Genomic DNA, 69,029 nt, shown 5'->3' on the forward strand with positions numbered 1-69,029 from the left:
TCATGCAACTCCCATTAAAGTCAATGGAAGTTATACAAACTGCATATCAATTGGCTTTTTCCAGCTTCCCAACCAGGGCAGAGGGTAACCAGTACACCGTGTGTGGCACTGAAGGGACTAATAACTAATCCTTATCGCCATGATTCTAGCTACATTAAAGTGTAATATCCCCATCCTAGGAAATAATGTAAATCTCTGCTTAGTCTACTGTAAGCAATGGCAGCAGTGACAGGACGTGTAGTAGGAGACGTCACTACCATCATAAGAAGCTCAAGCCAAGCTGAGCGCTAACATCCTCCGTCTACCCGGAAAGAGTCGCAGCACTATGGTTCCGACATCCGGGTTGTAAGAACACTTCCGGGGTTATGAAGATGGCGGCGCCCAGTAACGAGACCACGGGAACCCCGCTCAGATCTCCCGTTGGAACCCCTGGAAAAGTACGGGACTTGATCAATGAGGGAATAGTGACAGAGGAGCGGAGCGGTGATGGCCGGTAAGTGAGAGAGATGCCGGAGCGATGTGTGTGCCACCCCCTATGTCACCTTCTCCAGGCTTCATGTAGGGGATACCTGTTTATATAATAAGGACCTGCACATTTGGGGAGGGTGATCCCCTCTAGTGACTGATGAGGACCCCCAAGAAGGGCAGAACACTTACATAGCAGGAGATACAATGCCACTAACATGCTGATGTAATGGACACTGGAGGGGGCCTAAGAGTAGTACCTGACTGCACAGACCTGCATTGTATTTGCTATAGATCTGCTCCATCATTGCAGAACTAATAGATGGACCCCAGTAACCTTAGCAGATGGTAGACTACTGGAAAAATAAGACACATGTTGCACTGTTATATCTGATGGAGCCTGTGCAGTCTTATACCACTAAAAATGGAGGTGATATGCATCCATGTCTGTGTCTACATAACAGACAAGCTTTATGCTATAGACAGGCTTCATGTTCTAGTATTGCAGCCAGCAGAGTGTAGTGTTGTTCCATTATATACAATAACACAGGTAGCAATCTGTAATGGTGAGGGTGGTCCGTGTTCTGTATTTGAGTGAAAGGAGTTCCTACAACATGGAGAGCCGTCAGTCACGCTGTGGTCACGCTCAGCTATATAGCTAGTAGACAGATATCTTGGTTTCATTATAGACGTGCTCCCCATCCTGTGGCACCTCAGCTATTCGAAAACGACATTGTCTATTATGCATTGACAGTCACAGACTAGTTTTGCAATAACTCAAGAGCCACAGGTTGGGAAGGGGTGATACTACTAGCTATATATCACACATAAATATATGCTGTAAACTCCACAACTTTCGGTTGATTGCTGTGAAAGTTCTTATTACTGCCCAAATTGATTGTGCCCTAACTATATATATATATATATATATATATATCTCCAGTGACCCTTCTATGTGACACATCTTTTCATTTTGTTTAATAATCCTTTTCAGAAAGGACACAAGTATTTTGTCGGAAGACAACAATGGTTTTGAAGCTTTAGAAGATACAGACTCATATGAGGCAACAAGCAAGGAAGCATTCTTCTCCAGGGTGGAAACCTTCTCCATATCCTTGATATTGATTAGCTGCGTGCCAATAGGGTATAATAGAGCCACAAATAACTTTTATTTGTACAGAAGATACACAGAATATGCCTTGTAATTATCTGTATTATATCCCTCTAAATAGGTTTGAGGTCTGGTTACTATGACAGCTGATAGAGATAGAGATATATCTATATATATATCTCTATCTATGTATACTAATAATAAGGGGTGTCTCCACTGCTGCATTCAAAAGAGGCCATGCCCACATACAGTGGCTAAGGGAAACACAGAAGCTTTAACATGGAAATGCCCCCAAATGTCTCCTTTTTGCTCTCCTCAAAATTGATTGGTATTTTATATTTTATTAGTTTTGATGGTGAGCGTGAGCCAAGTACAACATCCTGTTTTGCCTGGGAATCTTGGACGGGGGGGGGGGGGATCTTCTCAGACTATAATCAGATTAGGTCCCCATACACCTTAGATTTTAGTCGGTTCCACCGTCAATATAAGGTGTATGGGGGCTGTCCCGAACAATAGCCAGCACATAATGACGGTGGTGATAGGGGTCGGGCATGATGGAAAATCACTGCCCAACTTCTTTGATCAGGGAGAGAACACAAGAACAATCGGCTATTCTAAAGGACAGGCAGTGGCAGGGAGAGATAACTGACGCCAAACTGTCAGGCGTTTGATATTGAAAGTTTATGGCCACAGTGCTGTGCAACAATAGCTAATATTTTATTCTGTGAATTCTTTTATTTAGGGTATATTCACACGAACGGGCTCGCAGCGTGATTCTCGCTGCGAGCCCGGCAGGTCCTGGCAGTTCCCATACAATACATACTTGCTGCGGTCTAAATGACCGCAGCGAGTATGTAATTCTGCCACCCTTAACCCCTTCTGCTCCCGGCCGGCTCCCCCGCTGTAAGCATACTTTACCTGTCCGGCGTCCTGCTTTCCCGTCCGGCCAATCAGTGGCTGCGGCTGGGCAACACACTAATTGGCCGGACGGGAGAGCAGGACGCCGGGACCCCGTGCAGCAAGGACAGGTAATGTATGCTTACAGCGGGGGAGCCGGCCGGGAGCAGAAGGGGTTAAGGGCGGCAGAATTATATACTCGCTGCGGTCATTTAGACCGCAGCAAGTATGTAGTGTATGGGAACTGCCAGGACCTGCCGAGCCCGTTCGTGTAAATATACCCTTAGGGTGTGTTCACACGTACAGGATGTGCAGCAGATCTGCAGTAGATTTGATGGCACAGATTTGAAGCTGCAGATTTACTTTAAATCGGCAACTTCAAATCTGCTGCAGATCCTGTACGTGTGAACACACCCTTAGGGTACAAACACACACAGCAGATATACGCAGCACATACGCAGCAGATTTGATGGTGCAGATTTGATGCTGTGTTCAGTTATTTAGATCTAATCTGCTGCGTATCGCAGCAGTAAATACGCTGCGTATACGGGGGGGGGGGGGGGAGTTTATACCCTTGGGGAGTTTCATAGACCAGGGGTAGGGAACCTTGGCCCTCCAGCCATTGCAAAAGTACATCTTTGGCTGTCCGGGCATGATGTAAGTTTTGCAACAGCTGGAGAACCAAGGTTCCCTACACCTGTCATAGATCATTTTCAGAGTATCTCTGTCCATCTAAACACACTGGTATTTCACTTTTTCTTAATTTGAAAACTCTTTGAAATGGGCTGGGAAGCCTCCGGAACTGTCTCCTCTCATCTGTGCTCAGTATGGGTGGTCAAACATAGAGTGTGACATGCTGAAGTGTTCCAGCTGCAGTGCCTACCTCTGTGCCAGCCTCCAGCCAGCCCTGGACTTCAGCAAGTGTACGTATTGATACCTACTATGGATTGTTATACATATATGATAGTAGCCTAATATAAAGTCATGAGACATATATGGAAGTAGCCTAATATAAAGTCATGACACGGGACATCCAAAACAAAGCCATCAAGTGTGAAATGTTTCTGATTGTTGTACTTTCCAGATAAACAGCGCTGCTTAGAATTACAGGATGCCCTGAGGACCTCTCATGAAAAGTTCTGCTTTTGGCCGGATAGTCCATGTCCTGGTAATGCTTCATGTGAATGCCTGTTATTTTAGACATGTTTTGTATCTTTACATTCAGGATATAATGCATTCATTGTATGTAGTTCAGAATTGGTGTAGCATATTGCTTACTGCCAGGCATGCAGCTGTTCCTTTTACGGACATGTAGAGTGACAGCTGCTTATGACCATCACACAAGGCTTCTGCCCAAACAAAGAACTCCCTGTGTAAGTCTAGCATGTGCATATTCCATTAAAATTATAACAGCTCCCAATAATGCAATTCTACCTTTTGTTCTTTTAAATAACACAGCATTGGCATTGGGTATGAAAATGGGTATTGAAATTACAACTCATTTTTCTATCATTAGTTTATGTGAGGTCCCACCTTAAAGCTAACCTTTCATTTCCATGATGACTGCATGGATCACCAGTACTCATCACATACGTTGATTTTTTAGTAGCCTTTCGTGCAAATACGGGTAATAGCTATAATGTGCCCCAATTTCCCTCCTTCTTCCAAGCCTTTTCTTTTCAGTGAGCAGTTATATAGCCTGATCCCTCTGCCAGCATTGTACAAGCTGGAACTTCCTTGCCTGCACCGCATCCTTCACTGGAATGCCGGCCTGTTTAGTGGCCCTGCCTCACTGTTGTTGCTGTATGCTAAGAGGAAGGCTGGAGCAAAGATATCGTTGTCCCCACAGAAAAAAAAGTTGTGGTCTATACGTTGTCTCACAGAAATAGTTGTGGTCTATATACTGTCTATAACAGCATTTGTGGGGGCTGTGAGATGATGTAGGTAAGCAGCACACATAGCTAGCTTTCTTCTTTTCTCCACCACTTTAGCACAGTTTCCAAAAAATGCTGCCATTAATGAATAATGAAATGCTATGCATAATGTTTGCCGACACTGTCTTACAGCTTGTATTGTTCACACACAGCAGCTCTGTAAAGGATATGCAGAAGAGCAGTGCTTGGGGACTTAAAACTGCATGCGACAATGAACCTGCTGATATGCCGCAGTAGATAATTACCTGATAAGAGCAGGGCTGGTACTAAATTTTGTCTTCTGCCCGCATTCGTGCAATAGCCCCTAATTGCCCCTATGCTAATGAGGGGTATCGGAGCATTAGGGGGGGCCCCCTAAGCGCTGAGCACCAGCTTGGTCCGCCTCCCCCCGTGCGGCTCGCTATGCATATATAAATATGCATAGTGCGTGGCACAGAGCAACCTCTCGGAGCAACCCCCTCCCGTGCTGCTATGCACACGGTGGAGGGGGGAGGATGGGAGATGTGGCGGGCTGGTGAGGGCAATTAGGGGCTATCATACAAATGCGGGACAGAAGACAAGATTAGTACCAGCCCTGCTCTTATCCGGTAATGATCTACTGCGGCATATCAGCAGATTCATTGGGCTGAACCTGCTGTTAGTGCTGCTTTAAGCCTGTATTACACATAGCAATTATTGTTTAAAGATTCGCTATAATGATTGAGCGCTAGTGAAAACTAGCAATTTTGTAGCAAACAATTCTGAGGTTATTACATTCACTGATTGCTGTTATGAATAATCGGTTTTAGGTTGTTATATGGTCGCTAATTGTTCCTCAGGACAGCCCACACAACATGTTTTATCGGCGAACGACTTATTAGATAACAGACATGAGAACGATCAGTGAACTTCCAATGATGATTTCTCAACGTGTTGAAAGACAAAAATGAACAATTTTTCATTTGTTGTTTGATCGTTGGGTGTTATTACACAGACAGATAATAGCTCATTTTCAATCGATAATCGCTCCGTGTAATAGGGCCTTTACAAGATAGGCAGAGGAGAAGGGAGTACGAAGGCAATGTATATTAGCCAAGAGGGTGCCTATCAGAGCCGAGACCCACACCAACTTTTTGTAATCTATCTCAGTGTCTGCAAGAGCTAGACATTAAGGCCCTATTACACGATGAGACGATAAAACATGTTTTGTGGGTTGTCCTGAGGAACGATTAGCGACCATATAACAACATAAATCGTTCATAACAGTAATCTGTAGAGATGAGCGAATCGGGTTCGAGTCTATCCGAACCCGAATGATCGGCATTTGATTAGCGGGGGCTGCTGAACTTGGATAAAGCTCTAAGTAGGGCTGGGCGATATTGGCCTAAATAAATATTGCGGTTTATCGCACATGTAGCCGCGGTAACGATAATTGAACGATAATTATGACACACCCCTTTTTGCAAACCATACCCACGTGCCGTGCCAAACTGGCGATATTTTGATTCAAAAAAGTAAAAAAGAACTCACTGAGCAGCAACCCATGGTTAGTCCATTATCATTATTATTATTTGTCATTATTAGGGGGTCTCAGCAGAGATCTGGACATGTGTGTATATACAGGTATACAGCCTCTACAGGGTATACACAGGTCACAGAGGGATAGGTGTGTATGATTACATGGGGGGATGGATTGGGGTGTATTACTATACAGGAGGTTGGGATCAGGTTACAGGACTATACAGGCAGCACATAGGTATAGGGGGCGGATAGGGGTGTATGACTATACAGGGAGGGCGGATAGGGGTGTATGACTATACAGGGAGGGCGGACAGGGGTGTATGACTATACATAGGGGGGCGGATAGGGGCGTATGACTATACGGGGGGGGGGGTGGTGGACAGGGGTGTATGCAGGATACCACACACAGCAATAATTTATCCTGCCTGCTGCAGCCCATTCATTCCTCTTATGTTACAGCCCTGTACTGTTACTGAGGGGACTACAGGTCTGCTGCTCCTCCAGCTCTGACATGCTGGCGTCACTGCACACACAGCACGGACAGGACTGGTGCCGGGGAGGGCAATGTCAATGTGCTGGGTGTGCAGGGACGCCAGACGGGACCGAACTTGACAGGTGGGCGTATGGATGGACAGGTGCGGTAAGACTGGGCCTGGGACTGGACGGGTGAGGGCGCTCGGACGGGCGGGGTTCGGATGGACTCGAGCATGTTTGAGGTTCGCTCATCTCTAGTAATCTGTGAATGTAATAACCTCAGAATCATTAGCTACAAAATCGCCAGTTTTTACTAGCGATCGATCATTATAGCGAATCTTTAACATATAATCGGGCTTAAAGGGGTTGTCCAGCGAAAATCTTTTTCTTTTAAATCAACTGGTGTCAGAAAGTTATATAGATTTGTAATTTACTTCTATTTAAAAATCTCAAGTCTTCCCACACTTATTAGCTCCTGTATGTCATGCAGGAATTGTTGTTTTACTTTCAGTCAGACACAGTGCTCTCTGCTGACATCTCTGTCCAGAGCAGGAGAGGATTTCTTTGTGAATCCCCATAGAAAACCAAGACAGAGTTCTTGTCTCGGCCAGAGATATCAGCAGAAAGCATTGTGTCTGAATGAAAATAAAACAATAATTCCTGCAGGACATACAGCAGCTAATATGTATGGGAAGAGTCGAGACTTTTAATAGGAGTAAATTACAAATCTATATAACTTTCTGGCACCAGTTGATTTGAAAGAAAAAGATTTTCGCTGGATAACCCCTTTAAGGCAGCGGACAGCATGTTTGAAAGAAGTGAGACTCCTAGTGGCTGGCGTTTTGATTTGTTTTTACAGCATAAAAATCTACTTTTAGGGAAACTGTGACTGGTTTGCATTTAGGCAGTGGTCACATTGGCTATCATACAAGTTAATAGAAACAGCTGTGACCAATGAAAGATATATTTCCCCATTACTAAATTATTTTATTGCCTTTGGCAAGTTAGGCAGTATTAAACATACAAATATCTGAACAAGGCCACCTTCACATGGCAATATTTCTGTCTGTATTTGTAAGATAGTCCTAGATACTAAGGCGGTATAGATCCATCTGTTATAGGTTTCATTCCTGGTTTTGGCTACAATTACTGATACGAAATATTGATTCAAATACTGTTTTGTAAAAGTGGCCTAACATTGTATTGTTTCCTTATTTATTTCTTGCAGAACATTTCTGGACCCTTCTGGTATCTGAGCCCTCCTCAGTTATCACTGACTTTATTGAACGTTTCCAGAATCTTTGTCACTTGGAGCTGCAACTTCCATCCCTGAAACATGAGGATCTGAAAAGCGTGGTAATTGCCTCTTGTCATAAACTGATCACAGCTCATAAGAAACTAATCAGAAGGGCAGACACAAGAAGCAGGGGCTCCTCATGTGCCATTATTGCTAATAAAATGTCCAGAGTAAACAAAGAAATGCACACTTTATTGTGTTGTGCTGCTGGCAAAACAATCATATGAGCCATTAAATTATGAGTGGGATGTAGCCTTCTCCAAACTGAACATCATCAAGGGATTCAGTATCCACATCAGGGAAGGCCTGTGCCCAGGAAAACTACAGAGTTACCAGAACCGTTCCTGTCAGGACAGCACACCAGAAGTGGCCATGGATTTTGCCAAGCTCCTCATCATCTGAGTTCTGTAATGCCTCCTCCTCTGCCACCCCTATCCCTTCTTGGAGCACAGTGTGGAGCTTACTGTCAGGCAGGGCAGGTATGGGAGCGGTAGTTAGGAGATATTCCAGCTTGGGAACTTGGAAAAGCATCTCTGACACTGTTGACTGGCGGGAAAAAAAACATTTTTCTGTAGTCTGGAAACACAGATGAATATATGAAAGGTACAATGTATCTCCCTGAACAGTAGTGCTTCTGTAGTGTGAATTTCCTTGATATAAACAGCCATCTGTGTCAGCAGACTGGAACTTGAAATGCATATTACAGATTCACTTTAAAAGAAATGAAATAATTCTACCTTATTATGCTCTGATAAAGCCAACACATTTCAAAGCTCTTACTACGTATAATTTTCTGCTTTAGAGAAAGCTTTGTTTAAACTTCTCTTTATTTGATGGGAGATGTGTTTTTTATTTCAACCTAGGACCTTACAGAGGAAACTGTAAGCCTACTGCTTCACTTAGTTGAAGGTGAGCTAAAAGGACGAGAGAATGCCACTTACAGCTTGGCCAGTGACTCTTTGCAGGTGCACATCTCTGCCTGCATTTTGGCTCTTTGTGGATGGAACAGAAGGTTTGTCAAAAGAATTTCTGTTTTTACACTGTACGTCTTGAAGCTTATTTAGGGTAGAAACACTGCGGATCCCTTGCCTGTTATTTTCAATAAGAATACATACTGGCAGCGGGATTGACATCTCGTCACGAGTATGTAAGCAACAGCCCCCTTAACCCCTCCTGCCGGCCGGAGCATACATTACCTGCTCCACACTCTGGCTTTCTTCAGGGGGCTCTCGGCATCTGGGCGTCCTGCTCAGCCAATCGGGGCAGCACACTGATTGGCTGAGTGGGACGTCCAGCCGGAAACCCCCGAAGCAAGCCATCTTGTGGAGCAGGTGATGTATGTACTGGCCGGCAGTGGGTTAAGGGTACTGTCACTCACGTACTTGCAGCGGGATGTCAATCCTTTCTCACTAAAGTGCTATGGAGAGATAAGGAAACATGATCCCTGTTCACCCTTTGTGCCATGTGTGGAAGACCTCATAGCAGATAGGGGTCCATCAATTTTGGAACTAAACTTAAAAGCTTACCACTGCCCACAAACAACATACAGTGAAGCCATACAATGGCCATAAATCATGCTAATACCCATGTACAGACACAACTGCTTATGTGTAAATGTTGCTTGATAAAACAAGCATGCTTCGCACAAGGCTCAGTTGGCTGTTAATACAACTAAAACCTTGAGGAAATGATGCATAAATTATATTAGAACACTGTAAACTTTCAATAACTATAGCCTTTTAATGATATGGGTTGAAATTGTATTATAAGATTCCAAGAGAGTGAATTGTAGTGTTTTATATGATAACCTTATGTACTTTGTTGACATGGTTTTTTATTTTGTTTTTTTTTTACAAATCAAGCCCTTCCTGTGGTTCTTTGCCCCTCTCTATCATTCACTGTCCTCGATGTATGAGGAAGGTTGGCCTGTGGAGCTTCCAGCAGCTGGAATCTGTAGATTTAGACTCCTCCCTGGGACCTCCAAGCACTCCAGTGTCCCCAGGAGAAGGTTTTAGTGAAAGAATACCTTTGGGAGTTATGTCCCCCAATAGAAGGGTCACTCGTAGCCGGGATCTCGAACAGGTAGTTTTTGATTTGTCAGCCTATTATAGTGATTAACCCATTAAAGACTTATCTATTAGGTCTTAAGGACACAGCATACATTTTCTTAATTTGTTTGCTCAGAGTCCATCCTCGGCTAACACACAAGTGCGTATTGGAGGATCATCAGTCTCCCCCGAGTCAGATAATGTACGGAGCCGCCCAGTGACCCGCAGCATGGGACATGGAGAAAACCCAGGAGGAGCATCAGAAATGTATTCCAGTCCTCATCGTAAAGCTAAACGCCCTCGACTTTGCTCCACTGGTAGTATGGTAAGTGTTGGCAGTGGGCTACCAGAAATTTAGTTCCCTTCAATATTAAATTGGGGTTTATTACAGTGTGTAGTTTTCTGCACATATTAAACTTCGTATTTTGATCATTTAGGATTCTTCTCCCAAAGGTTGCTTTGATCCTCTAAATCAGCACAGACGTTGGTGTCCTTGGTTGACGGTGGGACAGAGAGGTGACATTGGCAAATCGGAAACAAAAGAGAGTGCACATTTAGACCAGACAGCAGTTGCTGGATGGAAAAAAGTGTTACGAGTACTTCTTGAAGAGGAAAAATCCAGGACCCAGGTGGAAGCAGATTCTTCAGTGAGTAACAAATGGGACAGCATTTATTCTTGTAATTTTTTTAAGCTTCTATCACATCTCATTTTGCTCTATCCCACTGGTGTAAGGCTGGATAACAGCAAGACATGTATACTGTGGTGTACTTGACATACTTTTTAGAGCAAAAACAAGATGTGAAAAGGACTTTACCTTTTCCAGCTCTGCTCAAGTTCTGATTTCACAATTCTATCTTTAGATATTGATAAACATCTTACATTAGAGACTAACAACCCCTGCACCCAACATTGCATTGATTTGAAGAAAGCGGTCTTAGGCTGGCATGTGGAGGGATGCAAACATTTCATAAATATGTTGGAATCCAGCCAAGTGCATGTTGATTTCAGTAGAGACACTGCTGACAGACCCTTTTGACAGCAGGGTATCTTCAGACATATGCAAAACAATGTTGGATATCTTCATTTACCATGACATAGGCCATGAGAGTACAGTCAGAATGCCCCCAGATGTGTAAGTTTGTTGGATGGATCTCCTGACATTAATGTAATGTATATAGGCAGCTTTAGCCCTGTGTATAGTTTATTTGTTAAAATAAGAGCTGATGTTGCCCTACTCTGAGGGGATCACCACGTTATCATTTAATTAAAGAAAAATAGAAGATTAATGTCAAAGACCACCTGATCCATTTAGTCTGCCCTATTAGTATTTAGGATTTAGTCTGCCCTATTAATCTTTAGATAAACAGATCGCTGATCTCAGGGAGACCAGCCAAACGACAATCAGTGTGGAGCAGGATTCTGGCTAGGTGGGAGCAATGCCTAGTAGAGCCATAAGAAAAACAGATTGCTGATCTCAGGGAGACCAGTCATACGACAACACTGCCGGCTGCTAGTGAAAGCACTCAATGCAGTAAAGTCCTAGGTGCATTGCTCCCTGGGAAACATGAATATGCAAAAGAGGAGCCCGTGAATTCTCATCAAAGAGTCTCGAAACACAGGACTAGCCAGATATTCCTGCGGGAAGGACCCAGCTAAGGGGCGGCTCCTGTAAGAAAACCACCATATTAAGTGGCCCTATAGGTCCATGTAATGACAAGGGAAAAACCAAGGCCAGGTAACCATCCACATACAGCTGTTTTGGGGTGTTGCCCCTCATCAGTGTGGAGCAGGATTCTGGCTAGGTGGGAGCAATGCCTAGTAGAGCCGTAAGAGAAACAGATTGCTGAACTCAGGGAGACCAGCCAAACGACAACACTGGGTCGTCTAGTTGTTGAAGCAACAACTAAAGTTAAACAGCTGTGATATGATTAATCGCAGATCTCAGGCATTTGCTGATGGTTAGCTGGAAATCACGACTGCTATGTACTGTGCTATGAATTTAAGTGCTGTAAACTTATTTGTGTAGCCGAAGGGTTAGTGAGATATGGGGGGCATGCTAAAGATGGGTCCATATGTAGTGTTTGCCCCTTATTTTGGCCAGGTTTTTTTTTTAGCCAGTTTTGTCTATTATACTCTTAGTTTAGGCTTAAAATACTTAACAAACAGCTATTCCTTTAAAGTGACACTGTCACCTCCTTTTTGCATTCTGACATCTCTACACAGGTGTAAAGGGTAAATGTAGTGGTTTTCATACCTTATTTTATATCGTATCGGCCAACCTATGGGTGTCAAGGGGGCGGGGCTGACTGTGCCGTTTTGGGCGGGGCTAAGTGGCGCTAATGCCACAAGGCCATACTTACTTAATACAATCTGCAGTTGATAAAAGGACACTTTTTACTTGAACAAGCACCATGATGTATGATATGAAATAAGGTATATAAAACGCTAAATTTACCCTTTATACCTGTGTAGAGATGTCAGAATGCACAAAGGGGGTGACACTATCATTTTAATATAAATTATAATAGGATCTTCACTTGCTTCAAACTGCTGAAGATAATGCTGGTTATGTCTGTTTGATAGGAACTGTTCCATAGTCATTAAGCACATTCTCTTGCTATACAGGAAACAACTCATTGGTGAATTCAGGCTCCAGGCAGAATGACAGAGGTGAAACTCATTGTTTACTGAGCAGTACAAGTCATACAGTTACAAGTAAAGATGAGCGAGCATGCTCGTCCGAGCTTGGTACTCGTTTCAGTATTAGGGTACTCGATGCTGCTCGTTTTTGGACAAGCATCTCGCGATACTCGAGACAATGGCATCTTCCTCTTCCTGCACGGTTGGCCGCTTTTTTTTCAGCCAATCATCATGCAGGAGAGTCTTTGGTAGCTCGTAGCATCATGTGGGAACCCTACATGTCGATAGCAGTGATTGGCTGGCCAGATCAGATGACCTGGGCATATAAGAATCAGGTCCCGCTATGCTCGCTTCAGACTGGATGAGCTTAGGAAGAGAGCTGCAGGAGAGTGTTAGGCAGGGAATTAGTGTGCGGTTAGGCAGGAATCCGACACAAAGAACCCAACAGTCCTTCTAAGGGCTTAAAATTTTTAAAACATATATCTTTTTTTTGCTACTCTTGGCTCCTGGCTTGGACTTTTAGTGGAGCTGTCAGAAGTTAATTTGTCCTATTGTTGACATTCTCTTGGCTGACTGGGGTCTGTAGTACAGCTATACCTATCCTCACTGTGCAGTGTCCTGTGCAACGGGTGCCTTTTAAAAAAACAAACAAAAAAACACAGCACCAGTTACACACATACTGTATACGACCACCAGGCTGTTGCCCAGAATTTGTCGTAATGGTGCGATTAGGCAGCCCCAGAGGCATCCATGCATGCTGCCCCTGCTGTTTCCTTCCCTGTGCAGAGCTTTGGTCCCCTGCAAAAATGCTTGAGTTTCCCATTGACTTCAATAGGGTATCAGGAAATATTCGTCTCTAGTATCAAGCACCCGAGCATTTTAGTACTCGCTCATCTCTAGTTACAATGTCAGTGTGATGTAATATAGAATGCTCATTTGGTACTAGACATAGACATTGCTTCTCACATAGACATGTGACTAAATGGAGTGGCTAGATCCTCTGTTTGGCTATGTTCCCACACAGTATTTTTGCTCAGTATTTTGGTCAGTATTTGGCAACCAAAACCAGGAGTGGATTGAAAACACAGAAAGGCTCTGTTCACACAATGTTGAAATTTAGTGGGTGGCGACCATTTGATGGTAAATAATTGCCTTTATTTTAAAACAATGGTTGTTATTTGCCATTAAATAGCGGCCATTCACTTAAATGCAACAGTGAGTGAACATAGCCTTTCTGTTTTTTTAATCCATTTCTGGTTTTGGCTGCAAAAATACTATGTGTGAACATAGCCTTAATCAGTAAATCAGGTTTTCCTTTGCTCCAGAGGTAAGCTCGCATTACAGCCCTGCAGGGGCTAATTCTAAAGGCTCTATTACACCGAACCATTATTGGCCGTATTCGGACGGTAATCGGTCCGTGTAATAGAAGGCAATGATCAGCCGACATGAACGACGTCGGCTGATCGTTGCAGTCGTTTGTCTTTCAACATTGTTGAAAGACAAAGAACTCATACAGCAACGATCTGCTGGCGTCGCTCCGTGGAATAGGAGTGGCGGCAGCAGACCGCTGTTGTGTGCTATGGGCTGCCCGGACAATCAAGAGATTACCCTGGCAACCACCCCCCCCCCCCCCCAGCCTTTGCGCACAGCGGCAGCGAGCAGAGAACGAGGAGCAAATGAGTGCTCACATCGTGTAATAGGGGCTTAAGGGGCCTATTACAGCAACAAATTATCTGACAGATTTTTTTTAAACTGAAGCCAGGAATGGATTTGAAAAGAGGAGAAAGCTAAATCTTTCCTTTATTACCTGTTCCCTGGTTAAAAAAAAAAAATCTGTTAGATAATCTGTTGGTGTAATAGGGCCCTTAGGATCTTTGCAAAGAAACACAGCTAATTCAACATGCAGGCAAGCAATCAAATGTGTTTCTTTTTAGGAGAGCAAAGGCTTTGTCTACCTGTTGCCAGTCATTTTCAATTGTTGTTAGTAATGGTATTTATGTATTTTTACATTATGTAAGTACTTTATCCTGGATAACCATCATACATATCTGTGAAATCTTGTTTCAGAGTGTTCCAGAGAAATCTCGCAAAGTGTTCAGAATATTTCGGCAATGGCAAGTGAGCAGCTCATCGTGATGGCTATGTGAAGTCCATACTTTGTGTGATTTTAAGCAATTTCCTATTAATTTGCCACCTACCAGTTTCATCTCTGCCATTGGAAGAATATGCCTGTGTTCAGTAAATCCACACATCTGCTGAGGACTATTATCTGTATAATGCTATCCCCTTACTAATAATTTAATCGTTGTTGCTATTTTCCATAAAGTTACAAATGGGGTTTTAAAACAAATCAATTATTTGTTTTTTTTTAGAAAAAAGAGCAATTGTAAAATGTGTGCAAAATCTGAATGTATCATTGAACAATATTTGTATCTTGAGACAGCTGGGCACTGGATTATGGACCATGTATTACAAGCTATTCTTCAAATGCACATTTATGTAAAACAGTTGAGTAAGGGTTTTATACTTTGTATGTTTACTGGCATGCCTTTCTTACAGAGTAATAAATATTCATAGAATGGTTTGGTTGCTGGGATGGAACCTTGTTCTGTGTTTTCTTCCATTCATAGAGAGAGCTTTATTTCCTTGAAGTAACATCGGCATTAATATAGCTAAAAAGCAGTGCACGTTATAAATACATTAATGGTATGGTAGTTTATGTTTATGTTTATTAATTTATGGTAGTGATATTTATTTGGATTTTGTAATACCAGTCCTACAGTTTGCTTAAAGTGATTTTAAGTGAATTTAGTCCCTCCAGTGTATAACAATCTCCCTGTGACCTTCTGCTGTCAATCCATTTCCTGTAGGCTTAAACATATGTGCTGTCTATTCCAGCTGATCACTTCTTCTGAAAGCCTGTAGTCATCAGCAGCTCTAATGCTGCGTTTACACGGAACGATTATCGTGCGAATTTGCACAATAACGTTTGAATTCGAACGATAATCGTACGTGTAGACGCAGCGAACGATTAAACAACGAGCGAAAAATCGTTCATTTTGATCTTTCAACAACTTCTCAAATCGTCGTTGATCGTTCGCAAAAAATTCGCAGATTGTTCCGTGTGAACAGTCATTCGCCGATTTAACCAATGTGTGATATAGGCTTAAGCAATCGCAAAACAAATTTTCCGTACGATATAGCGTACCGTCTAAACGCTGATCGTTATGAAAAAAGAATCGTTACTCCGACATTGTTAATCGTACGATCGGGCGAATTATCGTTCCGTGTAAATGTAGCATAAGAAAATCACACAAGTGCTGATCGGTCCAGAAGGCTGCCAGGAGAAATAGAGATTTTAGGATTCTGGGAGAATTCTCCTGGTAAAAACTGCACAGGTGCTGAGTTGGAAGGTGTGAGTAAAGCACAGGCATTGGCGGCATGAAGGCAGCATATCTGAACCACCCTGGGCTTTTGCAGCCTAGGGTAAAGCCATGTGGACTTTGTGCTTTATATACAAAATAAAAGGACTGGAGGGGCCGATTGACATAATTTAAAGTATCTGGATTCAGGATGAGGAAATCATGTTGACAGGTCTGCTTTAGGGTATGTGCACACTGAGGAAATTTGACGGAAAATCCGTTGCGGAATTCTGCGCCAGCGGACTGCGGTAGGTGGGCGTCTCCGTCTGTGTCATAGACTCCATTATATGCACGGGTGGATTCCTTTGTCCTTCCAAAGAATGAATTATTCAGCACCACCTCATGATGTAATCACAGTGCCGATCAGGCCACTGCGCCACCAATGACAGTTGTAAATATTGCAGATAGCAGCTGGCACCCGCCTGGTATGGCATTGGCTCTACTCCTCAGCGCACACTGTACTCCCTCACCTAACCCATGCCATAACTGTTCATCATGACTCAAAGTGAGTAAAGGGACATTCCAGCAAATAATTTCTTTATATTAACACCATAATGACCAAGCTTTATAAGTTACGGCAGTGACTGGATCACTTTGTAGGTTCTGATCTGTTTTCCTTTACAGAATTGCTGTTTTGTTTTTTGTCAGATAATATATCAGAAAAATATTTATAAAAAGCGATCAAAAATGCCCACCTACACCAGTATCATGCTAATAAAAACGATAGATCATGGCACAAAAAAAAAAGCCCCCAAACAGCCCCGTAGGTGGAATATTAAAACTGTTGTAGGAGTCACAAATAGGGCCGTGCTTCTCAGATCCAGTCTTTATTGCCCACCAACAGGTCATGTTTTGAGGATTTCACAGGTCATAGAATTATACTCGGTGCATCAGTTATCACAGTTGTTCTTTGTATGGGATATCCTCAAAACATGAACTGTTTGGTGGACCATGAGGACTGGAATTGAGAAGCACTGCAATAGGGCCGTTTTAATCAAAGTTATCTGTCGTTAAATTTTTTTTAAGGAGATTTTATGAAACGTAATTGGGTTTATTAGCTGAAAAAAATTTTTTATCATGAAAAAGCAGTTTGAAGCTCTCCCCCCTGTCTTTATTGTTCTCTATGAAGAGGGGAGGGGTGGAGGGAGATGAGGCACCAAAACAGAACAACAAAGAGTTAATTTACAGCTACATCACTGGGCTCTCTCCTCTAAAATCAGCACTTACCTTTCAGACCTCTGAATAGGGGCTTTCAGCGGCTCCCTGTGGTGTAATCCTTTGTTCTCTGCTCTCCAATCTCCCTCTTCCCCCCTCCCCTCTCCATAGAACAGACAGGATCCGACTGATGTAAAACAGTTGAGATTTCCTGATAATGAGCAGTGGATGAGAGAGAGGAGGGAGGGGTGGGACCTGGGGAAAGTCTTTTTAAATGCAGATAGTGGCATATTTGCCTAATAAGGCCAATTACAAAGTTTCTTAAAACTGCCTGGACTATTGATTTCTGCAAAAAATAAAATAAAATTTACGAAGATTTTTTCAAGGATAAAGAGGCAATCCTGCAGAAAGCAAGAGAGGCTAAAGACTTATCATACCAGGGCAACAAGCTGATGGTGCTACCTGATTTAGCACGCCGTACCCTACAACTATGCAAGGAGCTGAGGCCCGTGCTTGACGCTCTGAGAGAGCGAGACATCCCATATCGTTGGGGATACCCCTTTCAGTTATTTGCCAAGAAGGAGGGCAGGTCTGCATCATTTCGATCCCTAGGGGACCTCCCGAAATTCCTGGGGACATTTGAAATACCGATGATATCTATCCCGGACTGGCCTACGGTTTGCAGTCTCCCAGTACCACCGCCTGGAGAAAGATGGCAGCTAGTGGCCCCGAAACCCCAGAGAAAGGCGCGCGAAAGAAGGGACTCACCTACCTGAGCAGCGGGACATCCATGCTGCCTGACATTCCCTGTAGCAGCCTAATGGCTGTTTATGTTGCTGGTTTTTTAGTTAGCACTTTTTGAGAGTGCCTTTTTTGTGTAAAGTTTGTGCACTTTGTTATTCCTGCGGTGTGCTGAGGTTCTCATCTTCATACCCTCTTGGGGTACACTGTTGAGGCAGGGTAGGCCCAATTGCTACCCACCTGGTCTTCCTCTCTCCCATCTAAGGACGACAGCCGTAGGCTGTTACTGTCTGCTGACAATTAGATTTGTATTAATGTTCTCAGAGGTCGGTTTAGCTTCTATTTTTATGTTTGTCTTAGTGGGTGCCCGTTTCCACTGAGCCCTGTGTGTGCTGCACTATTCCGGTCTTTACTTCTCCTTGACAGGTTATTATGGCAGACCTAACATTCTGTTCGTACAATGTGCGAGGCCTGAATAACCCCTCAAAGAGGAGTCAAATTTTGTATCGCTTACATAAAAAGAAAGTACAGATAGCAATGATACAGGAGACCCACTACAGTCTTCTTAGCAAACCTAAAAGCACTTCTAGATATTACCCCTCTTGGTATCATAGTTGTCACCCTGACAAGAAGAAATGTGGTGTTTCTATAGCCATGCACAGGTCGCTCCAACATGAGTTGGTTGGGACATTGCATGACACCGAAGGGCGTTACCTGTTTGTAAAAATTAAACTTGCAAATACTGTGCTTACCTTAGCTAACCTATATCTTCCCAATCAGGGTCAAGTGGAATTCGGAGTCCGGGCACTTCAGGAACTGGCCTCATTCGCCGAAGGTTTCTCTATTTTGCTAGGCGGTGATTTTAATCTCTGCATGGATCCAGGTATGGACTCCTCAACAGGTAGGTCATCGGTCCCTCCTCAGAGCCATTCGCAGGTTGAAAAAGAGCTTACTGACTTTGCGGTTGGTTGACTTGTGGCGGGTGCTTCACCCTGGCGTCAGGGACTATAGTCATTATTCCCAGGCCCACAATAGTTATGGTAGGTTAGACAATCTCTTTGTCTCGCATGCGCTGTTGGACCTACACCCGAAGGCCTCTATTGATGTCTTTCTCTGGTCGGATCATGCTCCTATACTGGGTTCCCTTGGGCTAGCTCCTCATTTAAACAAAAGCTTTAGCTGGCGTCTCAACGACAATTTGTTGAATGATGAGCTATGCCTTGCGGACATTAAAAAGACCATCGGGGACTTTGAGTCTGTCCATGCAGAGGACTCATCCAGTCACCCAATAATATGGGAGGCCTTAAAGTGTGTCCTCTGCGGAGTTTTCATCTCCCACGGGGCCCGGCTCAAAAAGGCCAATGCGGCTAAATTAAAGAAATTATTAGTAGATCTGGGTCAGAAAGAGGCATCAAACAAGGCAGCTCCGACATCTGCCTTGGAGGCAGAACTCTTGATGCTCAGACAGAGTATCCTAAATATTTTAGATAAGAGGTCGCTGTGCATGCAGGACAAGATGAAATACAATTACTTTGAATACGGGGATAAATGTGGTAGGTTGCTGGCCAGGACCATCCACCCCAGACCTCAGCAGTCATACCTGTTTTCCATGAACTCTCCATCTAAGGGTGTTGTGTTTTCCACGGCAGATATCCTGGAAGAATTTAGGTCCTATTATTCTGCACTCTATAACATAGGCCCCAATGTGCCTGCTGACTCTGGGGTGGAGGCAGGCACGGGTTCCCGAAGATGTGGTGGAGGAACTGGATGCAGACTTTAGCTCTTAGGAGGGGTTGGGGGTTATCGAGAACCTGAAGGCCTGTAAGAGCCCGGGCCCTGACGGGTTCACGCCTCGATTTTACAAGGTCTTGGGGGACTTGATTGCCCCCTTCTTAGTGCAATCCTTTAACGCCATCTCCGCAGGCAGTTCATTCCCACCACAGGCTTTAAGGGCACATATAACAGTCATACCGAAGCCCGGGAAGGACGCAACAGTGTGTGGTAATTTCTGCCCAATATCCTTGATCAACATCGACCTTAAGGTCTATTCCAAGATCTTGGCCCTCCGCCTCCAGCCCTGGATTCCTGGTATGATCCATCTAGAGCAGGTGAGTTTTGTCCCTGGTCGTGAGGCCAGGGACAACACTATTAAAATTATTTCCTTGATTTCGAGGGCTCGTCGTTCTCGGAACCCCCTGTGCCTCCTGACGGTTGATGCTGAGAAAGCTTTTGATAGGGTGCACTGGGGGTTCCTGGAGGAGACCCTCCGAGTGGTGGGGCTGGGCTACAAAATGGTGGAAAGAATTCTTGCCCTATATTTGTGCCCAACGGCTCAGGTGTGGATAAACTGTTCTCTATTTAGCCCTTTTAGGGTTTCTAATGGCACCCGTCAGGGTTGCCCCCTATCTCCCTTATATATATTGGTCATGGAAAGCCTAGCAAATGCTCTTAGGCAGAATACGGCCATTAGGGGTGTGTGCGTGGGGCAGAGGGAGCATAAATTGTCATTATTCGCGGATGATCTTATGATATACGTGTCCTCCCCTAGGGTGGGCCTCCCCAATGTTATGTTCAGACGATTTGGTTCTCTTAGTAATTTTAAAGTGAACCTACAGAAATCAGAGATCCTAAATATTACTGTACCGACCCAGGAGGTGGACTTGTTACATACTAGTTTTCCGTTCAGCTGGAGATCGGACCACATTAAACATTTGGGCACTCATATCCCGGCTGACCCTTCCCGCATATACGATCTTAACTTTAAACCCCTTTTTCCTACCTTAGAGAGGGACCTTCGGAACTGGAGCGTTTTGCCATTGTCTTGGTTTGGCAGAATTAGTGTGTTAAAGATGGACTCCCTTCCAAAGGTTCTTTACTATTTCCAGACCCTTCCCATCTGTCTCCCATGCTCCTTCCTGAGGCGAGTCAGGCGTATGTGCTCAAGGTTTGTGTGGGGGTCGTCCAGGGCGCGTCTGCGGCACTCGATCCTTATTAGACGGAAAGACAGCGGTGGTGCGGGCTTGCCTGACTTCACCTGTACTACAGGGCTTCGGTTGCTGCCTGTGTCCTGGACCTCCTCCACAATACATCGACCAAACTCTGGGTCGAACTGGAGCATACCCTTAATACTCATGCCGCCCAGGGGATCTTTTGGATTCCCAAACAGGTGGATACGAGGGATATAGATCTTTCCCCACTGTTGAAGACCTTATATACCTCCTGGAGGGGATTTGCTGTAAAGCTGGTTTGGTTTCTGCTCCGGGCCCCTCACACCCCTCTTACATAATCCTCACTTTCCTGGGTTAATGGGCGGTTCCGCGTTGTTCCCCCTGACTGTCACGCACACACCCAGAGTTAGGGACGTGGTCCTGGCCACTGGACTAAGATCGCTCAGGGACTTAGAGGGGGATAGAGGTGCTAGATCGGGGTCATGGTTGCATTACCTCCAGCTACGCAGTCAGATAGGCTCCTTGGCGCCAGTGGGGGAGCTTTTCACCGGTTTGACCACCTTTGAGCAGATATGTATGGCTGCTGAGCCTCCAGACCATAGAATTTCTTTATTATATGGTATCATGTTGTCAGAGGGGGCCGATGACCAGCTGTTGGGGTTCCAGTCGGCCTGGCATAGATAGATTGGTAAGACATTTTCTGGGGAGGAGTGGCTGAAAGCCTTTACACTTACTCATAAACTTACTGTCTCCTCTAGATTACAAGAATTGAACTACAAAGTGTTGGTCCAGTGGTACAGGACGCCTGAGCGCCTCCACAAATGGTTCCCCTCTGTACCTGACACGTGTTGGAGGTGCTCTCAAGCCGTGGGCTCCATGCTCCACATTTGGTGGACTTGTCCGCCTGTGTACTCTTTGTGGAAAGGTGTTCAGACCCTGTATAACGCGGTCACATCCCGCAACCTAACCCTGACGCCAGAAATGGCTCTTCTTTCTATTTTGCCTGGCTCTTTGCCTACGATTAAGAAGGGCCTACTGGGCTTCTTCCTTCTGGCTGCTCGGCAAATTATTCCTAGGCTTTGGCGGACAACCACTCCTCCCTCTAGACTTATGTGGGCTGAGGCCTTTAGTGCCCTGATGCACATGGAAGAGTTGAGAGCGGATGAGCATAATATGAGCAAGAAATTCTCCACAAAATGGAGGATTTGGATTATGTTCCAGTCTTCCCCTGAGATGGCCAGATGGCTAGCTGGAGATGACTCCCTGGGAGGTACGTAAATCCCTGACCTGGATTCCTTGGCCACTAGGGGGCTGGGTGGCGACGGGCTACCACTGCCATGACCCTTCTCCTCTCTCGTCTCTCCTCTCCTCTTCTCTGTTCACTTCTTTCCTCCCCCCTCTATTCCTCTTCTCTTATTTTACCCAGTCCTCATTGGACTCTTAGATAGCATACCAATGGACAACACAACTACTTATTTTTTCTTTCTCTCGTTTGATGCTCCCACTCCTGCCCTCCCCCCCCCCCCCCCCCCCCCACACACACACTCACTCCCCTCCTCCTTAAGTGTTCAGTGTTTGTCGGCGTATGTTGTCCTACCAACCCTATTTCTCGTTATTGTTTTGTGTGTGCTAATTAATGAAGATTCACCGACTGCCTACATGGTTATATATGTTGTGGCTATCTTCAGGTGATATAGGCAGAGCGACTTGACCCTTCACATTTTGGCGGGTACTGTGTTATGAGTTCTTTTACCAACTCCTGTTTTTATATCATTCTGTAGGCATTCTTTGCCTTGCCGAAATGCACTTGATGGGTGTATACCCTTTATATGTCTGTTTACTCTGTTTATTCTGTAAATTCTTTAATAAAAATATATTGAACCATAAAAAGGCATAGCTCTTAGAAAGCGAGGACGAAAAAACTGTGTTAATTTCTGCCCTGGTGACATCACTAACATTGCTGCATGCAGTGCTAACAATACTGAGCTGCTCTGTTGTGATAAGTCTAAATTTAGATGTTGACCTGACTCTATGGAGCCAGGTCCTCCCAGGATGGATGGTTTTTAAATATATCTAGAGCTGTAACCTGCAGTATTACCAACTCGAACCCGCTCCCCCCCCTTTCCCATTTTATTAATAAATAATCATATTTGGTATTGCCGTGTGCGCAATCGCCCGAACTATTAAATTATCCCATTCCTGATCTCGCACAGTAAGCGGTGTACGTGCAAAAACCTGCCAAATTGGAAAATTGCTAATTTTTTGTTGCATTTAAACCAGAAAAATTGTAATAAAAAGCGATATACGCAAGCAGGGTACACATATACGCATAGGTCACATATGAGCAAGCAAGGTACCAATATAAAGTACAGATGATGGTGCAAAAAAAATACACCTCACACAACCCTATAGACCAGGCATGTCCAAAGTCCGGCCGGAGGGCCATTTGCGGCCCGCATTCCGAACTTTTACGGCCCCCCAGGTATCCAGCTTGCTATTATCTGCCTGTGTTATAAAGCATATAGCATGTAGCATGTAAAATGGTCGGCCCTCGCACATGTTCACTTCATCAAATTTGGCACTCTTCGAAAAAAGTTTGGACATGCCTGCTATAGACCAATGTATAAAATCGTTATACGCATGGTAATAGAGCAATTTTAAGGAACATTTATTTTCTTTGAAAGGTTTTTTTTTTTCTAAAATCCCTCAAATAATATGCAAGTTGCATATCATTGTAATCGTACCGACTTGAGGAACATATATAACATGTTAGTTTTACCACAGGACAAATAGCGTAAAAACAAAAAAAGCCCAAATTTATTTTTTTTATATTTAATTTCACTGCGCATATTTTTTTTCTGGTTTTGCAGTGTAATTTATGCAAAAATTAAGTCTGCCATTGCAAAATAAAATAAGTGGTGCAAAACACCACTGGGTGGTCTGTAGGGGGAAAAAAAAGTGCTATGGCCATTTAAACACGAGGAGGTAAAAATGAAAATTGTCTCTGTGTTTAAAGGGGTTAATGTTAGTGTGATTGAAATTATATTTTACCTGTTGGACAAAAATGTCAGCTTTGAATTTTATTTTTTTCTTTTATTTTACTAGTAAGGCTGAGTTCACACGGAGTAAAACTGGCGGAATTCTGTGGTAGAGACTGCCAGCCTTCGTGTCATACGGCAGTCTATGGGAGGCTCGCGCGCAGTGGCGTAGCTATAGGGGTCGCAGCGGTCGCCATGGCGACCGGGCCCCTAGCTACAGGGGGCCCGCTGCACCCCTCGCCACTTCCTGCTTCTGCAGTTCTTCCGTCGGCTTTGGGAGAAGTGCACTGACACTACAGACTGCAGTGTGGGGGTCTTGATTCCTCCCCATCACCTGTTTCCTGCTTCACTGCTGTCCGAGGGGGAGGGGCGAGAGAGCAAGGTCCGGCACCAGGAGGAAGAGGAGGCAGGAGGCTCACAGCATGACAGAGGAGAGCCCTGTCCCCTGCAGCAGCCGGAAATAGATCCATCACCTCAGGGCTCTGTCCTCTGATAACAGCCGAGGTAGAAAGGACGTCCCCACCTCCCCTGACCCGGCCTGCACGCTGCTGCTTCCTCTGGCTGAGGTAATCCTTCTGCTCATGGAGGAGGGGTCAGATGTCACAGACTGTCAGAACCTCAGGGGAAGCAGTGCAGGGTCCAGCATGTGGGTGAGGACAGTCATCTGCTCTCTGGTCTCCTTGTCAGGGACATTCACTTGTAGCAAAGTGAGTAGATTTAACCCCTTCACCTCCCCTTCTAATCACTTGTTTGCTGCAGTAAGTAAATGTCCCTGATAAGGAGACCAGTGCAGACATAGTGGGAAGCTTGTAGGGAGACCACAGTACAGTATGTGCCCTGTATAGGGGAGAGTCTAGGGAGACAACAGTACAGTATGTGCCCTGTATTAGGGGAGAGTGTAGGGAGACCACAGTACAGTATGTGCCCTGTATTAGGGGAGAGTGTAGGGAGACCACAGTACAGTATGTGCTCTGTATTAGGGGAGAGTGTAGGGAGACCACAGTACAGTATGTGCCCTGTATTAGGGGAGAGTGTAGGGAGACCACAGTACAGTATGTGCTCTGTATTAGGGGAGAGTGTAGGGAGACCACAGTACAGTATGTGCCCTGTATTAGGGGAGAGTGTAGGGAGACCACAGTACAGTATGTGCCCTGTATTAGGGGAGAGTGTAGGGAGACCACAGTACAGTATGTGCCCTGTATTAGGGGAGAGTGTAGGGAGACCACAGTACAGTATGTGCCCTGTATTAGGGGAGAGTGTAGGGAGACCACAGTACAGTATGTGCCCTGTATTAGGGGAGAGTGTAGGGAGACCACACTACAGCATGTGCCCTGTATTAGGGGAGAGTGTAGGGAGACCACACTACAGCATGTGCCCTGTATTAGGGGAGAGTGTAGGGAGACCACAGTACAGTATGTGCCCTGTATTAGGGGAGAGTGTAGGGAGACCACAGTACAGTATGTGCCCTGTATTAGGGGAGAGTGTAGGGAGACCACAGTACAGTATGTGCCCTGTATTAGGGGAGAGTGTAGGGAGACCACAGTACAGTATGTGCCCTGTATTAGGGGAGAGTGTAGGGAGACCACAGTACAGTATGTGCCCTGTATTAGGGGAGAGTGTAGGGAGACCACACTACAGCATGTGCCCTGTATTAGGGGGGAGTGTAGGAAAACCACAGTACAGTATGTGCCCTGTATTAGGGGAGAGTGTAGGGAGACCACAGTACAGTATGTGCCCTGTATTAGGGGAGAGTGTAGGGAGACCACAGTACAGTATGTGCTCTGTATTAGGGGAGAGTGTAGGGAAACCACAGTACAGTATGTGCCCTGTATTAGGGGAGAGTGTAGGGAGACCACAGTACAGTATGTGCCCTGTATTAGGAGAGAGTGTAGGGAGACCACAGTACAGTATGTGCCCTGTATTAGGGGACAGTGTAGGGAGACCACAGTACAGCATGTGCCCTGTATTAGGGGAGAGTGTAGGGAGACCACAGTACAGTATGTGGCCTGTATTAGGGGAGAGTGTAGGGAGACCACTGTACAGTATGTGCCCTGAATTAGGGGAGAGTGTAGGGAGACCACAGTACAGTATGTGCCCTGTATTAGGGCTGTTCACATTTAACATGTCACCATGACTAAAGGTGCTGGAGATATAAACTATAGTGCAATGGCAGCAACACAAATCACTTTATTGGTCCAAACATAGTCTAACCATTTGAACCATTCCAGCCCCTATATGTTTATTTTGCTGGGCTCAGAAGTGTAGCATGTGAATAACATAAGAGAAGAAGCAGGGCAGAATATGGCGCTGCTATATTCAGACTCGTACTGATCGCCAGAATGAGCTGGAAGAAGACCATGCTACAGCGCGTCTGCTTCCCGCTCAGTGTCTGCATAATCAGTCAGGCTCCATAGACTTACATTATAAGCCTGACTCTTTTTTTCAAACTGAGAGCGGAGAGTGGACGCGCTGCAGCTGCCATACACATGCCTACACAGCACACTGTATTCTCTACCTGTAACACCACACAGCACACTGTATTCTCTACCTGTAACACCACACAGCACACTGTATTCTCTACCTGTAACACCACACATCACACTGTGCTGCACACAGCACAGTGTGTTGTGTAGGCATCTTGTGAATAAAATTGGATCTGCCACTATACTCACTTATTGGCTAAGTGGGACGTCAAGATGCCAGGAGCCGGAGTGCGAACCGTTAATGTATTCACCAGGCTGCAACAGGTTAAGGGGGGCGGCATTTTCATACATTGTCATTCCGCAGCGTGATAATCCGGGGGAAGCGAGCGCCCACCTGTCAGCTCATCGCTTGCTTCCCTTGTTCCCCCATTGCTGCCTGTACCATTAGGCACCATTAGACCCTTTTCGCACTACGGAATCGGTGCTGGGATTCTGTGCCGAATCCTGCCTTCAATATTTTTGAATAGGAGGGCTCGCGCGCCTCTCTGCTTAAAGAATTGACATGTCAATTCTTTGAGTGGAGAGGCACGGAGGCGTGCAAGCCCTCCTGTTTAAAGAGATTGAAGGCAGGGGGTTTCTGCACGGAATTAAGGTGCCGATTCCGTTGTGTGAACGGATTCTTACATGTGGGAAGCAGTGGGAAGGGCTGCTGTTCTGGCTGGTCATTGAAGTCAGCTGCGGCTTGCTGTCACCACTCCTATTACACAGACCGTATCTGCACAAATCGTGCCCTTTCAACATTTTGAAAGACCACAATCAGGCAACGCTGTGCATGTTGGCTGATCGTGGCCTTTTAACATGTCCTATTACACAAACAATTATCGACCGCAACAATTGATAATCGTTTTGTATAATAAGGCTTTTAGAAGGGAAGCTGTTTTTTTGTTTTTTGTTTTCCGGCCCCTGTAACCCCCGCCGCCCCGGCTCCCGTCGGTCCCCATCAGCCAATTGGTGCTGCCGTACACTGATTGGCTGATGGGGAGAGAGGGCAGCCAGGAGCTTCACACACAGCCGAGGCACCAAGCATGTAATAAATGCTGTGGGTGGCGGGATGCAAGGGGTTGGGTCACATACAGGCAGCGGAATGAAAATTCTGCTGCGTGTATGTCACCTATTCACTTCACACTACCAGGATCCACAGCGGATTTCGATGCAAACTCACAGCCTGAGATCCGCTGCGGATCCGGTACGTGTGAAGCTACCCTTAAACTAGAAATGTGGAGGAAGGACAAATCAAACAATGTAGTAAGTGATAAAGTGGCTGATTGGTTTGAGAGGGGACCTGTGGGGGAGGATAAGAGCAGTGGATAGGGAGATCCATTTATTGTGGATGAGCAGTGAAAATGCACAGCACTTCAATAAATCTTCAATGCACAGCACTTCAATAAATCTTATTTCTGATATTGAAGTTGTTAAACTAGATGGTAATATAAAGTGTATATTTACCAATGCCAGAAGTCTAGCCAGCAAGATGGGGGAGCTATAGGCCTTGGTTCTGGAGGAGTCCATTGATGTGGTTGGTGTTACTGAGACATGGATGGACTCCTCACATGACTGGGCTGTCAATATTCCGGGATTTGCATTGTTCAGGAGGGTGAGGACTGTGATGATGTGGAATCATTGTGTGTAGAACTGCAGAGGGAGGTAACCAGTAAAAATAATTCTTGGAATCTATTGACCCCCCCAACATTACTGAGGTGATAGAGGGTCAGTTGCATAGACAAATTGAGCGGGCTGCCCAGGAGGGGAATGGGTAATGGGTGACTTCAACCATCCTGACATAGATTGGGGTCATGGTTCAGCTAAAACCACAAAGGGGAGGGACTTTCTTAACCTCCTGCAGGATAATTTTCTGGGCCAGTTTGTGGAGGAGCGAACTAGAAGTGATGCATTGTTGGATCTGGTTATTTCTAACAATTCCAAGCTGGTTGGGCATGTCACTGTCCATGAACACCTGGGTAATAGTGACCACAATATAGTGACTTTTAGCTTGAAGTGTAGAAAACACAGGCATGCTGGGAGGGCAAAAATGTTTAATTTTTAAAAAGGGCCAATTTTTCTGGGTTAAAGGACAACTCCCACAAAAATTTTTTTTTGCTCATTTAACACACATTACAAAGTTATATAACTTTGTAATGTGGTTAAATACCCGTCCTGGCCCCCTTCCCCCACTTTCGGACCTCCGACCCCCCACCCCGGAAGTTAAGGAATGTATACATTACCTATTACGATCGTCACGGTCTTCTTCTCCGGGGCGGCATCTGGTGACGACGACGTCAGAGCCGAGGGGCGGTCCGGGTCTTCTTCCTCCTCGGCGTCTTCATGCAAAGTGAATGGGGATGAAAAGGCTGCTGGTGCACATGCGCACCAGCAGCCTTTTCATTGGCTGGAGCGCATCACATGGCTTCCAGCTTGCTCAGCCCTGATTGGCTGAGCTTGCTGGAAGCCATGTGATGCGCTCCAGCCAATGAAAAGGCTGCCGGTGCGCAAGCGCACTGGCAGCCTTTTCCATCCCCTGGACCCGGAAGTTGGAGACATCGCTGGATGGCGGAAGGCGGCGACGGAGAGGCGGACGGCGGGCGAATCGAGTGGCGATCGTCACCGGAGAGATGGTGAGTATGGTGTCTGTGTGTGTCTGTGTTTTTTTTTTTTTTGGGGTCCCGCGGGAGTTGTCCTTTAAGGTCTGAACTTCAGGACATAGACTGGAAGCAGCTGCTGTCACATACTGATGCAGCTAATAAATGGGAAATCTTCAAAGCCATTGTCAGGACTGTATCTTTGTGGAGCTTGATGCGTTCTGCGGCTCGTGCTGTGCGGCCGAGTAGGCGCTGATTTTCTTGTATTAGTTCTGTTTCTATGTTTTGTTTTGCATTAGTCTGAACACTGGTTTATTTTGTCTGCTCACTTGGTTTCATGGACACTTCACCTGCTGAGTTCTGTCCCGACTTCACCTGCTGAGTTCTGTCTGGCCATGCCATGGTTAATCTTTGTTTTGGTTCTTTCTATGACTGGCAGGTCTTCCCCCCAGTGGATGTGTGTTGTTCACAGGTGCCTGTGCTTGGAGATGGTCCAATTATGTTCTGGACCAGAACCCTGGCCTCCTATATAACAACCCCAGTCTGTATGCTCCTTGCTGGTTATTGAGCTTGTCTCTGCCTGCTTCTGTTTCTGCTCTTCTGTGTTTATTCTGACCCTTCTGCTTCCTACCTGCCCCTGACCATATTGCCTGTTTTTGACTATGCTTTTTTTTACTATGTTTTTGACTTTGCTTCTGATTTTGTACTTTTGCTGCCTGGCCGTTGCTGACCAGGATTGTCTACTACGGCCCATTGTGTTTGATTTGTCTGTTACTGTTCTGTGTTACACTTTACCAGTGTAGGGACTGCCATCGTCATTGTCCGCAGCCGCCTAGGGCTGTCTATGGCAAGTAGGCAGGGACAGTGGGCGGGTTCAGCTAGGGACACTGTCTGTGTCCTGTCTGATTGCCTTATTCCATACCTGATCCTAACAGTCACTACTGTACTGCTAAATTTATTTCTATGGGTAACAAATATAAACAATTAAAATCAAATCCCATATGGCTTACAACCGAGGTTCGAAGGGCTATAAATGACAAGCAAAGGGCATTCAAAAATACAAAGCAGAGGGGTCAGCTGTAGCCTTTAAACATTACAAAGAAGTTAATAAAATATGTAAAAAGGTAATAAAAACAGGAAAAATTCACAATGAAAGGCAGGTGGCCATAAATAGCAAAAGAAACCCCTAAAAACACATGAATATATGAATGCAAAAAAAAAAAGTTCAGAGCATGTAGGACCCCTAAAAAATGGCGATTGGGAGTCAATAACCGGGGATCAGGAGAAAGCTGAGTTACTTAATGGATTCTTCAGCTCTGCATATACAAAAGAAGAGGATGGAGGCGAGGTGGGCGGGGCCAGTGCTGAGGTGGGCGAGGCCAGTGCTGCTAACACATTTAATGTACTGAACTGGCTTACTATAGATATAGGCCAAGATAAATTAAATAAACTCAATGTAACTAAATAAAACCAATGTAACCAGTATTATAAGTGATAACCAATGTAACCAGTATCTGTTGGAGCTATACAAATAATAATAATAATAATAATAATGTGATAACCAGCATGGTTTTACTAAGGATAGAAGCTGTCAAACCATCTTGTTTTTATGAAGAGGTGATTAAAAGCCACGATAGTGGGGAGTCTGTGGATATAGTGTACCTAGATTTTGCAAAAGCGTTTGACACAGTCCCTCATGGGCGTCTCATGGGTAAGTTAAGATTTATTAATTTTAAAAGTTTAGTCTGTAACTGGATTGAAAACTGGCTTAATAATCGTATAGTGCAAAAGAAGAAAGTCCACAGCTCCATGTGATGAAAAACAGTAGAAATTTTTTTTATACCTAATAAAAAATGGATATGGATAAAATTCCTCAATCATGTCAGTTACACAATAGCACTTCACAAGCTTATATACACAAAGAAATGAACACCAAAGTGCACTAGAACTTGATGGACATGTGTCTTTTTTCAACCATACTATGTAACTACGTAAAATATTAGCTAAAATAAAACTCTGTAAATAATAATTAGCCATTTTTGTATTAAAAGAAGATTTGTTTGCCCTTTAATTATGTATTTACTTCAGACAGGATTCATACTCAATTCTCAAAAACAACTGACTCATTTACAGGCAGTATTTCTGCATTCCATCAGTTACCGGCATGCGCACCTACTTTCTGACAGTAATTTTGTCACTGTAAGCAATTACTACATCTGGTTCAGATTGTGGGTACAGAGTCTCTTTAATAGGTCCAGTGAGCAACCAACAAACTAGGGAAAAATATCCCCATTTGTAAGCCTCACATCACCCTGTGCATCCTGAACATCGGGCTGTGTAATACTGCCTTTAATTGGTGGCCTACATACATGTAGTTCATGGATCACTTGTATGTATATAACCATCTGATTTTCATTGTACTTTTTTATAGCTTTACTAATCCAATTGTATTATTTTATTATTGTATTACTCATGTCCCTGTGCTCCCTTAACACTGTTTTTAAATAGTTTTGATTGTATGTGTTTTTCATGCGTTAAACTGAGAACCAGCTTAGCCATTAATGACAACTGATATTATAGTACGATGTTTTATGCTGTGTTTACACAGAGAGATTTATCTGACAGATCTTGGAAGCCGAAGCCAGGAACAGACTATAAACAGGGAACAGGTCACAAAGGAAAAACTGGGATCTATCCACTTTTCAAATCCATTCCTGGTTTTGGCTTCAAAAATCTGTCAGATAAATCTCTCTGTGTAAACGCACCATTATGGTGTGTTTACACAGAGAGATTTATCTGACAGATTTTTGAAGCCAAAACCAGGAACAGACTATACACAGAGAACAGATCATAAAGGAAAGACTGAGATGTCTTCTCTTATCAAATCCATTCCTGGCTTTGGCTTCCAAAATCTGTCAGATAAATCTGTCTGTGTAAACGCACCATTAGTTTTACTAATTTAGGATACATTCACATCAGAGAAAGGGTCACTGTTAGGAGCCTTTGTCACAGATTATTAAAAATATACCTTTTAAAATGGACTTTTGCAGACAATAATATAGTGAGTGGGACCTACCTGGTGAGATTGGTGTTGGCTATATGATGATTCAGCACTGCTGCAAACAGAAATATTGGTCAACATGTGAATTTAGCCTTATACGTATATTATTGTACCAAATTAGTCTTTGGCAAGCTGCCACTTGTAATCTATTTTAATAATATAGATCCTGTTTGACAGGAACTTTATGACTGTTTAGTTCCAGAACAGCTGGTTTTGAGTTATCGCTGATTAATACCTTCAAACATGACAGATATGTTGTTGATTTTATCTTCATTGAGATTGCATAAGAACCTGTAGTGGAGTAAAATTTCAGGCGTACCTGTCGAGGTTTTGGCAGACGCGGACAGAAGTTCATGTTACTGTGAAAACATGCACCAGTCCTATTTAGAAAAATTAGGCTCATGCACGGGACTCACAGACACTTAGTGTAGAATCCAGTACCATAACAGGTATGCTTTAAGCAGGGAGTGTTCAAACTATACAGGAGGAGGGGTCAGCTAGTAATAATAAAGGTGTAAATCATATTGGATATGTTTTGTTGACCCGTGTAGAAGTGTGACAGAGCTTTCAGATTATTCAAATATTATATGTGTAGCGTTCACCTCTGTTGAGCAGTATTACAGTGACTGTAGCGTTCTCCTCTGTTGAGCAGTATCACAGTGATTATATGTAGCGTTCTCCTCTGTTGAGCAGTATTACAGTGAATATATATTTTTCTAACTACTTAATTTAGAATGTGACAAAAAGTACTATAAAAATGCTGTGCCTAGTTCTACAATTGTAAGCTCTAGTAATGAGTGCTTATAGTTAAATGTGTCACTTTGATTGATGAGGAGTCATTGGCTCCCTGCCCTGTCACTCACATTGTGTCTGCAGTCACAAGAGACCACTCTCAATGCCTCAGCGCACAGGAGACGTCACCATGGACAATTATCTACAATGTGAATGCCTGAGATGGGTGATCCTATCTACTGGGAGGTGCCTAACTACCCATGGGATGCATGCATGGTGGATACTACCTACTACCTACCTGTGGTATACTACATACTAGGGGGCCTTCATAGAGGATTGTCGGCAGAGAAAGACCACCTGGTGCATCTAGTCTGCCCTTTTAGTATTTCTTATCTTACAGTATATGGAACTGTATCAAAGGCGTTGCTGAAGTGTGAATAGATAATATCCACAGCATCAACTTCATCCAGCACTCAGGACAGTCAAAGATATTGATGCGATTAGTCTGACAAGATCTGCCCTCAGTAAAGTCATGCTGCTATGGATCCATCAAACTGATGATTTTTTAGGTGATCAATTCTCTTCTCTCTTTTTTTTAATCAACAGATAAGTTAAGTTAAGCTAACTGGCCTGTAGTTACTGGGATCTTCTCTACTCCCCTTCTTGTGGATGGGTATACCATTGGCTGTTCTCCAATCATCACTAACATCTCCTGTTAGCAGGGATTGGTTACACAGATCCACCAGTGGGGCAGCAATCACAGTTCCAAGTTCTTTAAGAACCTAGGGCTGGTAATGCTGCAGGTTATCTACTTTTTCCTATCACTTATATATCTGAAGAAGGTTTTATTTTCCTTCTTTTAAAGGCTTTAGCAGCATTTAGAATCTGCTTTTCCTCCTTCTGTCTAATTTTATACACTTTATTATGTATCGCTTTATTTTTTTTTTCTACTATAGCCCTTACTTCTCTCAAAAACCATAATGGTTTTCTTCCTTTACTTTTGCTAATTTGTCATACATAAAGCCTAGATGCCTTTAATATAGCATTTATAAATACTGCCCACTGAACACTTGCTCTTTTTATTTCATTATTTAAATAATTCCCCATTTCCTTAAAAATCCAATTTGGTTGTAGTATAGGATTGCATGCAGTCTGTTTGTATGTCAAACCATAAACACTGGTCATCACTGGAATATAAATTTTCTTCCTCTCTAACTTCAGACACCCGACCCCCATAAGTAAATACTAAATCTAGAATGTTCTCTCCTCTGGTTGGTGACTTTATGTTATAGCCATTTAGTAAAGGCTTGTCCTCTCAGAAATCTCACAGCATATCCTGAGAGCTTTAGAAGTTTAGGGCATTCTCAAGGTATGGGGGAAGGAGACTAAATAAATAACAAGTATGGAAGGAATTGTTTAGTCTCACCATGGGCAGCAACATATCGAAAGCTGTGTTTTAGTGGAATACCCCTTTAACCCTTTGAGGACCAGGCCCAAAATGACCCAGTGGACCGCGCAAATTTTGATCTTAGTGTTTCCGTTTTTCCCTCCTCCCCTCCTAAGAGCTCTAGCACTCTCAGTTTTTTATCTACAGGCCATGTAAGGGCTTATTTGTTACAGGAATAGTTGTACTTTGTAATGGCGTCATTCATTTTCCCATAACATGTATGATGGAATTCCAAATATATTATTTATGAAGATATAAATTGATGAAATCGCAAAAAAGAATGCAATATGGTAACGTTTGGGGGGTTCCTGTGTCTACGTTATGCACTATATGGTAACAGCGACATGACACTATTATTCTATAGGTCAGTCCGAACACAACCATATGCAGGTTTACACAGATTCTCTAATGTTATATATTTTTTTTAAATGAAATCCTTTTTTTTGGCAATTAATTATAAATAAAATGGGCCTATTGTGACGCTTATAACGGTTTTATTTTTTCACCTACGGGGCTGTATGGGGTGTCATTTTTTCCGCCATGATCTCTAGTTTTTATTAATACCATATTTGTGAAGATCGGACGTTTTGATCACTTTTTATTAATTTTTTTATATATATAATGTAACATAAAATCGGTAATCTGCGCACTTTTTCCCCTCTTTTCGTGTACGCCGTTTACCTGTCACAATGACACTTGTTATATTTTAATAGATCGGACAATTACGCACGCTACGGTATATTATATGTTTATCTATTTATTTATTTTTATATGTTTTATTTATATAATGGGAAAGGGGGGTGATTTCAACTTTTATTGGGGGAGGGGTTTTGGGGTAGTGTATTAGTGTTTTTAACTTTTTTTTTTTTACACATTTGAAGTCCCTTTGGGGGACTTGTACATAGATTAGTTTGATTTTTACACTGATGAATGCTATGCCATAGGCACAGCATTGATCAGTGTTATCGGCGCTCTGCTCATTGAGCCTGCCTGTGCAGACTCAGTGTAGCAGATCGCCGATCGGACCGCATGGAGACAGGTAAGAGACCTCCAGCAGTCCGTTATACCGATCGGGACCCCCGCAGTCACACTGTGGGGGTCCCGATCGGTAAGTGACAGGGGACTCCCCCTGTCACTTACACTTAAACGCCGCGGTCGCGCCGTGATCGCGGCGTTTAAGGGGTTAATGACACGCGGCAGCGCGATCGCTGCAGCGTGTCATTGCCGGTGAGGTCCCGGCTGCTCACTGCAGCCGGCCCCCACCTCCTATGAAGCGCGCTCCGCTCCGGAGCGCGCTTCATAGCGGGAATAACACCCGTGACGTAAGGTTACGTCATGGGTCGTCTGGGGACAGACTTCCATGACGTAACCCTACGTCCAGGGTCGTCTAGGGGTTAAATTCAATTTCTGCATCATCATCCTATCTGCAGCACTCTAAGGGCCCTATTCCACAGGACGGTTATCATTCAGATTATCGTTAAATCATTCGAATCTAAGCGATAATCGTTCCTTTGAATAGCAGTTAACAATTAACGAACGAAGGTGAAATAGTTGATCGTTTAATAAGACCTGGACCTATTTTTATCGTTGCTCGCAAATCGTTTGCATTGAATAAGATGTCGTTCGGTCATTCGCAGTAGTGACGAACGCAATAGCGACGGCAAGACGACCGCAAGAACGATCATAAGTAACGATTATTGTTCCATGTAAATGGGTGAGCTCATTTTGGTCAGTATTTATAGCAAAAAATAAGGTGTAAAACACAGAAAATATTGCAGATTTTTCCACTATACTTTTCTGTGTGATGTGTGTTGGTTCCACTTCTGGTTTACTTACAAAGGATCTGTTCAGATTTTCTGCATATGGCTGCCACGTATTATGGCTGTTTAAAAGTTGCTGTAGTCTGAATATTTTTATCACGGTGACCTCTGAATTTGTCATGCTTAGGTTATTTCACTATTTGCTTTGGCTGACCTGTGCCTGTCTCATCATAGGTTCTTCGTAACCCCTTGCCTGCCAAAGGCAGTTTATCTTTTTATTTTGTAGCCATTTGCTGTGACTACACACCTTAGTCCTACCCCTAAATATTGGACTTTATTCTTTATGTTTGTGAGCAACATTTGTCATTTGACTCATGACTCACATGGATCCTGCCTATGATGATGCATTTTCATGGAGCCAAATTTACCACTGCATATGTACTTTAGTGGTATAATAAAGCGAATGTGTCACCTAAATTTTCTTTTACTGATTAGAGTCAGATACAGTGGTACCTTGGTTTAAGAGTAACTTGGTTTAGGAGCGTTTTGGTTTAAGAGCTCACAGTTTTTCAAAATTATGACTTTGTTAACCCTTAGAGGATCGGGCCAATTTAAAAAATTTTTTTTATGCCGTTCACCCTGGGGTAAAACTGACTTGTTATAAATGTTTCTCAAGTCGTTACGATTACAACGATATGTAGCATGTATAACTTTCATTGTATTTGATGGCCTGTAAAAAATTCAAACCATTGTTAACAAATATATATTCCTTAAAATCGCTCTATTCCCATGCTTATAGCGCTTTTATCCTTTGGTCTCTGGGGCTGTGTGAGGTGTCATTTTTTGTGCCATGATGTTTACTTTCTATCGGTACCTTGACTGCACATATGCGACTTTTTGATCGCTTTTTATTACAATTTTTCTGGATTTGAAGCAACCAAAAATGCGCAATTTTGCACTTTGGGACTTTACTTGCTCTTGCGCCATTTACTGTGCGAGATCAGGAATGTGATAAATTAATAGTTCGGGCGATTACGCACGCGGCAATAGCAAACATGTTTATTTATTTATTTTTATTTATAGCATGGGAAAAGGGGAGTGATTGTGACCCAGGAGTGGAGAAGGGGCATGATCTGCATAGCGGGGTCTACAGCTCTGTACTCTGACCCAGGAAGTCTCCCTCACCTTCCAAATCATAGCAGAACCACCTCAGGCTGGGGCTTGCATCAGGGGACAGGACTGTGGGGGGTAATCTCTCCATAGCTGTAACTCCTCTCTCCCCAAGCAGAGAGTGCTGCTATACTGTACCCACATCTGCCCTGCTCATTCCTTCATGCTCCCTGCAGTCTCTGTCAGTCCTTGTGTTTCCCATCCTCTCCATTCCTGAACAGTAACTTATAATATCACATATTCTGCTGTTTCTGAATGTTTGTTTCATCTGTTTTACATGTTATTCAGAATAATAAATCATTATTTTGGGGCGTGGAACCAGTTGTCTGCATATCAGTGATTTCTTATGGAAAAATTTGCTTTGGTTTAAGAGTGGATTTGGATTACAAACACGGCCCTGGAACGAATTATGCTCGTAATCCAAGGCACCACTGTACTAAAACATGTACTTTTATTCCAATTTTTTCTATCTTCTAACTGTAATTTTTATTATTATTATTATTGAGGGCTGCCATCTTGCCTGAACTGTTTTTAACAGCACTTTAACAGCTTTACAGCAAGACTTATGGATATATATGACAACAGACAGACTCTGTTCCCTTGAGATAAATGTAAAACATTTCTGAGTGTGTTCTGTGACCTTTGAAGAGGTAGTTCCACAGTAATTACAGTAATAACATGGTCACTTTCTCCCAGAGACAGCACCACTCTTGTCTCCAGTTTGGGTGTAGGTTTTGCAACTTAGTTCCATTCAAGTGCATGGAGCTTAATTGCAAACTACACCTGAGAGTGGGTCTGTCTCTGGAAGAAAGTGGCCATGTTTTTGTATACATGGATAACTCCTTTAAGGTGAAGGTGCATGCAATTCACAAAAAGTGCCCATACACCTAATACTTAAAGGGGTTTTCCAGGATTACAAAAACAGCCACTTCCTTGCTAGAACAGCACCACCCCTGTCCTCGGGTTTTGGTTGGTATTACAATTTAGCTCTCTTCACTTCAATGAAGCTGAGCTAAAAAAAAAACAAAACACTCAAACTAAGGACAAGAGTGGTTCTTGTGAAAGAAAGCAGCCATGTTTTTCTAAACCTAATTGAGGGGCTGGGCCACATGAATGATTTCATTTATTTAAATATATTGTTTAGACCAAGTGATGTGTGGACCATCTGCTGTTTAGACCAAGTGATGTGTGGAAAATAACTATGATTTTTACAGCTGCACAAAAAAAATCTAATCTAATCGTCCGAACGTGCGTTTGCTTGTTCGGCGGCTGATCACTGGCCCTTTTACACTGCCAGATCATTGGCCTATGTAAAGGGCCTTTAGGGATTGTTTGCATCTTCACCTTTATTCCCTACAGGGAGTTGTGGACAGGTTAACTTTCAGTTGTCATTTGTAACAGTAGGTTTGGGCAAGCAGAGTTAAGTAATAACAGGTGGAAAGTCGGGCAATTCAACAAAGGGTCAGTGTGATGGATTTTCTATGCACAACCATATAGTTCTGAAAGGGATTAGCCAGCACAAGGTCTCTAGCTGCAGCCTACCCCCTCCCCTCAACATTAGGAACACATGAACATTTGGCCAGGCTGAACCTGTGAGAAGCTGGGAAAGATGACTGTGGCCGAGTGATCATTTGGCTGACAGTTACTGAAAATGTGTGGCCACTTTTGGACTCCCCAGATTTTCCCTATAGCAAATATGAAGCAACTTTGTGGCTTCACCACCACTGCCATGTAGACATTGTATCATTCCTATTGTTTCTATAGCCTTGTCATTAATAAATGCATATTTGCCACTATTATGTACTTTGTTTTGTTGTTCTTTGCAAAGTCTACACCTTGGTTTTCTGCAAGGTCATCTCCCATTGGAGTATCCAGGGTGGAGAAATACGCTCACATTCTTCTAGAAAGTGATTAACTTGTTTCCAGTTATTCCTTCTAAGTACATGGTTTATCTAAGCTATTTCTGTGATGACTTTTGTTCATTCTTTATGTTTTCTTATTTTGAGATTACGTGTTTGGTGCTTTTGCACTAATTATCGGTTTTCAATAGAGTTATTGTCTCAACCTACAATTGTTCCAGTGGTCGCCCCGGAAATAAGTAATATCATATGTTAGGGGACCAGTGTAATATTAAGTGGGATTTGGGCATTCAATCTTAATACAGTAGTGCTTGAAATTTTGTGAAACCCTCAGAATTTTGTATATTTCTGCATAAATTTGATATTTATTCGATTTTCACTCAAGTCTTATGCTAAGTTTACACGGAGCGATTATCGTAGCGAATTTTCGCGATAACGATCGAATTCGAACGATAATTGTACGTGTAAACGCGGCGAACGTTTGAAAAATCGTTCATTTTGATCTTTTTTTTATATAACTGTTTATTTATGAGGTATTTTTAACATTTTTCAATAACACAAACATCAAAGTACAGTGATAAGAAAAGGAGGTCCACACAAATACATAAAACACCCTGGAGATAGAAAGTGTCATGTAAATGGCTCACGGAAGCCACAGAGTCCATGTCAAGGCACATAAGTTCTCAGTCTTTTGGGACAATCTAGGGGAAGGCCCCCAAGAGAGAGGTTGATACTTATGAAGGTATTGGGGGGATGGGCTGAGAGAGCCAATGAGAGGGTGGTTCAACCAGGAGTGTTTGGAAACCTCAAATTGGACCCAAACTCAGAAGAGGAAAACAAAAAAAAAAAAAAAAAATCAACTCATTCAACACCGAACTAGCAAAAGACCACAGAAAAGAACAAGACACACACATAAAGACAAAGGGAAGTACATTAGGGGTTATGGGAAGTGTGAAACCGAGCGTCCCAGGGGTCCCATATTTTTGCAAATTTATCTACAGCATTCGCATTCAGGGCGGTTAGGTGTTCCATTCGCCTAATGTCTGTTAGTTTTTGAATCAGCTGGGTTCGGGTAGGCGGCTGCGGCTGCTTCCATTTGGCTGAGATGGAACATTTGGCTGCAGTGAGTATGTGGAGAAGTAGCTTTGCAGTGGGCTTACGTAATTGTTTCGGAGGGACATTAAGTAAGCATGTCATAACGTCTAGTGGGATCATTACTTGGAGTACCTCCCTAACGAGGGTACGGACCTCACGCCAGTAGGGTGCTAGGCTACGTAATTCCCAAAAGATATGGATCAACGTCCCCCTGCCACATCCACATCTCCAACATATGGGGGGTGTCTGCGGGAAGATACGGTTTAACACATCGGGAGTGTGATACCAATGCATAAGTATCTTGAACTGGTTTTCTTTGTAGCTCACACAGGCTGAGGATTTAGCAGCCCGAGACCAAATCAATTGCCACTTGGCATACGAGATCGGTCGCCCCGCATACACTTCCCATTTAGCCATATAAGCGTGTGCTGTCTGCGGATCGTCAGGTACAGGGGATAGGTGGGTATAAATTGCTGATATCAGTCCCCTAGTAGTCCTAGTCAGCTTGCAGAGGTATTCAAAGGCAGAGGGTTTGGGGAAGGGGGCTGTCCCACAGAGGTCAGTAACCGCTGTGCTGATTGCCTCATAGAGGGAAAGGGCCTGAACAGGGAGAGAGAATTTATCTCTAAGCTGTTGGAAGGGTAAGAGGGTACGTTTAAGCGGGTCTACAATATCTGCGTATTGGAACAGGCCTGCAGCTAACCAGGGGGCTATAGTATCTGCCTCTAGACTACCCGGGATCTGTGGGCTGTACAGGAAAGGGCCCAGGAGGGAAGGGACCGCACTCAAGGAGGCCAACTGCTGTGCTTCAGTCCACACATCTCGTGTGAGTCGCATGGGGCCTAATAAGTCCCTATTAGAAGAGTCATCCAAGGGCTGCCAGATCAGCGTAGCTGGGTGGGAAGGCGCCAGCCACAGTTTTTCAATAGCCATCCACTTCGAGTACGCCCATAGGGTCGTCCAGGAAGGGACCCTACGTAAGTGAGCCGCCAGGTAATACCTACGAAGGTCAGGGACACCCAGGCCGCCACAAGAGGTCCTGGCCACCATAACCCCGGCAGGAATACGGTGACGCCATCCCCCCCAGATAAACCGCATCATGGCGGACTGAAAGGATTTAATGTAAGATTTAGATATGGGGATAGGCAGGGTCTCAAACAGGTAGAGGAGCTTGGGGAAGATCGACATTTTGGCAGACGCTATCCTACCCAGCAGCGATAACGTGAGGGAAGACCACTTCGTAAAAAGAGCAGAAACCTCTCTTAACAGGGGCGGGAAATTTTCCTGAAACAATGACGAGAATTTGGGTGTGATGTTCGTCCCCAAGTATCGGAGAGTCGAGTCTGACCATTTGTACGGGAAAGCCAGTTGCAATCCGCGTACCAGGGGGATAGACATGTTAATCGGGAGAGCCTCCGTCTTAGTAGTATTAACTCTATATCCTGACAGCCTGCCATATTCCTCCAGGGTCCGGTGTAAGTTGGGAAGGGAGATATGTGGACTACGCAGTGTCAGTAGAATATCGTCTGCGAAAAGGGATAATTTAAATTCCTTATCTCTCACCACAACTCCCATTATATCCCTATTGAGCCGGATCCGCGCAGCCAGAGGCTCTATACATAGCACAAAGAGCAGGGGGGACAAAGGGCATCCCTGCCTGGTCCCATTGTGGATCCGTATGCAAGGAGACATGGCATGAGGAAACCGTACCTCCGCAGTTGGGGTGGAGTACAGGGACTCGACAGCCGTCACAAAGGACCCAGAGAAACCAAACGCTCTCAGTGTGGCATGCAAAAAAGTCCAGCTGAGCCTATCAAAGGCCTTCTCCGCATCAAGGCTGAGAAGAAGGCCAGGAGATTTGGTTCGATTGAGTACCTCAATGAGGTCTATCGTGCGCCTTGTATTGTCACCAGCCTGGCGACAAATGTACAAAGCCGACTTGGTCCTTGTCAATGAGACCAGGCAGGAGGGCCCCCAATCGGTTTGCTAGAAGCTTTGTAAATATCTTAAGGTCCGAATTCAATAGTGAGATGGGCCTGTAGCTACCACGATCCATTGGGTCTTTATTGGGCTTGGGCACTACGGTGATATATGAGTCTAGCATCCTGGTAGGAAGGGGGTCACCTTGAAGAAAAGAGTTATATAAAGATAGCATATGCGGGGCTAGGAGGTCAAGATAGGTCTTATAGTAAGTATATGGCAGACCGTCAGGCCCTGGTGATTTACCGTTGGGCAGCTCTTTAATCGCGTCAGTTAGCTCCTCCATTGAGAAGGGGACATTTAACGCAGTCAAGTCCTCAGCGCTAATTGTGGGCAGGTGGCAGTCTGCAAGATAGGCCTGCAACGCCCGGTCTCGCACGTCGGGATCGCTAGGGAGTTGGGAAGGTAGGGAGTAGAGGGAGGAATAATATTCCGCAAACGCCTTCGCGATCTGTTCAGGGTCATGTGTCACCCCTCCCCCCTGCGTCTTGATAGCATATGGTACCCCGGCAGCAGCACTGTCGCGCAGTTGTGAAGCTAGAAGGGAATGGGCCCTATTTGCCCTCTCATAATACTTATGTTTGGTATAGGTGAGCAGTTTTTCTACCTTAAGGACCGCAAGGTCCTTAAGACGGGAGCGTGTGTCAATTAATTGTTTCAATATGGAAACAGAGGGGTCGGAGACCAGTTTGTCCTCCAGAGAGCGAATCCGCGCAGCAAGGTCTAAAGCTTGAGCCTGGGAGTCCTTTTTCAATTTTGTTGACACCGAAATACAGTGCCCTCTAAGGACTGTCTTATGTGCCTCCCAGAGCGTAGCAGGGGAGGAGACACTACCCAAGTTGTTCAAGTTGTTAGAAAAATAGTCACGTATGCATTCCTTAAGGGAATCCCTCTGGGCAGAGTTTTTTATCAGTATTTCATTGAGTCTCCAATGGCAGACCCGACGAGGGGTATTAGGAGTCTTAAGATCAACCAGGATCGGTGCATGATCCGACCATGTGATCCCCGAGATCTCCGCTCCAGCAAGTAACCGCAAGCCCAGAATGTTTCCCAGGAAATAATCAATACGTGTATGAGTGGCATGTGGGTGGGAATAAAAGGTAAATTGTCTATCGGTTGGGTGCTTCACTCTCCAGAGGTCAAAGAGGTCATAGCGCCTCGTCAGTTGGCGGAATTTCTGAGATAACAGCACCAGGGGATGGGGTGTGGGACCAGGCCGATGTGTAGATCGATCTGTCACCGGGGATAAGGGAACATTAAAATCCCCACCTATGAGGAGAACCGGGGACACCATCCCCGAAAGTATACGGGAGATTTTTGCAAACAGTTTGTTCAGAAATGTTATCTGGCCAGTATTAGGGCAATACAGGTTGCATAGAAGTATCGGGGTGCTCTGCAATGTACCAGTCACTATCACGTATCTCCCTGACGGGTCAGACTCAGTAGGTGTAGGTAAGAACGGGCAGAGTTTAGAGATTAAGATGGCTACCCCTGCCCGTTTCTTGTCTAGAGTAGCTGAGTACAAAGTGGGGTACTGGAAGAGGGCAAACTTAAAGGAGCAGGAGCTATCATGATGCGTCTCCTGTACGAAGGCTATATCGGCTCAGAGGGACTTCAACTCCCGAAGAAGTAACCGCCTTTTCAGGTTGGAGTTCAGCCTCTTAACATTAAATGATACTAGACGCACCATGGTAGCTCAAAAGGGAAAGAGTTGCAGCAGTCACCTGACAAGGTGTATGGAAAACCACAGGCCAGGACATTGGGACGCGGATCCAGCTCAGAGTTAGGCATCATCCAGGGACCTAGGAATACTGGACGGACGGGGGTGGGGGTGGAGAGGGAAGACAAGACAAATAGAGACAAAACACAAAAGCATGAGAAATCAAGCAAACAAACAATATCTAACCAGATACGACTGTCAGCTGAAAATGGACAGTCCCCAACAGGGGGTAAATACACCGTGTATTGCAGAGAGAGGTAAATCTGTCCACCCCGAAGAACCACTACAGAAGTTCCACGGGAGCGACAAAATCCCTGTCAGGAGGGGGGGGATGGAACGGGTGGCTATCCGGAAAACTCGGGAAACGTAGCCGACTCACAATAAGTGAGAAGTCCTACAGGGAACCAGCAACAGCTAAGCCATCTCCGGGACAGCCACCACCTAGTAACACAATGTCACAGCAAAGAAGGTGCACAGAGCAAAACAATGAATATGAAACCTGGAGTCTAAGCCATTAAGCAAGAGAAGACTGCCATGGATCTATGAGGGAGGGGCGCAGTTCATAGGTGCGGTTGCCCCCGTACGCTCCTACTTCCAGGTGGAGAGTGTGGTTGGATATTCCGCCTTCGTTTGTTTCGGACTCTTTCCCACACAGGAGGGGGAGGAGATTTAGCAGGTAGCAGTTCCCAGTCGGGGAGGTCCAGGTGTGGTATTTCCAGAGCGTCACAGAACTTCGGCAGGTCGGCAGCGTGCCGCAGTATGGCATTTACCCCATTGTAGCGAACATTAAGGCTGAAAGGAAAGCCCCAACGATAGGGGATGCGTGCATCTTGCAGTGTTCGCAGCAGGGGTCGAAGCAATCGTCGTCGTTGTAGAGTCATCCAGGAGAGATCAGGCAGAAGTTGAAGTTGCGAACCTTGGAAGCTGACAGACCGCTGGTTTCTGGCGTTCTGCATAATAGATTCTTTGAGTTCAATATCAGTAATGCAACATATAACATCTCTCGGTTGGGTACTAGCATCCCTCGGTCTAAGTGCCCTATGTGCCCGATCCATCTTCACCACATGATCCGGAGGGGTCTCAAGGATTTGGTTGAAAAGGGCAGTAAGGGTGGCACGCAAATCTTCACCCTGGGGTGCTTCTGGAAGGCATCTGACCCTGATATTGTGGCGCCTCCCGCGATTATCCAAGTCCTCCAAATGCTTTTGGCACTCAGAGAGGGCTTCATTTTGAGCCTGTATGGTAGTATGCAGATCTGCTATATAGGTTCTGGTGGCATCATGTTCCTGCTCTAGGGTATCAACCCGCTGCCCAATACTTTGTAAGTGCAGCCGCAAGGTTGCAATTTCTCCCTTACAGGCATCCCTGACCTCTTGGACTAGAGATCTAAAATTATCTTTTGTAGGGATATTCTGTAGGTATTTATGCACAGAAGAAGGCAGAGCCCCAAGTGAGTCCTCTATATCGGAGGGGGAGGATGGGGAGGACGCCCAGGCTGCTGTATATTCAGGGGTGCTTTTAGCTGAGTGGGAAGTATGGAGGCCATGCCCCGGGTCTGCTAACCCCCAGTCTTGCAGATGCCCTTGAGAGGAGTGGGAGGCTGGCACCAATTTCCTTTGTTTAGGGGGTCTGGGAGGCAGTGGAGGGGAAGACGGGGGAGAGTGCGAGGCAGTACCTGCAGACCTCTCAGGTAGTGAGGGTGAAGCGTCTTTCCCCAGAGCCAAAATGGCCGCCGCCACGTGCGTGGTATAATCCTGGGAAGCATGTCCTCCCCTGGGCGAGTCCCCCTCACCTGTCGTCAAGCCAGCAGAGTCTCTGGGGGGTAAGTGCACCTCGTCCGGTGGCGCGGCTGTGCTGGGTCTGTCTTCCGGCGCTTCTCCAGAGTGTGCAGGCAGCCCGGGAGCATGGTGAGGGAGAGACGCTGCCGGCGCCATCTTGGCAGCGGTCCCGGACGGATCCCCCGTTAGGAATGCGTCCAGCGGTCCTGCGGCCGGAGCTTTCCCCTGGCTCTTCTGAGGTCCTCTCTTGCCCATGGCAGCTGGCAGGGTGCAAATATAGGGTGCTCCAGGTGAGGTAAGCACCTACAAAGCGGCTGTCCCTGACGGAGCTCCTCAGCACACGTCTTCTCGGCTCGGCATCCGGCTCCGCCCCCCCATTTTGATCTTTTAACATGTTCATAAATCGTTGTTCGTAGTTCGCCAAAAATTCGCCGATCGTTCCGTGTAAACAGTCGTCGCGCAATAGTCCGGGAATTTCAAACGGCTCCCCTTCAGCCAATCAGTGCTGCCTTGCATTGATTGGCTGAAGAGGGGAGCCGGGAATTTCAAACGGCTCCCCGTTCAGCCAATCAGTGCTGAGGAGGAGCACTGATTGGCTGAAGAGGAGCCGTTTGAAATTCCCAGCTCATCTCTTCAGCCAATCAATGCGCTGAAGAGGGGAGCCGGGGATGTCGGAAGACCTGCTGCGTGGAGCAGGTAACGTATGCTCTTGGCCGCAGCGATGGGGGCGATCAGAGCGGCGGCAGCGATCGGAGCGGGGGGGACGAGCGGAACGGCAGCGGGGGGGCGATCGGAACGGCGGGGGTGGCGAACGGGGCGGCACGGGGGGGGGGCGGGCTGCGGGCGCGCAATCGCAAAACGATTTTTCCGTACGATATATCGTACCGTCTAAACGCTGATCGTTATAAAATAAATCGTTACTTCGAAATCGTTAATCGTGCAATCGGGCCAATTATCGCTCCGTGTAAACTTAGCATTATGGTGCGTTTACACAGAGAGATTTATCTGACAGATTTCGGAAGCCAAAGCCAGGAATGGATTCGGAAAGAGGAGATATCTCAATCTTTCCTTCATGACCTGTTCCCTGTTTATTGTCCATTCCTGGCTTTGACTTTAAAAATCTGTCAGATAAATCTCTCTGTGTAAACACACCATTAAGTACATAAAGAGAATCAAACCAAACAAGTATGGCAAAAAAATTAACCCTGTCATTCATTTATTGAGGAAAATGATACAATATCACATATCTTTGAGCCAAAAAAAGAATGTAAACTTTTAGGATTGGCAGATAATTTGGTGACATTAGAGTTAGGTGTTTTTATTCAATGGGGTGACAAACAGATGTGAGTTGTTGATCAGTTATATTTAAGGCTGCTCTTAAGGGTACAAACACACGGCATATACGCTGCGTATTTACTGCTGCGATATGCGGCATATACGCTGCGTATTTACTGCTGCGATATGCAGCAAATACGCAGCAGATACGCAGCAGCTGCTTATGGTGGTTTTACACTGAGCGATAATTCGCCCAATCGCACGATTAACGATTTTGAATGAACGTTTTTTTTTTTATAACGATCAGCGTTTAGATGGAACGATACATCGTACGGAATATTCAATTTGCGATCGTTTTGCGATCGCTTAAGCCTATCTCACACATAGGGGAAATCGTTGAAAGACTGTTTACACGGAACGATCAGCGAATGTTTTGCGAACGATCAACGACGATTTGAGAACTTGTTGAAAGCTCAAAATTAACGATTTCTCGCTCGTTGCTTGATCGTTCGCTGCGTTTACACGTACCATTATCGTTCGAATTCGACTGTTATCGTGCAAATTCGAACGATACATCGTTCCGTGTAAAACCACCATTAGAGGGTGGCGAGTCTAGGTACTGGCTGCATTTATTTCTTGATAATTGTGGCCATCACCTGGACTCGTCACACCTTAAAGTGCCACTCCAGGTGTTGGCTGCAGTGAGTAAATGCATGCAGCAATCGCAGGTCCAAATCACAGAATATCACATCTACATCGATTGTGGTGTTTAATGCTGCGTTTACACGAAACGATAATTGGCCCAATCGCACGATTAACGATGTCGAAGTAACGATTTTTTTCATAACAGCTTTTAGACGGTACGATATATCGTACAGAAAAATTGTTTTGCGATCGTTTTGCAATCGCTTAAGCCTATCTCACACATTGGTTATATCGGCAAACAACTGTTCACACGGAACAATCTGCGAATTTTTTGCGAACGATCAATGATGATTTAAGAACATGTTCAAAGATCAAAATTTCTCGCTCGTCGTTTGATCGTTGGCTGCATTTACACGTACGATTATCGTTCGAATTCGATCATTATTGTGCAAATTCGCATGATAATCATTCTGTGTAAATGCAGCATTAAGGGAACCAATCACGCTAAAAACGGCCATAAAGGTAAGGAAACGTGCTGGTTCCTCACCCAGCACGCTTCCCAAACTTGCCCCTGTACCCTGTGTACCATGTACATACAGACCACAAAATTAGTTTAGTTATCTCCCGCTCTGTATGTAAATTACCTGCTAAGTAGATCAGATCAGCAATCTTCTCATAGAATCTGCCTCACGCAGACTCTATGAGAAGAGTGCCAATAATATTGATCTAGGACATAGCATTGATTAGCAAATTAAAATTATTTTTTTTTTAAACTCCCCCATTGAAAGTTTAAATCACCCCCTTTCTCAGTATACGAATGAAAATATGTAAAAAAATAAATAAATAAATAAATAAACGTGAGAGATGAGCAAATTTACAGTAGGAACGAGGCGAATTGGTTTGTTCCTATCTGCATTCTGCTCATCAGGCTGCAGGCTTTGAAGTCTGCTCCGCTCTGTGTGGCTCCTCCCAATGTGCTGGAAAAAGATGGATCCAGTCCAGGGAAACTTCTCCCAAGATCCATCTTTTCCCAGCACAATCTGCCTATTCCACAGCTCGATGATCACGCAGCAAGGGCTGCACCAACGTCATTAGTGATGTCTGGGCTGCGTATATAGAAAATACTAAAGTAATACTTGCATGTCCATGCTCCCAGTGTTCTCCTGGCTTCTCACCATAGTTGCCCCTGGTACATCTGTGCAGTAGCAGGCCATTCAGCCAATCACTATTCAAAACAGGACAGCGCCGTGGCCATTGATTGGCTGAGCAGCCTGTCACTTTAGAGACGGCCTCAGAAGCTTCAGTGATCCCAGTAATTTCAGCATGGTGTCAGCTATATGTTACAATTTATGGTGTGGGCTCAGCTGCAATGTTAGCCTTATAAGGCTGCATTCACGTGTCCGTAGATTTTGCGTACCTACACACAGTGAATGCATGCAATGGATTCTTTCCCCCGCCCGCCATGGTGTATCAATATCATGCCAGCAGTGGGGAAACTCTTAGAATCGCTGCGGCGATTCATCAGTGCCGCGGCAATTCAAAGAGTTTCTCTGCTGCTGGCATGATACTGATACATCATGCCAGACGGGGCAACAATCCATTGCATACATTCACTGTCCGTTGGTCCAAAAAAATGTATAGATGCGTGAATGCAGCCTAAGGTATGGTACATCCTCTAGATTTTATACACAGAATATACTTGAGGAAAATCTGCAGTGTTGGATTTTTGCACCATGCACCACCTTTTGCACCTGTTTTTGTAGGGTCTCCTGAGGGCATAGCAGGAGGGTTGTGGCCGTGACCAACCTGACACATTAACAATAATTTACACCATAAAACAGCTGTAAATTGTAGCTGAGATTTTTAAAGCCAAAGCCAGGAACAGACCATAAACAGGGAACGGGTCATAAAGGAAAGACCGAGATTTCTCCTTTTTTCAAATCCATTCCTGGTTTTGGCTTCCAAAATCTGTCAGATAAATCTGCCTGTGTAAATGCACCATTAGATTCATAAATAAGAAGGTCTTTGCTGAAAACAAAAAGAGTATTGTTGATATATATAGCCATGTAATTGGTTGCATGCTGTCACCTGTTGACAAACAGGGCAACAGAGTACAGCTGGTCAACTGATTGATGGCTAGACATATGGCTTCGCACCTCTGCTGGAAGTTAAACTTATGTCAGCTTTGAGTTATATGTGAAATCAGCTACTTGTACGTAAGCTTTACTCACACATCAAATACTTTGACGAAACTTTTTAAACATATTAAGGTTACACACAGAAGTATCTCTAGAGATGAGCAAACCTGCCGAGGTTCTGGTTCGTATGAACCTAAACTCTTGGCTTCTGACTGCCGCTGTCTGCCCGCTCAGTGGAGAGGGTGGATACAGCCGGAGGACCGCCTGAAAAACTGGGATACAGCCATAGCCATAGGCTGTATGCCAGTTTTCCAGGCGGTCCTCAGGTTGTATCCACCCTCTCCACGGAGGGGGCAGACAGCGGCAGTAAGAAGCCGAGAGTTCAGGTTCATACGAACCCGAACCTCAGCCGGTTCGCTCATCTCTAAGTATCTCAAATCCATAATCTCTGCCAATTTCTTTTTTATTTATTTAAATAAACATCACATCTAACCTAATAAAAGAGGAACATTTCCCCTAGTTTTCTCTCCCCAACAAGATGGCATACTTATTTTTAACAACTCATGGAAGAGATTAAGAAACTGAAATACACGAATAAATAAAAGCAGTGTACTCAGCCATGTTAAGGCTTTGATCTCTCAAATCAGATTTATCTTTGGTGAAGGCTTACCTAATCTCAAAGAATGGGGCCGGATCATACCTGTATATCTTAGAGTACAAACACACACAGCAGATACACAGCAGATTTGATGCTGTGTTCAGTTATTTAGATCTAATCTGCTGCGTATCTGCTGCGTATCGCAGCAGTAAATACGCAGCGTATATGCCGTGTGTGTTTGTACCCTTAATGTGCATCAAAGCTGCCTAGACCATTATCATAAGTGAACTGAAGCTAAAGGGACTTTTTTTAATTATTGTTTGTTCGTTTTACTTATGTGTTATTTCTCAGTTGTAAAGCACTGTGAGGCTATGTTCACACTACGTAAAAGCCATCGGCAACAATGGCCGTACTTTATGCGCCTGTGAACACTGCCTCTACTTCAATGGGATCCCGGCCGGAGCGTATACACATTGTATACGCTCCAGCCGGGATCCCGTGCGGCGCCGCAAATAACTGACATGTCAGTTTTCTGCGGCCGCAATTCATTGAATTGGAAACTTAGGAAACCCTGTCAGTTCACACAATAAAGCGAGCGGCTTTGTGGGAGGTTCTGATGCGGCCGGCCGGAAAAATAAGTTTTAGGGACAATGACCTCATTGATGAATTGTTGAATAGCTACCTCTGCTTTGTGTTTTTCAGATATAGTTAGACCTAGCACTGTCTCAGCCCTGGAGTCTACAGAGGCCAACATTTCAGAGGAACTTGCCCGTTTAGGGTGCGTTCACATGTACAAGATCCGCAGCAGATTTGATGCTGTGTTCAGTTATTTAGATCAAATCTGCTGTGGATTTGCTGCGGATCCGCACCATCAAATCCACTGAGATACTGTCAGGAACGGCTAGGGAAGACACAGACAGTGCGGTCCCTGATGCTGAACCCACCCCAACTGTCTCTACCTATTTGCTGCACTCTGCTCTAGGTGGCAGCTGGCAACTGGGCAGCATTCCCTGTACTGCAGCAAGTGATTACACAAAAATGAGAAAAGACAATACAAAGCACAAAAAGGGGTTGTCAGCGGTCCAAGTCGGCAAAATACGGGAAGCAAAGGTACCAAATCGGTATCTGGAAGAGTAGTCGAGGTCACAAAAGCCAAAGGTCAAAATACACTGGATAGTCAGGTCACAAATGCTAGATCTCCGGGAAAATGTTAGCTAACCTTGCTAAAGGACGTAGCCCTACTACACATATCTCTGCTCTCAAAGATACAGCGGGTAATATACAAAAAGATCCTAAAGTCATATCACAACTTTTACAACAATTTTACCGCTCACTATATTCCAAAGATAGGCTTGATCTAGCTGCTGGTAAGAACTTTCTAGAGTCATTAACTCTACCTTCTCTTGATACACCTTCTCTTGATTCTCTCAACGCCCCAGTCACATTGGAGGAAATTACTGCCACTATCTCTACACTTAAAAATAACAAAGCTCCAGGCCCTGATGGCTATAGTGCGGAATTTTATAAATCTATCTTCTGTCATCTCTCCCACCCTTCTTTCTACTTTCCAAACATGCTCCCCTCAGGAGATACTGCATATATCAAAATACTACATAAACAGGGGAAGGATCCGACATCTCCTAATTCGTACAGGCCAATCTCTTTAATAAATTTAGACCTAAAATTGTTGGCAAAGATTATGACCAATAGATTGGCAGACATCCTACCATCACTAATAGGCAGCCATCAAGTTGGCCTTATAAAAGGACGTTCTGGTGTCACTAATATAAGAACGGTACTAGTGGCCCAGTCTGGTGTCCAATCTGGGGGTCGTTCCAGCCACTCTCCGGGTCTGTTGGCAATTGACGCCGAAAAGGCTTTTGATAATATCAGCTGGGAGTGGCTGGACATGACCTTAACAAAATTTGGTATCACAGGTCAACTCAAAGATTTACAATATACACATCTCCGAAAGCTAGAATTCATACCCCGGGTTTCCTTTCAGATAGCTTTCCCTTACAAAAAGGTACCAGACAGGGTTGCCCCCTATCCCCTCTATTGTTCAATTTGGCGATGGAGCCTCTTGCTAGATATCTTATTTCTTCTGACTTTTTCTCAGGCATACGGGTTGGTTCCCAAATCATCAAAGTTACATGCTTTGCTGATGATACTTTAATATATTTAGATAACCCAGATCTACATGTTCCAGCAGTATTAGATGCCTTAAAATTGGTTCCTTCTCTGGGTATAGAATCAATATACATAAAAGTCAACTTCTTTACCTAACTCCACATAAGAGGTCTACTTCGGGTCCTGCAGGGGTCTCCATTGCTAAATCCTATATTACTTATCTTGGAATCCAGATTGGCAGAACTCCCTCCTCACTATATTCCCTGAACTATCACCCTATAATTAAGAGAATAAAACAAGATCTCCAGAGATGGAAATCTCTACCATTTACAATTCTAGGCCGTACCCACTTAATCAAAATGATGTGTTTTTGAAAACTGTTATATCCAATGCAAACAATACCCCTTTACTCAAACATTCTGACGTTTCCCTACTCCAATCATATTTAACTAAATTTATTTGGCAATCAAAGAGACCTCGTATTGCCTATTCCACTCTCTGTCTCCCTACTTCTAAAGGTGGCGCTCAATGCCCAGATATTAGATTATATAATTTAGCCTCTCTCTTTCGCCATGCTAAAGATTGGATTATGGACACGTCATATTTCTCCAATATTTTAATTGAGAAAGCTTTAGCAGCACCTTGGCATTTACCCACCCTGCTACATGCTAAATTACCAGAACTCCCCCCAGAAATTAAGAGAAGTGTTATCTTTAAAGACACCATTGCCACATGGAAGGCGATAAATATATGGTTTACCCCTTTTGCCTATCGAAAAGATTTCCTCTGTGGCATTCACCACTTTACCCACCTGACTCAGACAAATTGGATTACTCAGAGTGGCAGAGTGCACGTTTCTTCTGTTGGGGATCTGCTGGATACTAATTCCAACACTTTCTTATCGTGCGATATCGTCAGAACACGATTTAAATTGTCTTCATTTCATTTACCTCAATACGATTCTATAATTGAATTTCTTACTTCCAGAGTACGGGACATAGCAGAAGCAGAAAGTGATACAGAATTTGATAATCTATTCCCAACACCACCGGTTCATAATTCTTTATCACATACATATGGAGAACTTAGATCACGCTCTCAAAAAAATTTATCTAGACATTTTTTTTTTTAAAAAATGGTCCGCCGTAATTTTTTCAGAGGATCTGACCCAACAAATATTGAGAGGATCTCAACTAGTGCATTCTGCCACTCCTAATGTGGTTCTACGTGAAATACATTTCTGCTTTATACACAAGGCAATATATGCCTTTAATATTCCTTTTTCCAACTCCCACACTTCTCACATAAACAGTTGCCCGAAATGTTTACTTCCTAAAGCAGACTTGTTTCATTGTGCCTGGGCCTGCACGCGAGTGCAGGAATTTTGGGACTCTGTGCGGCTCTATCTTTTGTCCACTTGGGGCCATGCCATACCACTTCTCCCTCTTAGTTATCTTTTTCATTTTATTGATATAGACTCTACTACTCCCTCTCCTAAATTACTCACTTCTAAAGGAATTCATTTAACTCTATTAGTTTCCCTGAAATGTTTATGAAGACACTGGATACTGGATACTCTACCAGACATTTCTGAGGTAATCTCCGCTCTGAAGGAGATCTTTCATTGGGAACTTTTGGATGTATTGCGCACCAAAGAAAAATCAACAAAAACATTTATGTCCAAATGGACACAATTTCTAATTCATGATTTTACTATAGAAGAGAGAGACTCTGTCATTAATCAATTTAAGGACACTGATTGGTATTGCATGGCCGCCCAAAAGGGAACTCTGGGAGCACTCTAAATTTCTTAAGCTTTTCCCTTTCTCTGTTAAGACGATTCTCTCCATTCTATTGGTAGCATATTTGAATATCTGACATTTATACCATGTTTTTGGCTGGGTTCACACTATGTATATTTGAGGCTGTATTTGTGAGGCTGTATAGCAACCAAAACCAGGAGTGGATTGAAAACACAGAAAGGCTATGTTCACATAATGTTGTAATTGAGTGGATGGCCGTCATTTAATGGCAAATTTTTGCTGTTATTTTAAAACAACGGCTGTTATATTGAAATAATGGCAGTTATTTACCGTTATATGACGGCCATCCACTCAATTTCAACATTGTGTGAACAGAGCCTTTCTGTGTTTTCAATCCACTCCTGGTTTTGGTTGCTATGAGGACCTGACTTGAGGACCAAATACTGCCTGAAGTATACAGTGTGTGAACCCAGCTTAAAGGTGATATTATAGGTTACTATTTTTCTACCTATGTTTTTTGGTAAGACTACATTGTATTGTATATGATAATATATCTTTTAAGGTTATTACAAAGGCTCATTGTATCTGTATGATATTGTAAACATACAATCCTTTGTTGTAGTAATGAATTTTCAATATGTATGTTCAAATATTACATAAGCCACTAATAAAATATTGTAAAAAAAAAAAAAATGCTAGATCAAGGAGGCACTAGGGGACTAGGCTCTATCGCAGGCAAAGAACTTGAGGCAAGTGAAAATACTTATAGGACTAGAAGGCCTAGCCCAGATACCGACAGCTACCTGGGAAAGTCAGTTGTCAGTCAAATCACTGTGATTACAGTGACCCCCTCCCCTGAGAAGGGGCCTCTGGACCTAAAGGCTTACAGATGAAATTTCCTAAGCAAGTCAGGGTATGAAGATCTTGTGCAGATACCCAAGTACGCTCAACAGTGCCATAACCCCTCCAGTGGATCAGAAATTGGCCAAAGTTGCACATTCTCCTAGAGTTTAGGATGCGCTCAAACTCGATTTCTCCTTGGACAACCACTGAAGAGGGAGGAGACCGTGCGATCACTAGGAGAGGAGTGTATTTTTTCAACAGACTCTTATGAAAGACTTGATGTACTCTCAATCAGTGCCGCAACTGTAATTTGTATGAGACCAGATTGAGGATCTCAACGATGGGAAAGGGTCCAATATATCTGGGGGCAAAACTTAGCAGATGAAACACGGAGATGCAGATTTTTGGTTGATAGCCACACCCTCTCCCCCACAACGTATTCGGGTCCAGGACGGCACTTACGCTGTTGCCATAATCTCTGCCCACACTGTGCACTGTTTTTTGTTAGTTCTTTGATGTATGGAGAGTGTATTTCGAGGTCTGGTAGTGCCGAGTATCTAGAGTGGAATGCATAGTTTTAGAAGAACGGCGTCTGTTGGGTAGAGGCGTTCACATGGTTGTTCAAAGCGAATTCTTTCATGGGTAGTTACTCAGACAACTTGCATTGATTGTCAGCTACATAGCATCTAAAATACTGAATTACAGACTGGTTTATTTGCTCCCTCTGACCATCAGTCTCTGGATGGAACGCAGACGAATATGACAATGAAATACCCAGCAAATCACAGAATGCCTTCCAAAACCTAGATACAAATTGTACACCACGGTCAGAGACTATATTGACGGGTATTCCATGCAGTCTAAGGATATGACGCGTGAACAGTTTAGCTTGAGTTTTGGCATTAGGTAGATTCCTTAACCCTTAGACGACCCAGGGCGTATAGTTACACCATGGAAGTCTGCCCCTAGACGAACTTGGGCGTAACTGTACGCACTGGGTGTTTCTCCGGCTATGAAGCGTGCTCCGGAGTGGACCTCACCGGTAATGACACGCTGCAGCGATCGCGCTGCCGCGTGTCATTAACTACTTAAACGCCGCGGCGTTTAAGTGTAAGTCACAGGGGGAGTCCCCTGTCACTTACTGATCGAGACCCCCGCAGTGTGACTGCGGGGGTCCCGATCGGTAAAACGGACTGCCGGAGGTTTTTTACCTGCCTCCGTGCGGTCCGATCGGCGATCTGCTGCACTAAGCCTGCACAGGCAGGCTCAATGAGCAGATCGCCGATAAAACTGATCAATGGCCTATGGCATAGCAATGATCAGTGTAAAAATCTAAGTACTGGATGTAAAGGTCCCCCAAAGGGACTTCAAATGTGTAAAAAAAAAAAGTTAAAAACACTAACACACTACCCCAAAGCCCCTCCCCCAATAAAAGTTGAAATCACCCCCCTTTCCCATTATATAAATAAAACATATAAAAATAAATAAACAAATAAACATATAATATACCGTAGCGTGTGTAATTGTCCAATCTATTAAAATATAACAAGCATAATTGCGAACGGTAAACGGCGTACACGAAAAGAGGGAAAAAAGTGCGCGGATTACCGATTTTATGTTACATTATATATAAAAAAAATAATAAAAAATGATCAAAACGTCCGATCTTCACAAATATGGTATTAATAAAAACTAGAGATCATGGCGGAAAAAATGACACCCCATACAGCGCCGTAGGTAAATAAATAAAACTGTTATAAGCGTCACAATAGGCCCATTTTATTTATAATTAATTGCCAAAAAAAAGGATTTCATTTAAAAAAAATATTTAACATTAGAGAATCTGTGTAAACCTGGATATGGTTGTGTCCGGACTGACCTACAGAATAATTGTATAATGTCGCTTTTACCATATAGTGCATTATGTAGACACAGGAACCCCCCCAAACGTTACCATATTGCATTCTTTTTTACGATTTCACCTATTTATATCTTCATAAATAATAATTTTGGAATTCCATCATACATGTTATGGTAAAATGAAAGACGCCATTACACAGTACAACTATTCCTGTAAAAAACAAGACCTTACATGGCCTGTAGAAAGAAAAACTGAAAGTGCTAGAGCTCTTTGAAGGGGAGGAGGAAAAAACAAAAACACTAAGATCAAAATTTGCACGGTCCACTGGGCCATTTGGGCCTGGTCCTCAAAGGGTTAAAGCCAAGTGGCACATTTTACTAAAACGATCCACAACAACCCAGAGCACGATTTTCCCTTGTGACTGAGGGAGATCGGTAACAAAATCTATCGAAAGATGGGACCACGGACGAGCATGCAAGGGCATGGGTTGCAACTAACCTTCGGGTAGAGACCTTGGGGGTTTAGCCCGAGCACAAGTTTCACAAGATTTGACAGATTCTACTATGCAGGCCACCAACACAAGTGGGACAGTAGGTAACCCGTGCCAGCAATACCAGGATGACCTGCCAGAGTGGACGCATGTACTTCTCTCAGAACCGCTAGCTTCAGATTCAGCTGCACAAACAACTTATCAGGGGGAACACCTGGTGGCACATCCCCCTGGGAGTTCAGGATAGCATTGGTAAGATCGACGGCCATGCTAGCCAGAACAGTGCCAGGGGGTAGGATAGTTTCGGGTCCTTAATGATTTTGCAGTCCCTGAAACTTCTGGACAGAGCGTCAGCTTTAAAATTTTTAGTACCGGGATGGTAAGTAACAATAAAGTCAAAACGGAGAATAATTAAGGAGAATTTCCTGGAGAAGTAAGCTACAGGCCGCAGATTAGTAAATGGTTCCCTACTCTGGGACAATACTGCCCCCACAACAGATTCGGATGCATCAACCTCTACCACAAATGGCTGTCACAAATGTCAGGATGCACCAATACAGGGGCAGAGAAAAAACTGCGTTTTAACTGTTCAAAAGCCATCTCAGCCAGGAATTTGGGTTTGGACCTTTCCTAGTGAGATCAGTTAGTGGTTTAACAATAAGTGAGAAATTCCTAATAAACTTCCTATAGGAATTTGCAAACCCAAGGAACCTCTGGAGTTCTTTTAAGGTAGTGGGTCTAGCCCATTCCAAGACCACTGACACCTTTTTGAGGTCCATTTGGACTTATTCAGGAGTGATAACGTACCCCAGGAACCCAATATCCTGAACCCTGAACAAACATTTAGATAAAGTGAGAAAAAAACTGCATACACCATAATTATGCTAAAATATAATGACAGCTTGAAAGACACTCTACCTTGTCCATATTTATCGTGTTGGGACAAAAATGCAGAAGGAACCTGACGGGGAACAGTCCACAGCAACAAATCCACAAATGAAAAAATGTTCAAATGTTCCAGCAAAAAAAGTCCTTAAAAACACTTACTTTATTGTAGAAAAACTTCCATAAAACACGGCATGTGAACAGGTACGTGTAAGCTAGACGCATATTCGGCTGTTAGCTAAGCTGTGATAAAGGCTGGTAACAGCCGAAACGCGTCTAGCTTACACGTACCTGTTCACATGCTGTGCTTTAAGGAAGTTTTTTCTACAATAAAGTAGGTGTTTTTAAGGACTTTTTTTTGCTGGAACATTTTTTCATTTGTGGAAACATTTAGATACCTTAGCACAAAGGGCATTCTTACGAAGTCTGGACGAGACCTCACGTACATGTTTAACATGTGACTCCCTATCTGGAGAATAGATAAGGATATCATGCAAGTAGACCACTACAAACCGACCAAACAGATAATGGAAGATATCGTAAATAAACCTCTGGAAGAGAGTGGGAGCGTTACTCAGCCCGAATGGAATAAATAAGTATTCAAGGTGCCCTTCAGGAGTATTGAATGCCGTCTTCCATTCGTCACCAACTCTGATACGAATCAGGTTGCATGCGCTCCGAAGGTCAATTTTTGAGAACCAGCGGGCGTCTACCATCTGGTTAAGCAGATCTGGGATCAGAGGGAGTGGATGCAGGTCTTTGATGGTTATTTTATTAGGCTCCCTATAGTCAATGCAGGGGCTCAGTCCTCCAACTTTTTTTTCCACAAAAAAGAATCCTTCACCCATTAATGACACCGAAGGCTAATGTGACCCTTCCTCAGTCTGTCCTGTATGTACTTGCGCATGGAGGGGAAAGGTTAAAAATACGATCTTTAGGAAACTTGGACCCAGACACAAGATCGATGGCCCAGTCGTACGGCCGGTAAGGAGGCAAGGCTAACGATGTCCATGCAGTCCTTACTGCCTGATTATTGGGCCGTCTAATAACAGATTAGAAAAAAAGAACATGTTTCAGTATGTGGCTCGAATAAGTAAAAGAAATTCTAATCAACACATTCCCTTCAAGCAAATGAGAAGACTGATAAAGCTGGGCCACTGTACAGTAAAACTAACATGAACTTTATTTTGCTGGTCAGAATGATTATAGCAATATCTAAATGTGCTGTTCTCCACACCTTCCACAAGCTTAGATGCCGTAAAAAACTTGTTTGTGTCTTCTTTCTGCTCTAAAATTGCTTCATTTAATTGGTGGACAGTGCCCAGAGGTGTAGCTAGGCTCTCCTGCACCCGGGGCAAAGATTCAATTTGGCGCCCCCCCCCCCCCCCCCTGGATGCGCAGTAAGAACAGGGGGGCCTATGTATGTATGTATATAATGTATATATATATATATTTTTTTTTTATTTATTTATTTTTTTTTTTTGGGGGGGGGGGGTACAAACACACTTGGCGTATCCGCAGCGAGTTTCTTGCTGCTAATACGCAGCGAAACTCACTGCGGATCCCATCCCTGTTTATACAAACTCGCAGCCCACCCCGTTAACCCGCCAGCCGCCGGAGACTATACATTACCGGGTCCCCGCTCCTGCTTGCTTCGGCGGTTCCTGGTGTCTTCACGTCCCACTCGGCCAGTCAGTGCACTGCGGCGGGGCAGCGCACTGATTGGCCGAGCGGGACATGCCGAGCGGGACATGCCAGGAACCGCTGAAGCAAGCAGGAGCGGGGACCTGGTAATGTATAGTCTCCAGCAGCGGCGAGTTAAAGGGGCGGGCTGCGGACAAACTCGCAGCAGGGATGTACATCCTTGCTGCATGTTTGTCTGCCATTGAAAGTATAGGGCCGGGATACGCGAGTCTCGCTGTGGATATGCCAAGTGTGTTTGTAGTCTTTATAAAGTGTAGATGAGCGATTCGGTCATCTCTACTGGCAGTGTGGTGTTCACAATATGGGATACATAATGTCATATTTACTGTGTACCTGGAATGTTCCCATGTTACCTTAACGGAGGCGCCTTTACCTCCGCTCCCTGCTGTCAGTACCTGAGGAGGCGCCGTTGTCTCTGCTCCCTGCTGTCTGTACCTGCGGAGGCGCCATTGTCTCCGCTCTGCTGTCTGTACCTGAGGAGGCACTGTTGTGTCTGCTCCCTGCTGTCTGTACCTGAGGAGGCGCCGTTGTCTCTGCTCCCTGCTGTCTGTACCTGTGAATTAGAAGGCAAAGCTTCCTGATCTATCTCCATTGTGACCCCAGTGTAATGTGATTCTATGGTGCCGTCTCCTAATGCACAGGTACGCTCAGCAGTAGAGTTGATGGAACTTCGGGAAATCCTAGGTTCAATTGAACTCGAACATTCACAAACCTGCCGCATTAGATTGCTGATGCCTTCCTGCAGGGCCGTTTCTAGAGGCGGGCGGGCCGGGCGACCGCACGGGGCGCCACCAGCTAGTGGGCGCTGGTGGCACCCCAGGCCGCCCGCCCGCTCCATCACTTGCCCCTGCGCCCCTTTGCCCCATCACCTGGCTGGCAATACTGGCGCCCGAACGCAGCTCCGCCCCCTCCCCGGACTGCGCCGACCCAGCCGAGCACTCTGCATGCGGCAGGCCGCGGCAGACATCTTCTCCCTCGAGCAGGCGCTGCTCGGCTGGGTCGGCGGGGTCTGGGAAGGGGGCGGAGCTGCGTTGGGGCGCCAGTATTGCCAGCCAGGTGATGGAGAAAGAAGATGTGTGCGGCGGCGGCCTGCTTCTTGCAGGCTGGAGAGAAGAGAGAGGGACCCGCCGCATGCCAGAATAAGGCGAGTATAATGTGGTTTTTTTTGTTGTGTGTGTGTGTGTTAAGCAATACAGGGGGAAATATTACTATGGGAGGGGAGCAGAACATGGGGGGAATATTACTATGGGGGGGAGCAAAACATGGGGGGAATATTACTATGGGGGGGAGCAGAACATGGGGGGAATATTACTATGGGGGGGAGCAGAGCATGGGGAGGAAAATTACTATGGGGGAGCAAAGCATGGGGGAATATTACTATGGGGGGAACAGAGCATGGGGGGAATATTACTATGGGGGGAGCAGAGCATGGGGGGAATATTACTATGGGGGGGAGCAGAGCATGGGGGGAATATTACTATGGGGGTGGGGCAGAGCATGGCGGTATTATTACTATGGGGGGGAGCAGGGGGGACTATTACTATGGGGGGAGCAGAGCATGGGGGGAATATTACTATGGGATGGAGCAGAGCGTGGGGGGAATATTACTATGGTGGGGAGCAGAGCAGGAGAAGGGAATATTACTATGGGGGAGCAGAGCATGGTGGGACTATTACAATGGGGAGCAGAGCACAGGGGAAGGAATATTACTATGGGGGGAGCAGAGCATGGGGGGAATAATACTATGGGGGGAGCAGAGCATGGAGGGAATATTACTAAGGGGGTAGAGCAGAGCATGGGGGAAATATTACTATGGGGGGAGCACAGGGGGGAATATTACTATGGGGGAGCATGGGGGGAATATTACTATGGGGGACCACAGGGGGGGGGAAATTACTATGAGGGTGAGCAGAGCTCAGGGGGGGAATATTACTATGGAGGGCGCCTAGGGGGGATTATTACTATGGGGGGAAGCACAGAGGGGATTATTAGTATGGGGACAGCACATGGGGGATTATTAGTATGGGGACAGCACAGGGGATTTTTTTCTATGGGGGCAGAGTACAGGGGAGGATTATTACTATGGGGACAGCACAGGGGGGATTTTTTCTATGGGGACGGCACAGAGGGGATTATTATAATGGGGACAGCACAGAGGGGGATTATTACTATGGGGTAGAGTATAGGGGAGGGATATTACTATGGGGTAGAGCACAGGGAGGATTATTAGTATGGAGACAGCATGGGTGGATTATTAATATGTGGACAGCACAGGTGGTATTACTACTATGCGGCAGAGCACAGGGGAATTATTACCATTGAGGCACTGCACAGGGAGCATTATTATATAGAGGCAATTATATTATATGGAGGCAAAGCAGGTGGCATAATTACTATATTAGGGTACAGCAGGGGGCATTATTACTATATGTGGTACAACAGGAGACATTATTACTATATGGGTGTACAGCAAGGGATCCTACATACAGGAGGCAACCCATATACCTATTAACTCTACTGCACATGACACAAAAAAGTAGAAGTTTTTGTAAAAGTGCAGAGCCTAAGATTTGGTTTGTCTGGCAGGTTCAAAAGAGATGAATTGTAGCTGCAAGAAACTGTCATGGAGGCCGGGGCCAGATGGAGAGGAAAAGGAAAGTGAACAAAGAAGAAGTCACCTGTGAGTCACTGAATGCCTTTTTTTTTTGTTTTAAAGGGTTGAATAACTGTGCTCTATGCCATAGTACACACACTGCTTCTCCTTAGCAACAACCCCCCCCCCCCCCCCGACATCACTTGAGGGGGGGGGGGGGGCGCTTTTAGCAAGATTCGCCCTGTAGTTAAAATTACCTAGAAACGGCCCTGCCTTCCTGGTCCGTGGGGAAGTAGGAGAGTGCCCGAGTACCGACAGGAATTCCTGGATTCAGCCTAGGTAATAGGAATTCCAGTTGGTACCCGGGATGTGTCCTCCTTCCCCACGGACCAGGAAGGTATCAGCTATCTAATGCGGCAGGTTCGTGAATGTTCAAGTTCTATAGAACCCAGGATTTCCCGAGGTTCCATCAACTCCACTCAGCAGCGGAGACAACAGCAGTAACACCTCCAGTAGGGTATTCCATCACCTTCGGTAAGGTATTCCGTCACCTCCAGTAAGGTATTCCATCACCAAATTCAAAATAGAAATAATTTAGAAAAATGACAGGTACAGGTGCTTTATAGATTGGCGTAGGGAACCTTGGCTCCCCAGCTGTTGCAAAACTACAACTCCCATCATACATGGACAGTCAAAGCTAAAACTTTGGCTGTCCAGACATGATGGGAGTTGTAGTTCTTCAACAGCTGGAGAGCTAAGCTTCCCTACCCCTGCAGATAGTAGGTAAGGTTTATATAAATGTGATATATATATATATATATATATATATATATATATATATATATATTTGGATAGGGCACTTATTAAGGGGCCACTAAATAGACACTGGACCCAACTCTTTTGTGTGTCTCCCCCCCCCCCCCCAGAATAGTGTCACCCTGTACCCCCCCCCCTGTACCTCCTCCCCAGACTGTGTACCCCTGATTGTCCTCCCCTTCCCACACGGTAGATGCTAGAATGTATCCTCTCCTTTGAGTTGTGGTGTCACCAGGAGGGGCGGGGCCTCGACCGGAAGTAGGAAGTAGTGAGCTGCTGCACCATTCACTGTGCAGAAACAGAGTGAAGGAAGCTGCAATATCCATAGTAGCATGGAGGGGTATACAGGGGGAGAGGACGGGTGTGTGTGTGGTCTGTATACAGGGGGAGAGGACTGGTGTGTGGGGTCTGTATACAGGGGGAGAGGACTGGTGTGTGGGGTCTGTATACAGGGGGAGAGGACTGGTGTGTGGGGTCTGTATACAGGGGGAGAGGACTGGTGTGTGGGGTCTGTATACAGGGGGAGAGGACTGGTGTGTGTGGTCTGTATACAGGGGGAGAGGACTGGTGTGTGGGGTCTGTATACAGGGGGAGAGGACTGGTGTGTGGGGTCTGTATACAGGGGGAGAGGACTGGTGTGTGTGTGGTCTGTATACAGGGGGAGAGGACTGGTGTGTGGGGTCTGTATACAGGGGGAGAGGACTGGTGTGTGGGGTCTGTATACAGGGGGAGAGGACTGGTGTGTGGGGTCTGTATACAGGGGGAGAGGACTGGTGTGTGGGGTCTGTATACAGGGGGAGAGGACTGGTGTGTGGGGTCTGTATACAGGGGGAGAGGACTGGTGTGTGGGGTCTGTATACAGGGGGAGAGGACTGGTGTGTGGGGTCTGTATACAGGGGGAGAGGACTGGTGTGTGGGGTCTGTATACAGGGGGAGAGGACTGGTGTGTGTGTGGTCTGTATACAGGGGGAGAGGACTGGTGTGTGGGGTCTGTATACAGGGGGAGAGGACTGGTGTGTGGGGTCTGTATACAGGGGGAGAGGAATGGTGTGTGTGGTCTGTATACAGGGGAGAGGACTGGTGTGTGTGGAGTCTGTATACAGGGAGAGGACTGGTGTGTGTGGAGTCTGTATACAGGGAGAGGACTGGTGTGTGTGGGGTCTGTATACAGGGGAGAGGACTGGTGTGTGGGGGGTCTATATACAGGGGGAGAGGACTGGTGTGTGGGGTCTGTATACAGGGGGAGAGGACTGGTGTGTGTGGAGTCTGTATACAGGGGGAGAGGACTGGTGTGTGGGGTCTGTATACAGGGGGAGAGGACTGGTGTGTGTGGAGTCTGTATACAGGGGGAGAGGACTGGTGTGTGGGGTCTGTATACAGGGGGAGAGGACTGGTGTGTGGGGTCTGTATACAGGGGAGAAGACTAGTGTGTGGGGGATCTATATACAGGGGGAGAGGACTGGTGTGTGGGGGGTCTATATACAGGGGGAAAGGACTGGTGTGTGTAGTCTGTATACAGGGGAGAGGACTGGTGTGGGGTCTATACAGGGGAGAGGACTAGTGTGTGGGGGGGGTCTGTATACAGGGGGAGAGGACTGGTGTATGGTCTGTATACAGGGGGAGAGGACTGGTGTGTGGGGGGTCTGTATACAGGGGGAGAGGACTGGTGTGGGGTCTGTATATAGGGGGAGAGGACTGGTGTGTGGGTTCTATATACAGGGGAGAGGACTGGTGTGTGGGGGGTCTATATACAGGGGGAGAGGACTGGTGTGTGTGGGGTCTGTATACAGGAGGAGAGGACTGGTGTGTGGGGGGTCTGTATACAGGGGGGAGCACTGGTGTGGGGGGGTCTGTATACAGGGGGAGAGGACTGGTGTGGGGGGTCTGTATACAGGGGGAGAGGACTGGTGTGTGGGGTCTGTATACAGGGGGAGAGGACTGGTGTGTGAGGTCTGTATACAGGGGGAGAGGACTGGTGTGGGGGGGGTCTGTATACAGGGGGAGAGGACTGGTGTGGGGGGTCTGTATACAGGGGGAGAGGACTGGTGTGGGGGGTCTGTATATAGGGGGAGAGGACTGGTGTGGGGGGTCTGTATACAGGGGGAGAGGACTGGTGTGTGGGGGGTCTGTATATAGGGGGAGAGGACTAGTGTGTGGAGTCTGTATACAGGGGAGAGGACCGGTGTGTGGAGTCTGTATACAGGGGGAGAGGACTGGTATGTGGGGTCTGTATACAGGGGGAGAGGACTGGTGTGTGGGGTCTGTATACAGGGGAGAGGACTTGTACATGGGGTCTGTATACAGGGGGAGAGGACTGGTGTGTGGGGTCTGTATACAGGGGGAGAGGACTGGTGTGTGGGGTCTGTATATAGGGGAGAGTACAGGCGTGTGTGTGGGGTCTGTATACAGGGGGAGAGGACTTGTGTGGGGGGGGGGGGTCTGTATACAGGGGGAGAGGACTGGTGTGGGGGGGGGGGGTCTGTATACAGGGGGAGAGGACTGGTATGTGGGGTTTGTATACAGGGGAGAGGACTGGTATGTGGGGTCTGTATACAGGGGGAGAGAACCCCTGTACACAGACACCCCACACTGGTCCCCTCTCCCCCTGTATACAGACCCCACACACTAGTCCTCTCCCCCTGTATACAGACCCCCCCCCCACACACACCAGTCCTCTCCCCCTGTATACAGACTCACACCAGTCCTCTCCCCCGTATACAGACCCCCACACACACACACCAGTCCTCTCCCCTGTATACAGACCCCACACACACCAGTCCTCTCCCCCTGTATACAGACCCCACACACCAGTCCTCTCCCCTGTATACAGACCCCCCCCCACACCAGTCCTCTCACCCTGTATACACCCCCCCCCCCACACACCAGTCCTCTCCCCTGTATACAGACCCCCCCACACCAGTCCTCTCCCCTGTATACAGACCCCACACACACCAGTCCTCTCCCCTGTATAAAGACCCCACACACACCAGTCCTCTCCCCCTCTATACAGACCCCCCACACACACCAGTCCTCTCCTCCTGTATACAGACCCCACACACCAGTCCTCTCCCCTGTATACAGACCACACACACCAGTCCTCTCCCCCTGTATACAGACCCTACACACCATTCCTCTTCCCTGTATACAGCCCGCCCCCCACTCCAGTCCTCTCCCCCTGTATACAGACCCTACACACCAGTCCTGTCCCCCTGTGTACAGACCCCACACACACCAGTCCTCTCCCCTGTATACAGACCCCACACACACCAGTCCTCTTCCCTGTATAAAGACCCCACACACACCAGTCCTCTCCCCCTCTATAAAGACCCCACACACACCAGTCCTCTCCCCCTGTATACAGACCCCACACACACACCAGTCCTCTCCCCCTGTATACACCCCCCACACACACCAGTCCTCTCCCTGTATACAGACCCCACACGCCAGTCCTTTCCCCCTGTATACAGACCCCACACACACCAGTCCTCTCCCCTGTATACAGACCCCACACACACCAGTCCTCTCCCCTGTATACAGACCCCACACACACCAGTCCTCTCCCCTTGTATACAGACCCCACACTCCAGTCCTCTCCCCCTGTATACAGACTACACACACCAGTCCTCTCCCCTGTATACAGACCCCCACACACCAGTCCTCTCCCCCTGTATACAGACCCCACACACCAGTCCTCTCCCCTGTATACAGACCCCACACACCAGTCCTCTCCCCCTGTATACAGACCCCCACACACCAGTCCTCTCCCCCTGTATACAGACTACACACACCAGTCCTCTCCCCTGTATACAGACCCCACACACCAGTCCTCACCCCTGTATACAGACCACACACCAGTCCTCTCCTCCTGTATACAGACCCCCCACCACCAGTCCTTTCCCCTGTATATAGACCCCCCACCACCAGTCCTCTCCCCCTGTATACAGACCCCACACACCAGTCCTCTCCCCCTGTATACAGACCCCACACACCAGTCCTCTCCCCCTGTATACAGACCCCACACACCAGTCCTCTCCCCCTGTATACAGACCCCCACACCAGTCCTCTCCCCCTGTATACAGACCCCCCACACCAGTCCTCTCCCCCTGTATACAGACTCCCACACACCAGTCCTCTCCTCCTGTATACAGACCCCACACACACCAGTCGTCTCCCCTGTATACAGACCCCACACACACCAGTCCTCTCCCCCTGTATACAGACCACACACACCAGTCCTCTCCCCCTGTATACAGACCCCACACACCAGTCCTCTCCCCCTGTATACAGACCCCACACACCAGTCCTCTCCCCTGTATACAGACCCCACACACCAGTCCTCTCCCCCTGTATACAGACCCCCACACACCAGTCCTCTCCCCCTGTATACAGACTACACACACCAGTCCTCTCCCCTGTATACAGACCCCACACACCAGTCCTCTCCCCCTGTATACAGACCCCGCACACACCAGTCCTCTCCCCCTGCATACAGACCCCAAACATCAGTCCTCTCCCCCTGTATACAGACCCCACACACCAGTCCTCTCCCCCTGTATACAGACCCCACACACCAGTCCTCTCCCCCTGTATACAGACCCCACACACCAGTCCTCTCCCCCTGTATACAGCCCCCCCCCACACCAGTCCTGTCCCCCTGTATACAGACCCCACACACCGGTCCTCTCCCCTGTATACAGACCACACACACCAGTCCTCTCCCCCTGTATGCAGACCCCACACACCAGTCCTCTCCCCTGTATACAGACCACACACCAGTCCTCTCCCCCTGTATACAGACCCCACACACCAGTCCTCTCCCCCTGTATGCAGACCCCACACACCAGTCCTCTCCCCCTGTATACAGAACACACACACACACCAGTCCTCTCCCCCTGTATACAGACCCCACACACCAGTCCTCTCCCCCTGTATAAAGACCCCACACACCAGTCCTCTCCCCCTGTATACAGACCACACACACCAGTCCTCTCCCCCTGTATACAGCCCCCCCCCCCCCACACCAGTCCTGTCCCCCTGTATACAGACCCCACACACCGGTCCTCTCCCCCCTGTATACAGACCCCACACACCAGTCCTCTCCCCCTGTATACAGACCACACACACCAGTCTTCTCCCCCTGTAGACAGACCACACACACCAGTCCTCTCCCCCTGTATACAGACCCCACACACACACCAGTCCTCTTCCCTGTATACAGACCCCACACACACCAGTCCTCTCCCCTGTATACAGACCCCACACACCAGTCCTGTTCCTTGTACAGACAATGGTGTATTACACCAAAGGTTTCCTGGCCGTTACGTCTGATAATCATTTGGTGTAATAATCCATGTTATCAGCTGATTGTGGTCTTCAAACTGGTCGAGTAATCCAGATCACGATAGTGCTGCTGTCTACAATGGGCAGCTTGAACAATCTAAGGATTTTTTGGGCTGCCCCTCCCGCAGCTGCCGCAGTTCCCCCTGTCACTGTCTGTGTGTGTAATAACACAGAAAATGTGCAGGGAACAAAGGGGAAGAAAGCACTGACCTAAAACATCGCCGCTCGTTTTCACCTCTTAATCATGCTGTGTAATATGACCCGCTCAGGGAGAAGCTCAGAAGAGAGGATACGCTCAGAGGAGAGGATACATACTAGACTGTATACCCTGCAGTTAGAAAAGAGAACATTCTAGACCAGAGATGTCAAACTCAGGCCCTCCAGCAGTTGCAGAACTACAATTCCCACCATGTCTGGACAAGTAAGGCATGAAGGAAAATGTAGTTTGTAACAGCCGAGGGATGAAGTCTGACACCTGTGGTCTAGACCTTTCAAAACTGCACTTGCTAGAATGTATGCCCTCTCAGAGGAGAGGATACACCTAGTGGAGATGCCCTCTCAGAGGAGAGGGTACACCTGGTGGAGATGCCCTCTCAGAGGAGAGGATACACCTAGT

General features: G+C 45.6%; 1 protein-coding gene across 1 annotated transcript; it reads left to right on the forward strand.

Annotated features, from left to right (window-relative positions):
- Positions 1-252: 252 nt before the first annotated feature.
- ZC3HC1 (zinc finger C3HC-type containing 1) lies at positions 253-15,068 on the forward strand. The gene is made up of 10 exons (XM_069979231.1): positions 253-493; positions 1,460-1,573; positions 3,245-3,396; positions 3,558-3,641; positions 7,610-7,737; positions 8,542-8,690; positions 9,541-9,760; positions 9,863-10,051; positions 10,164-10,373; positions 14,435-15,068. The coding sequence occupies exons 1-10, from the start codon at positions 366-368 to the stop codon at positions 14,501-14,503; spliced, it is 1,443 nt and encodes a 480-aa protein (XP_069835332.1). The 5' UTR covers positions 253-365; the 3' UTR covers positions 14,504-15,068.
- The last annotated feature ends 53,961 nt before the right edge of the window (positions 15,069-69,029 follow it).

The sequence above is a fragment of the Dendropsophus ebraccatus genome, chromosome 1, assembly GCF_027789765.1.
Source record: "Dendropsophus ebraccatus isolate aDenEbr1 chromosome 1, aDenEbr1.pat, whole genome shotgun sequence".
In the NCBI taxonomy this organism is placed as follows: Eukaryota; Metazoa; Chordata; class Amphibia; order Anura; family Hylidae; genus Dendropsophus; species Dendropsophus ebraccatus.

Excerpts from the sequence above, each read along its gene's own strand:
- ZC3HC1 (XM_069979231.1), top strand. The coding sequence starts at position 366 with ATGAAGATGGCGGCGCCCAGTAACGAGACCACGGGAACCCCGCTCAGA. Across the intron at positions 494-1,459 it reads GAGCGGAGCGGTGATGGCCG|AAAGGACACAAGTATTTTGT; the intron begins GTAAGTGAGAGA and ends AATCCTTTTCAG. Across the intron at positions 8,691-9,540 it reads CTTTGTGGATGGAACAGAAG|CCCTTCCTGTGGTTCTTTGC; the intron begins GTTTGTCAAAAG and ends TTACAAATCAAG.